The sequence below is a fragment of the Bufo bufo genome, chromosome 4 (assembly GCF_905171765.1).
Source record: "Bufo bufo chromosome 4, aBufBuf1.1, whole genome shotgun sequence".
Taxonomy (NCBI): domain Eukaryota; kingdom Metazoa; phylum Chordata; class Amphibia; order Anura; family Bufonidae; genus Bufo; species Bufo bufo.
Window position 1 is genome coordinate 167338711 of NC_053392.1, and position 72089 is coordinate 167410799.

At 44.6% G+C, this 72089-nt stretch overlaps 1 protein-coding gene across 1 annotated transcript; it reads left to right on the forward strand.

Moving 5' to 3' along the window:
• Positions 1–5249: 5249 nt before the first annotated feature.
• Positions 5250–52482, forward strand: PFN2 (profilin 2). The gene is made up of 3 exons (XM_040428080.1): positions 5250–5592; positions 42712–42904; positions 49489–52482. Exons 1-3 carry the CDS (start codon positions 5461–5463, stop codon positions 49584–49586), a joined length of 423 nt encoding a protein of 140 aa, XP_040284014.1. The 5' UTR covers positions 5250–5460; the 3' UTR covers positions 49587–52482.
• The last annotated feature ends 19607 nt before the right edge of the window (positions 52483–72089 follow it).

A 72089-nucleotide genomic window follows, 5' to 3' on the forward strand; every position in this document is an offset into this window, starting at 1 on the left:
GGGACACTGAATGAATTACAGGGATTTGCTGTCTGTCTGAAACTACTAGACCAAAGTGGAAAATCACCCAAAACAATACCCAGGTTAAGGTTCACCTTTACATACATGGGTTTTCTGCCATTTTTTGACAAAAGAAAAAAAGCCATAAAATTGGCATGTCTAAAGAGGCGTTAAACCTGGCCTGTATGGAAAAGTGGCAACCCTACTTGGGAGGACGAAGAAGGGTGGAGATTAATGGGCATAGACACTGTAGACACTGCAGGACACCTGATTAAAGGACGTTTTTTTCTTTTGTTGATCTGAGGCTCAGTTCCCTTTAGGGCTCATGCACACGACCGTATGTATTTTGCGGTCTGCAAAACACAGATCCAAAAAATGGATGACACCTGTGTTGGATCCGTTTTTTTGCAGATCCATTGTAGCGATGCCTGTCCTTGTCCGCAAAACGGACAAGAATAGGACATGTTTATTTTGTTTGCGTAACGGACATGCAGACATATGAAAACGGAATGCACACCGAATCATTTCAGTTTTTTTGCGGACTCGTTGAAATGAATGGTTCTGCATATGGACCTTTAAAAAAACGGAATGGAAATGGAAAAAAAATACGTTCGTGTGCATGAGCCCTTAAAATCACAAACATCTTAAAGGGATATCCTGGAAAGATAATGATGACTTATCCTCAGGATAGGCCATCAGTATCACATCAGCTGGAGTCCAAGTCCCGCCACCCCTGCCAATCAGGACAGCGCCATACATTGTATACACCCCCACAGATCTGATACTGATGACCACTCCTGAGGATTAGACATAAATATCTTTTCATGGATAACCCCTTTAATTTTCATGTTTGTCTGAAGAAATACATAATGGCTACAAATAGCAATGTAGCGTTAAAGGTTTTCTGTGATTAGACGCAAGAGAGTGATAAAATACGAATGATGCTTTTATGCAGAGGACGTCATCATAGATGGCAGAGACAAGCATAAGTAAAAGAAGAACTTCTACAAACAGAGGACGCAATGAAGGATGCACCAGAACGTCCAGGTGCAAAGGTGACAGACAAGGCATGGACCAGTCTGCTTCAGCAGCAGAACTTGTGTTACCATGACAACAGGAGGAAGCTGCTCACACCTCCTCCATCACTTCTGAGAGGCCGCCCCTCGGCTTCTATGCAGCAGTCACCTTCCTCCCAGCAGTCACACTCCTCCTCTCCTTTCTTCTGCATTGCTCCCTCTCCTTGGAGCCCTCTTTCCTCTGCCTCCCCCTCTCTCAGTGTGCGCCCTGCCTTCTCCTTGCTTCCTCCTCCTACCACTGGCAGAATGGCTATAAATCATAACCACCACCCACACCCTAAATAAGAATACTGGAACAAAGGAGTCCTGCAGCGTCCCAGGACTGAGCATGCTGCCGGCTCCTCCTGTGCTTCTACATCAGCAGCGGTGGAAAAGATGGGAGTCCCAGGCCATTAACCCCTGCATGACTCCCCTCCTAAGTTGCAATGACCCCTATCAAGCACTTTGTGACTGCATTCTGCTGCAGTCACTGCGCTCATCTGTGTGCTTCCGTTATTTAGGTACAGTTTCCGTAGGTGACACATTAGTGCACCCCCCACGTATATGTGCACTGTGACTGCTGAGAACATGTGCGTGTTTAACCCTTTCACACATAGAACACAAAGCTCTGAAGTGCTGCACTACAACATATAGAAAACCCTGTATAACGGGTATAGATGCAATAGTCCTTGTGATGACAGTAATGCAGTGTAGCTGAGGACCTGTCACCGACTTGTATTCCCCATGAAATAATTCTGGAGCTTTTGTTTCTCAGAACCCTACAATGTGCCGTTCCTCTGTTATTCCACATGCAAATGTATGAAGAAATTGACAACTGGGTGGAACCAATGCAACGTAGTTGTCTTTGGGCTGTGTCCCTACAAAGTCTATATCAGCACTGATTGGAGGGTGTCAGATTGTGCAGGGGAAACCCCCAACTGGTAAGTGTTAATTTATTCATACATTTCTAGCAGGAATAACAGAGTAAGCGGCCCAAAAACGGATCAGTTCAGCCCCAATGCATTCTGAATGGGTAAGGATCCGCTCAGAATGCATCAGTTTGACTCCGTTCCATCTTCATTCCGCTCTGGAGGCAGACACCAAAACGCTGCTTGCAGCATTTTGGTGTCCGCCTGACAATGCGGAGCCAAACGTCCTGACACACAATGTAAGTCAATGGGGACGGATCCGTTTTCACTGACACAATATAGTGCAATTTGACTTAGACTTTTTTTTTTAAAATAATAATGCAAACGGATCCGTTCTGAACGGATACAAGCATTTACATTATCGATGCGGATCCGTCTGTGCAGATACAAGACGGATTCGCACCGAACGCAGGTGTGAAAGTAGCCTAAGCAAAAATGCTCCAGAACCGTTTCCTGAAGAAGCACAGTAATTACTGAAGCAGACATCCAGTGAGATACCAGTGACTCCTGGCTCTCCACGCAGTGTACTGTGGATGAAGAACTGGATTCCAGGCACCAGGAATGTGTGCAGTGATTACTGGTCGTCCATGCAGTGTCAGTAGAACCCAGTGCACTGCACATGAATACACACATTACACTGGAGTTACTCAATGACTGACAATCAGTATGAGTGCAGTGGTGCCACATACAGTTCACCGGGTTAATATAGTGCACTGGAACTATTTTATAATGGTACCACTTGGTAGATGTGCAGTGACCTCTGCAGTGCACTGCGTGATGAGTATCAGGGGTATGTACTGTACACTGTGAGAGGACTATATTGCACTGGAGCTATATTATAACGGATGTATAGTACTGTATACTGTGAGAGGACTATATTGCACTGGAGATATATAACGGACGTATAGTACTGTATACTGTGAGAGGACTATATTGCACTGGAGCTATATTATAATGGACGTATAGTACTGTACACTGTGAGATTCCGTACAGTGCACCCTGTGAGGACTATATTGCACTGGAGATATATTATAACGGACGTATAGTACTGTATACTGTGAGAGGACTATATTGCACTGGAGATATATTATAACGGACGTATAGTACTGTACACTGTGAGAGGACTATATTGCACTGGAGCTATATTATAACGGACGTATAGTACTGTACACTGTGAGAGGACTATATTGCACTGGAGATATATTATAATGGACGTATAGTACTGTACACTGTGAGATTCCGTACAGTGCACCCTGTGAGGACTATATTGCACTGGAGATATATAACGGACGTATAGTACTGTATACTGTGAGAGGACTATATTGCACTGGAGATATATTATAATGGACGTATAGTACTGTACACTGTGAGATTCCATACAGTGCACCCTGTGAGGACTATATTGCACTGGAGATATATAACGGACGTATAGTACTGTATACTGTGAGAGGACTATATTGCACTGGAGATATATTATAACGGACGTATAGTACTGTACAGTGAGATTCCGTACAGTGCACCCTGTGAGGACTATATTGCACTGGAGATATATAACGGACGTATAGTACTGTATACTGTGAGAGGACTATATTGCACTGGAGATATATTATAACGGACGTATAGTACTGTATACTGTGAGAGGACTATATTGCACTGGAGATATATTATAACGGACGTATAGTACTGTATACTGTGAGAGGACTATATTGCACTGGAGCTATATTATAATGGACGTATAGTACTGTACACTGTGAGATTCCGTACAGTGCACCCTGTGAGGACTATATTGCACTGGAGATATATTATAACGGACGTATAGTACTGTATACTGTGAGAGGACTATATTGCACTGGAGATATATTATAACGGACGTATAGTACTGTACACTGTGAGAGGACTATATTGCACTGGAGCTATATTATAACGGACGTATAGTACTGTACACTGTGAGAGGACTATATTGCACTGGAGATATATTATAATGGACGTATAGTACTGTACACTGTGAGATTCCGTACAGTGCACCCTGTGAGGACTATATTGCACTGGAGATATATAACGGACGTATAGTACTGTATACTGTGAGAGGACTATATTGCACTGGAGATATATTATAATGGACGTATAGTACTGTACACTGTGAGATTCCATACAGTGCACCCTGTGAGGACTATATTGCACTGGAGATATATAACGGACGTATAGTACTGTATACTGTGAGAGGACTATATTGCACTGGAGATATATTATAACGGACGTATAGTACTGTACAGTGAGATTCCGTACAGTGCACCCTGTGAGGACTATATTGCACTGGAGATATATAACGGACGTATAGTACTGTATACTGTGAGAGGACTATATTGCACTGGAGATATATTATAACGGACGTATAGTACTGTATACTGTGAGAGGACTATATTGCACTGGAGATATATTATAACGGACGTATAGTACTGTATACTGTGAGAGGACTATATTGCACTGGAGATATATTATAACGGACGTATAGTACTGTACACTGAGATTCCGTACAGTGCACCCTGAGAGGACTATATTGCACTGGAGATATATTATAACGGACGTATAGTACTGTACACTGTGAGAGGACTATATTGCACTGGAGATATATTATAACGGACGTATAGTACTGTATACTGTGAGAGGACTATATTGCACTGGAGATATATTATAACGGACGTATAGTACTGTACCCTGTGAGAGGACTATATTGCACTGGAGATATATTATAATGGACGTATAGTACTGTACACTGTGAGAGGACTATATTGCACTGGAGATATATTATAATGGACGTATAGTACTGTACACTGTGTGAGGACTATATTGCACTGGAGATATATAACGGACGTATAGTACTGTATACAGTGAGATTCCGTACAGTGCACCCTGTGAGGACTACATTGCACTTGGTGACCTCTGCCTCTCCACCCAGTGCACTGTAAATGGCTACACGGACTTTGGGTCCAGCGCGTGCCCAAGTCCCAGAAATGTGTATGGTCACCGCTCCACTCCAGAATGGCCATAAATGAGCATCTAAGATTGCGCTCTAATGTGCATTCGGTGTAGGGGCAGTGACACCGGACTCCATAGCCTGCACTGCCGGATGAATAGAAGGCACCGGGGCTATTTTCTAACGGTCTGCGTGCACTGATTCCTCAGCCTTCACACAGGACACTGAGTAACGTGGTGTCTTGACGTGGAGGTGTAGCAGTGTCCTTCCGCTGCTGCTGGCGGAGGGATCTGTAGCGGCATTACAGGGGGAGGGGGGCTACACCCGAGCGCTGCCCTATTTCCTTGGCTTCTCCCGGCTGTCGGAGCTCAGATTATCTCCGGCCGTGACGGAGCCGCTTCACCCCTGATACCGGCTACCCTCATCCCTACCCCGGGCTCCTCGCTCTCGCTAACACCGGTACCTCTTGGTCGCCCCTGTCAGTGTCCCCCCCCCACTGAAGATGTCCGGCTGGCAGGATTACGTGGATATGTTGATGGCCGATGGCAGCTGCCAGGAGGCCGCCATTGTCGGGTACGTGGACGCCAAATACGTCTGGGCAACAACCTCCGGAGGCTTCTTCCAGACACTAACGGTAAGGGCGACGTGATGTGGGTGCAGAGAGTGCACCTGCCGCGGGGGGCCGCATCCTCCTCAGCACCACGTAGGGATGGCTCGGGCGCTGCCTCCCCTCATTGTGCGGCTGCAGGGCCTGGCGCAGATTTTACTGTAAGGCTCTTTTGCGTAGCCCTAAGTCGCTGTCATCATGAGATTTACGTGTTTGACGTAATCAGCTTTGGTGAATCCCGCCCCCGCTGACACCATGTTCTTCTGCAAGATGGCGTGCTCCCGATGATTCCCAGCCTGCACGGGAGGCCTGGGCGATGCGGTACCGCAGAGCGGCTGTGTGTGTACTGAGGCGTTGTGTGGAGGAGCCTCACCTCTGTGCCAGCAAACCGATAGCTCATTGGAGCGCTTCTAATGCAGGAGGTCCCTAGAGGGTTAAATATTCTTTTTAATGCAATTATGCCCGAAAATTGCTTCCCTTGGCTCCATATTTGTAACTGGGCGCTTTGCCAGTCAGGGTTATGGAAAAGCTGGGTGACCTCCCCAGTATAAGGCGTTGCACTGGTCTTAGTGGTGGAACCTACTTTCCCCCGAAACTGTCAGGAAAAAAAAGTCTTCTGACTAGAATTTATATTATGTGTCTAAAAGAGCGGAAATGTGTTTTCTGAGGGGGAAAAACACTTAAGTTTGTCCCAGTAATTGACTTCTTTTTAGTATTTTGTGTCCCCATCCTTGCCACCCCTCAGGAATGTCACTGACACGTGGGCAGCCGACCAGTCGTAGTGATGTCATCACTCCAGCTAGCGGGATGTGCTGTTCCTGTAGAGGACACGTCATGGCGCACACGTGTAAGTGGAGTGTTGGCTTCATAACCTACCGATTGGCACCCGCTCATGAAATGGGCACTCACGGATGTCACAGGCCACACACGGGGCCCCCAGGAATCCCGCGCCTGCTCCTCACCCATGGGCTTTACATTCAGTGTCTGGTAACTAGATTGTCCCAGCATTTTGACTCCTCATCCGTACAGGTCGACAGAACTCGCGGATGGCGGCATTACTTCTTGGTATTTGGGATCGGTTGCTCTTTATGGCAAATATCTGTAACTGCCATATCATTTCTGTTTGATAAAAGAGCTTTTCTATTGGAAGCCGCTTTGCTTTCTGATCATTTTTATTTTTTTTTCTAAATCTGGTCGTCTAATTTCACTTTCTTGCCTTTGTACTATTAATGTTCATCCTGATCCGCTTGTTTCATGAATAAAGTAGCAGAATCAACACAAATGATTTGGATAGTAATTTCGCGACCTCCTACCTCTACCTGTAAAGTGCTGGACCTTCTTCTGCCGACTCTGACCGCACCGTCCACATGCACGTTTGGCTGAGCATGCATGTGTTCTGAATGCCGCTGCCAAACACCTTTGGGACAATCCAACTCGCCTGATCCTCTGACCTCTGCTGTTGGGAGGCCCGATTGTTGGCCGGTTCAGCCACTACACCTCTAATCTGTATTGCCAGCTTTAGCGCTCCTCCCGACCGTGTCCGTGGGCTCGTATTGCACATCGACTACAGATGTTTGATTATGAGAGCAGCTCTGAAGGTCACTTGACACCAGTAAGAAGTTGGCATCGGTGCCTGCCCTTGAACTTGGGCTGCCACCAATTGCTTAGATCAGGGATACCCAACCTGTGGCCTTCCAGCGGTTACAAAACTACAATTCCCAGCATGCCTGCACAGCTTACAGCTATTAGGGCATGCTGGGAGTTGTAGTTTTGCAACAGCAGGTTGAGCATCCCTGGCTTAGATGAAGTTGTCATCAACGCACTCGTTCTCTTCAACGTTTAGCTTGGATCCTTGCCGTGGTGGGAGTCAGTGGAATAAAATGCCCACAGCGGTGCCCGCGCCTAAGGCCCAGTTCACACAGCCGTATTTTTGGTTCACATCCGATAGGATGCGGACCCATGCATTTAAATAGGTCTGCCAAAAAAAAATGCAGACTGCACACCGTAGCCCTGAAAAAAAGAGAACATGTCCTATCCTTGTACGTTTTGCGCACCAGAATAGGCATTGTTACAATGGGTTCACAAAAAAACGGATGCAACGCGGAGGTCATCTGTATCTTACGCGGATCTGTCTGGATTTTGCAGCCTGCAAAGTACATAGTTGTGTGAATGCAACCTAACCTTGGCCATATAGGAGCTAAAAAGCCAAGGACGGCTGCCCCTTTTCTCTTTCGTTGAAACTGGTGGCGGTTCCGGTCCACGGTTTCCCCTTTAATAAGGGATTTCCCTTTAATAAGTCAATGACTTTATTGGGCTCTTCTACATGAATCTCAGTTGCGGCTACATGGAGGGCGTCCTATGTGAACCCTGTGTCACTGTAGAGGTGGCACCTGACTGGGCAGTGCGTAGCTACCATGCATGCTGGCACATACACCTAGCAGCGCCTGTAGGTTGTTATCCTATTGGCTATAATAAAACTACCAAATTAAAGGGGGTTTCCAGGAGTTCACTATTAATGGCCTATTCTCGGGGTAGGTTATCAGTATGTGATCGGTGCTGGTGGGGGTACAACTCCCGGTACCCCGCCTACTATCAGTGGTTTGAAGAGGCCGTAGCACTGTGGTCAGGGCTGCAGCATCGCGCTAGGCCACTGACATAACGTTCGTCAGTCACATGGCCGAGTCCCATTCATTATTGTCTTTTTTATTTTTTTGTAATTTTTTATTTTTATGTCGAGATTCAACAGGCTAAGATCTGCTCACGTCTGCGTCCGAGGCTCGATTGCTGATTCTGTCATATTTGGCAGAAAAAGTTGTGTGTGCTGCAGTCGTTTCCTAACAACGCCCCATGCAGCCGGCACTGTAAATGTGAACAGCGCCTTAGATGTAATCCATTGTACATGAAAGTTCTACCGCCTGTTTTATGCTTAGATGAGTAATTGGTGATTTTTATTTTTTCATCCCTGTCTGCAGTTGAATAAACCTTAGGGTGCCATCTATAGCGCAGCGGTCATGAACGGACGCATTGCTCGCTGCTTATTCTTTCTTTTGAATGGTAACCGCTAGGAGAATTCATTACAGCTCGGCACGTGCGTCACAATGAGTCAGTGCAGCACCCCTCCCTCGCAGATGAGACCCACGCATGCAGACACATTTGCCGGGGCAGCTGATTACAGAAGGCCTGGAATGACTCTGCAGTTATTTGGGAGGCCCCCGCTTTCTTCTCCATCTTATCTGTAGCTGTGACTATCTGCGTTATCTAACAGGGCGCACTGTGGCCGTGCAGCGTCCTCCGCCTTCCATAGTGAAAGGCTTTCCTTCAGGATCCTGCTCCGCTATTATACATGAAGCATGGGTTGTTCCCAAGTCATTGTACTTTATTCATCTTTACAGTCATTCTCCCCTCCGACCTATACAATAAATTCTTAGGTTACGTTATCCGATATAACAGTGAATTATAAAGGGAAAATCTCAGTTGACTTAATTTGTCAATAGTAGACAGCTACGCCTCCTGAATCCCCCATATACAGGGAGGCTTGGTCCGGCCGAGTGTGCATGTGTTAGTGGGAATTAAACTGCCAGCGGACACTTTTGGTGGCCATTCAGACGTCAGCAACTATTTTGCAATCCGCAAAACACGAACACCAGCCATGTGAGTTTCGCATTTTACGGACCGAACGTGGCCAGCACTATTATAGAAATGCCTTTTCTTGTCTGCAGCTGTGGACAAGAATAGGACATGTTCTATGTTTTTGCGGGGCCGCGGGACGGAAGTGCGGATGCAGACAGCACACTGTGTGCTGTCCGAATCTTTTTGAATAGGTCTGCACCCGTCCCGCAAAATTGCAGACCCAATTTGCAGACGTGTGAATGGACCCTTAAAGTGGTGGTCTGAGATTTTATCTTCTGGATAGGTCATCAGTATCTGATCGGTGGGGGGGGCCAATACCCAGGAATGGGGCTAAGCTGTGATACCAAGCAGCACTCGCAGAAGCACTGCTGCCTTCTCAAAACAGCTGATCGGCAAGGGTCCCAGGTGTCAGACCCCACTGATCAAATACTGATGACCGATCCAGAGGACAGGTCATCAGTAAAAAATAATCTCAGAAAATCCTTTTAAGACAGTCATTCTGAAATTGACTGTTTCGGCTGACATGAATGGGAGCCATATAGGTTTATTTCCAGCTGGCATATCAATAGGATATATCATAAATGCCTGCCAGGTGCAGGTCCTACCTGTGGAACGCCATCCTCTGTCCAGGACAGGACCACGCATGCAGGGCTTTCCCCATTCACTACTATGCGACCTCAGGAAAAAAGCTGGGCACTGTTTGTTATTTTCGGAAGTCCCGTAGTGTTGAATAGAGAGGTCCTTCATTCCCATTCTAGATAGAGCGGGTCCCGGAGGTGCTGCCCACGCGTATCGGACACTTATGGCATATCCTATTGATAAGCCATAATTATCCAGGAGGGAGGACAAGTTTATGGCCCAGTTGGGGGTAATTTTAGCCACCGACTATCAGTGTCTTGTCGCTGTGAGCCTTTGACACTTTTTGTTCTGGACGGACTCCTTTACACTTTGCTTTTTCTAAATATTGACCTGCCGTACGGTATTTGTCGGTTCTTGGTGCGGTTCTTTTGTGCTGTTTTCACTCTTTTCAATGCAAGGATGAGATCTGTGACAAAACTGAATGAAATGCACGCCAAAAAAATGTAAGTAACCCATGCGGTTTTTGGTGCGGAAATGCACAGAAATTTGTACAGAATTTCTGCAGTACAGCCCGTGTGCAGCCTTAAAGTGCATGGTCAGCTGACAGCCCCATTTAATGGGATGTTCATCCATAAGAGCGTACCCCCTATGCAGAGGATGGGGGATAAGTATCTGATCCGACCCCTGGGACCCTGACTGACCACTTGAATGGAGCGGAGGTAATACGAGCCGAGCGCTGTACTCTGCTTCTGTGTCCAGTACAGTGGAATACGTTACCTCCATTCAGTCTGAAACCTCTGCGATCACCGGGGGTCCTGTGGATGGCGGATAGGTTCTTATGCTGGGACGACTCCTTTATAGTTAATTATAATGCTCCTTGTGACGAATACCGCACCTCGCAGCCCTGCCTGACGTCTACTACGTTGAGCTCACGAGATACGGTCTCGTCACTGGTTTCCAAGACGTGAGCATGTAAGGTCAGCTTGATGGAGTTTACACAGACTCCTCCTATCCACGTGCGCACAGAGGCAGGGGGTGAGCGACAGTTGGTCCAGGCGGCCTCCGGCGTGACTCCACACTCGCTCACACCCCTGACGAGCTGAGAGAGCCTTTTCACTGCCCCAGTGAAACAGAGCTTTCTCAGCCCGATAGACTGCCACCAGTTCCTCGTTTGATATAAGCCCGGTCCGCTAACGGGATTATATAGGGTGACAAACCAACCCGCAGTAGCGTATGACTATGCCGGACGTGGGGATTCGTGATTGAGATGCAAGGACAGCACAAGATTAAATTACATATTTAATTGCCTTAAAGAGGACCTTTCATGCTGCCACCCTGCTTGATTATTTTATTTTTTAAATATGCCTCCTGTTCCCCCCGCTGGATTTCTCCCGCTCAGTATGCTAATACTGAGCATCGGAGCAATGAGGAGGAGACTGAGTCTTTCTCCGTGGGCGTCTCCTTCTCCCTGGCTGTAGCGCTGTCCAGTCGCAGCGCAGAGCGTCACAGCCAGGAAGAAGGAGACGCCCACGGAGAAAGACTCAGTCTCTTCCTCATTGCTCCGATGCTCAGTATTAGCATACTGAGCGGGAGAAATCCAGCGGGGGGAACAGGAGGCATATTTTAAAAATTAAGCAGGGTGGCAACATCAGCGGGGTACCCCGCAAGTACAGGTATATATCTCCCTTAATAAAATCACATGAAAGGTCCTCTTTAAGGGTGCACTAGACAATACACAATATACACAGACTATATACAGTGGTCGGATGTGCAAATACAGGTGGGATGTTACAACCTAGTTACCAGATGGATGATGAGTTCTGGGTTGCTGTAATGGTTGGCTGTAGTCACATGGGGGTCCCTCCAAACACAGTACTCAATATGACTCCCTTCAGAGAAAGACGCTGGCCTCTGGCAGGAGTCCACTCCTCCTTCCTGGTCCTAGTAGCCAAAGACCCACAAAACCCATTAGGGCCCATAGTTCCAGACCGGAAGGTCACAGGGAGATGGTTCTGCCTGGATTCAGGCTACAGGTGGAGACCAAACATGGCGCCGTTATTAGCTTCCTGCGGGGAGATCTTTGTGTTTCCCCTTTAAGGCACCCGACCCGCAAACTACGGCCAGGGGAATGTCCGTCTTGGCCCCAGGGTCGCAGATATTTAACTGGTTCATGCCTGTGATGGACGGGCAATTCATAATTCCTTATGAATCCCCGGTTCCATAATGTCTGATGGATTTGTGTGATCTGGGTAATAGCTGAGACCCCTACAGTTTTTAGTTTTTCCCCCTGTAGGATGAGTTGGCCTCTGTGCTGGCTGAGTGAGGTGTGAATTTGTACACATGTGGCCTGCTTGAAGCCAGCAACACAGCAAATGGCTGGCATGAGATCATAATTCCACATTCCTCACACTCCTGTATATCAAAATTGGCTAGTTGCAGGCATCAGACATGGCAAGGGGCTTACTGACTGGTTGGAAAAGCTGTGCTTCTGCCAGGCCTTCTTTATGCCTGATTTTCTAGTAAGTGACAGTGATGGCCAGTTTGCAGTGTTCGCCAGCGAACACATGCGGGCTGCCATCTTGACTCACAAGTCCGGCGATGCACAGGTAAGCTCTTACCTGTGCCTGTGCCGCAAGCCGGTCGGAATTCAAATGCGGTCACCGGGAGCAGGCAGTTCCGAGAACAGCCGTCGGGGCCTTCATCGGGCTGTTCTCGGAACTGCCTGCTCCCGGTGACCGCATTTGTTTCAGACTGGCTCCCGGCAGAGGCCCAGGTAAGGGCTTACCTGTGCATCGCCGGACGGGTGAGTCAAGATGGCAGCCGCATGTGTTCGCTGGCGAACACTGCGAACTGGCCATCACTGGTGAGTGATGCTACACAGCCTATGTTAAGGGCATGGTGGATTTGAGGATGAGCAGATGTCCTCCCAGTCATTTTTCTTTGTATCGTGTGCCCACGTTTGGCCATTTAATTCCTCTGTTTTAGGCCTCATGCACACAAATGTGTATTTTGCGGTCCGCAAAAACGAATCTACAAAAAATACGGATGACGTCCGTGTGCATTCCGTATTTTGCGGAACGGAACAGCTGGCCCCTAATAGAACAGTCCTATCCTTGTCCGTAATACGGACAGATGGGATGCACACTGAGTACCTTCTGTTTTTTTTTTTTTTTGCGGACCCATTGAAATGAATGGTTCCGCATACGGTCCGCAAAAAAAAAAGAACGGACACGGAAAGAAAATAGGTTTGTGTGCATAAGGCCTTTGGGTACGTAAAATTCTTTGCTTCTGGTATCCACAAAAGTCATTCTGAAACCTGGCTGTCCAATGCCACATGAGGAAATTCAAGAGGACAGGTGTAATGTGGAGGAGTGTAACCCCGTGCCCGGTGTTCAGCTGTATATACATTATAATACTATTCTAAGGCAGGGTTCAGATGTACCGGCTCTGTTCAGCCAGACACAACGCATGTCCATGGTCCTGGCAGAAAAACGCTGCATCGGATGCCATGAAAACCGGATCTTCAGAATGTTTTGGAGGCAAAAGGATTGTGCGAACCATAGTGGCCAAGGAAACGCCAGACAGACTTCCTAATTTTAATTTTGATTACTTGGCCACAGAGAAGCCATCAGTATCGTTTTGGAGGGGGTCCACCCTGTCAATCATCTGTTCCTGAGTAGCTACAGCAGCAGAACTACACACGTCCATTGGATGGAACTGGTTACAGCGCTGACCAGATGTGTGGAAATTGGGTTTACAGCAATGGGAGCAGCGCTGCAGTAACCAGTTCCATCCACTATACATTGGATGGCGCTTTGTAGTTCCACCTCCTATTTCTACCACCTGAAGGACGGACTCTGCAGCGATGATGTCACTATCTCACATGACCACTGAGGCTGTAGCGTTCACTTGGGGTGGTCAGAGCCGGAGGCAGAGTGGCAGAACATGCTTGTTTTATCGGGGCTAATCACCGTAGTAAGTTAAAATGGCCGCCGTCCTGTTACCTAGTCAGAAACTTGTCCTAGAATGTGTCCCTCTATTTCTGCACGCGGCTGATTTTGTCATGTAAACATAGCCTGATAGGTAATCCTCTCCCACCATGTGTCCCAGTGGACACGGTGGGGCTGGGTTATCTGGAGAACAGATGTCCCGTCTGATTCTTGTCCATGGCTTCCTTCGTACGTTGTCGGGATTCTCCAGTCACTTGGCGGTGCTTTATGGCAGACATAATATTACAGCAGCTGATTTTGTGACTTGTCTTTATCAGGTTACGTGAAGGAGCAGCTGCTTTGGACTGTAAGAAATTGAAAGGATCTCGGTCCCCCTCCAGGGATACATTCTGGGGCTTCAGACTGATGAGTCAGGACATTGAAAACTGCGGCACATGGTTCTTGTGCTTCCCTTGTAGATGTATCCTGACGTAGAGCAGCTCCAGAGACCCCAGGAAAAGATGCCCAATCTATAACTGGGTGTTATCCAGAACCTTCCCAAAAAATAAAAAAACATTGAAATAACAGAAAGGTGTCTTTAAAAAGGAAAGAAAAAAGTCAAGATGAACTTCTGCCCGATCATGCTTGTTCAGCTGGCAGCTACTGCTCCCATCTCCACCAGAAACGTGCAGGGAAATAAGGGATGCATATGTTGAAATCCAGCATGCGTGATTGTCCTCTTCTCCAACAGCTTCCATCAGGAGGAACATGTACACATTAGATTGTCGGGAGATCCTGTTAACAATCAGTAGGTACAGCACCGTTAGTAATCATGTTGTCCTCTTCATACTGCACAATCCATGGCATCAGTCACCAGGATATTCACTATTAAACCAGGCTTACTCAGCTGAATGTAATGATACCTTTCACTTAGCGATCCATTGCTCCAGTCTAGAGAAAAAGTGCACCAAACGAGTGCCCAAGCTTTGTGCACCCTTGCTCCTCTTCCCTCGCTCTCCTTATTGATTGACAGGGCCAGGTTCCTGCATAGTAATCTTGTCTGGCCCTGTCACCCTCAAGGGGGAGGGGATGTCATAGGAGGTAGGAGGAGCAAGGGTGCACAGAATGGCTTGGACCTGCCCTTAGTGCACCTAACTGCTCAGTTGCACTTTATCTCTAGAATGGAACAATGTATCGTAAAGGCTAGTTTCTCATATGCATTAAAATGTTCCAGCAGAGGAACAACCTGCCAAAATTTATAGTATCTGCCAGATAGTCCTGTTGGCTGCCAGGGTCCATTGACTATAATTGGATACGGCCGGTTTCCGCCAAAAGTGAATGGTTGAGGATGCACTAATTACTAGGGATCGACCCATATAGATTTTTTTTTTTTTTTAGAGCCGATACCGATAACCTGTGAGCTTTCAGGCCGATAACTTATACCGATATTCTGTACATTTTCATTTTTGAAAAAAAAAGAAATACATTTCTGTTACGGCGTTCACCACAGGAGATTTTTTTATTTATTTATATTTTTTTATATTTTAATAGTTTGGACTTTTCGTATGTGATATGTTTATAGTTTATATATTTTATATGTAAAATTGGCAAACGGGGGGATTTATACTTAAAAATGTATTTTTATTTTTTACTTTTTATTTTAATAACTATTTCGTACCATTCCGTATGCCTTCCATTTCCGTTTTTTTCCGTTCCATTCAAAGATAGAACATTGTCCGCATAACAGACAAGGATAGTACTGTTCTATCAGGGGCCAGCTGTTCCGTTCCGCAAAAAACGGAATGCACACGGACGTCATCCGTATTTTTTGCGGACCGCAAAATACTGAAAAAGCCATATGGTCGTGTGCAAGAGGCCTTAGGGTGTATAGGACTTCACACTGTCCCTGCTGCCCTGTGCCTAGTACACGGTAGTAGGGAGCTGACTATGGCAGCCAGGGCTTCAGTAGCGTCCTGGTTGCCATGGTAACCGATCGGAGCCCCAGCAGTGTAAGCCTGGGGCTCCGATCACAAGCTGCCACTGCCACCATTGGAGGGGAGGGGACCCTGTGGCCGCGGCCACCAATAATTTTAATACTTGGGGGTTGAGGGGGTGGGGCGCACTGCGCCACCAATGTTTTTAATACTGGGGAGGGCGCACTGCGCCACTAATGATAATTAACCTTTTAATACAGGAGGCGGGTGTGTTTGCGCAGAATCACATGGCCGACACCCTGCCTCTAACAGGGAGCTGCGATCAGCAGTTAACCCCTCAGATGCGGCACCTGAGGGGTTAACTGCCGCTGATCGCAGCTTCCTGTCATATAGGCTGGACACCGCCTCCTGTATTTGTATTAGACGTCAATTATCATTGGTGGCACAGTGTGCCCGCCCATCTCTCCTCATTGGCAGCGTGTCACAGGGGGGAGGGAGCGAGTGACTCCTTCTCTCCTGTACTGCTGAGGGAACATGGCGCGCTGACAGCCGCGCGCTCATGTTCTGTGATAGCGCGCTGGACGCATTAGCAGCGTTATCAGCAAGGTTAGATACCGATAACTTTGAAAATCATGAATATCGGCCAATGATATCGGTAACTCCCATACTAATTACACTGCGCCACCTTTACAATGTAGACAGAGCGCTGTTAAACATGAACGCAACCTCTTAAAACGGCTAATCTGCAGAGGTGCCTAGAATCAGACCCCCCTTCACTGAGCTGATCTTTATGACCTATTCTTAGGGGATAGGTCATCAATATCCTCAAACTGGAACATTCCTTTAAAAATTTATAAAAATAAAAAAAAGGCCAGTGATTAAGTAGAAAGTAAATCAAAATGTTGGATGTACCCTAAAAGGTTCCAACAAAAACTTCAGCTCTGTTCACAGGAAAATAAAGTTGCGTTTGAGAATATGCAAATTAGGCCGTTCTCCAGGAACCATCTAGTAGACGGCACGTCCGCCTCAGTGATGGCTGTACGGTAATGGTATTCAGTGTGTACCAATGCATTAGAAAAGCCAGCACCTAGTGATGTATCCATAAAGGGGGGGCTTTATTTTGTAAATGTGGTAAATTAGTTTTAATTTTTTATTTTTAATCTCCACATAAAGGTAACCTTATTTAAGCCACCCAGTGAACAGCGTGACAAACAAAAATAAATAATAAGAAGTGTAACTTAAGAAGTCCCATGTACTTCAGTGGTATCAATGCAAAAATCAAGCCCCCATACGGCTACATACTTCTTGGAGTGCAGCAGCGATGCTTGGCAGGCGATGTACGGTTATTGTGCAAGAGTAGTTCAGAAACCCAAAGCGCTACAGATATGTGACATATCTGGTATGGCTGCAGTCGTACTGACCCGTAGAATAAAGTTGGGGAACTTTATACATTTTAAAGTGCAACAAACAGGGAGAGTTGCTTTCTTTTTTTCATTACCAAACCAGTTAAAGGGTTTCTATCACTTCGTATGACATAATTAGCTGTCAGACACTAGCGATCCGCTAGTGTCTGCTCTGGCCAACCATCCTACTATAATCACTTGTGGGGCAGCGGTTTTGCTAAAAAACTAACTTTTATAAATATGCTAATGAGCCTCTAGGTGCTATGTGGGCGTCATTAGCACCTAGAGGCTCCGTCTACCTTCATACACAGCCGCCGCCCAGCGCGTCCCTCCAGCCCGCCCATGTCCTCCTCCGTGTGACGCAGCGGCCGAATTCTCGCGCATGCGCCGTGCGCGGCTGTATTCGGCGCATTTGAGATGTGAGCTCGGAGCGGTCAGACATTCAATGCGCATGCGCCGAATACATCCGCGCATGCGCATTGAATGTCTGACCGCTCCGAGCTCAGACATCTCAAATGCGCCGAATACAGCCGCGCACGGCGCATGCGCGAGAATTCGGCCGCTGCGTCACACTGAGGAGGACATGGGCGGGCTGGAGGGACGCGCTGGGCGGCGGCTGTGTATGAAGGTAGACGGAGCCTCTAGGTGCTAATGACGCCCACATAGCACCTAGAGGCTCATTAGCATATTTATAAAAGTTAGTTTTTTAGCAAAACCGCTGCCCCACAAGTGATTATAGTAGGATGGTTGGCCAGAGCAGACACTAGCAGATCGCTAGTGTCTGAGAGCTAATTATGTCATACCAAGTGATAGAAACCCTTTAATTGGCACACATTTGGTATTGTCCTGTAGATACGTTAGTTATGTCAGTGAACACCACAAAAATAAGAACCCAAAAGTTGCAGAATTTTTTTTTTTTTAATCCCCCACCTCAGAGAAAGTTAATTAAGAAGTTATATGTGCCCCAAAATGGTGAAAAATGAGTTCTAGCTAGCTGAATACGACAACACAAAATGAAGTGTGGACTTAGAGAGTCTGTCACCAGGACAGTAGGAGTAGCTCAGCTGAATGTAATGGTATCTTTCACTTAGAGATTTGTTACTTCATTATGGAGAATAAGTACTGTTAATCCACATGCAACTGAGCAGTTAAGTGCACAGAGGGTGGACCCAAGCCACTTTCTGCACCCCTGCTTCCTCTGACAGCGCCTCCCTTTCTTTTTTTTGTTTGACAGGGTCAGGTGGAATGACTGCAGGAACCTGGTCCTGTCATTTACGGAGAGGGAGGAGCTGGTAGATGAAGCAGGAGGAGCAAGGGTGCACCGAGTGGCTTTGGCCCACTCTCCGTGCACTTAATTGCTCATTTGCATATTAATTAAAAGTACTTTTTCTCCAGAATGGAGCAACAGCTCACTAAGCGAAAGATATCATTACATTTCACTGAGCTAGTCCTACAGGCATTGAAGGGAATTTGTCACACCCTGCACTCCAGAATTCTAACTTCAAAAAGTTGCAAAATAGGGCTTTTATGACTTTTTGAGGTCACCTATGCATTTTTACACCCCTTACTCTAGTTTTGAAAAGTTTGTGGCATAGTGGGCACAGTTAGCAATGTTAGTGAGTTTCCCGCCAGATTTATCATCTGAGGCTTTTAAAAAAAAAAAAAAAAAAAAAGAAAAAGTATCCACAAAGTCACTCCAGTAGTGGGCAGGGGTAGAAAACTGAAGTAGCATTTCTAGACAAGTGTTAGGTTTAGGCTACTTTCACACCTGCGCTAGGTGCGGATCCGTCTGGTATCTGCACAGACTGATCCGCACCTATAAATGCAAACGATAATATCCGTTCAGTGCGGATCCGTCTGCATAACAGCTTTTTCAGATCTGAGTTTTCACGATCTCTTACAGGGGGCTGTGAGGGGGGCCAGAGGGGTTAATTGTGCGGATCTCAGCCCTCTGATCCGGTGCTGCCAGGCAGCAGGGGCCAGATCCCCCTCCTTCCCCAGTATTAAAAGCATTGGTGGCCAGTGCGGCCCCTCCCTGCCTCCCCAGTATTAAAAGCATTGGTGGCAGTGGCCACAGGCTAACAACCCCCCCCCATCATTGGTGGCAGCGAAGCGGCATTTCTGATCAGAGTCCCAGTTTAATCGCTGGGGCTCCGATCGGTTACCATGGCAGCCAGGACGCTACTGCAGTCCTGGCTGCCATGATTACTTAGCTTATACTTACATGCGCTGTCTGTGGACGGCCGGCGCTCCTCCTACTGGTAAGTGACAGGTCTGTGCGGTTGGAGTACTTTGCATTGGATAAAACTGTGCATTGGAGTACTTCGCGTCAATCAAGGAAAACTGCAACTAATATTGAAAAAAAAACGCATGTCAACAGAAAAAGAAGTCTTATGGCTCTTGGAAGGGAAGATAAAGTATGACAATGAAAAAAAATGAAGACTGGAAGATGTGCTAAGGGTTTAACCCCTTACTACAGTCATGTATGCCATTTGCGATAAGGGGATGTATGGAGCAGGCTCATGGGCCGAGCCTACCCCATATGGGTGCCCACTGTATAATAGATGACTCTGATCCCAGTAATTTAGTCCTTCAGATGTTATGGTCAATGTGACTGTGGCATCTGAGGGGTTAGACAAGGGGAAGGTGTTCCCTCTGTTCTCCAGTAGGAGTCTCTGCACCAAAATCTTAGGGCTCCCAGGCCACCATAGCAGACTGCCTATTAAGCCTTGCTGCGGGCATGTCTTAACAGGAACTCCAATACCGGAAAAGTTTAACGCAAATGTGAAAGTACCCTAAGACCTCTATCACACGGGCGTCCAGGATTTGCTCCGGATGCGTCGTGTGTGTGCATTGCGGGAAAACTGCGTGATTAGGCACGCAATTTCAGTCAGTTTTGACTGCGATTGCATTCCAATGTTAATTTTTTTTTCCACACGAGTGCAATGTGTTGTGCATGCGCGTGGAAAAAAAAAACTGAATGTGGTACCCGAACCCGGATTTCTTCACTGAATTTCGGGTTAGGTGTTCTATTCATTTTATTATTTTCCCTTATAACATGGTTATAAGGGAAAATAATAGAATTCTTAATACAGAATGCTTACTAAAATGTCGATTTGAGGGGTTAATCGACTCTCCTCATCCAATTGATTGCGCAGCCGCCATAGTCTTCTTGCTGCTTCTTTCAGGACCTGCAAATTGACCTTTGATGTAATCGCGCTCACCACGTGGTGACGTCAGCGCAGGTCCTGCTGAATGAAGATAGAAGATTTCTATCTTTATTCAGCAGGACCTTCGCTGACGTCACCACGTGGTGAGCGCGATTACGTCAAAGGCTGCGTGATCAAGTGGATAAGGTGAGTTAATTATTTATTATTTTTATTTTTTAACCCCTCAATCTACATTTTAGTAGGCATTCTGTATTAAAGCGGTGCTACAGTTTGTTTTAACTGATGATCTATCCTCTGGATAGATCATCAGCATCTGATCGTCGGGGGTCCAACACCCGGGACCCCCGCCGATCAGCTGTTTTAGAAGGCAGCGGCGCTCCAGGAGCGCCGCAGCCTTCTCACTGTTTACTGCTGGCCCAGTGACGTGACGACTAGTATCAACTTCAAGTGAACGGAGCTTAGCCGCGCCCAGGTCATTGATAATAGTTGTGACGTCACTGGGCCTGCGGTAAACAGTGAGAAGGCCGCGGCGCTCCTGGAGCGCCGCTGCCTTCTCAAACAGCTGATTGGCGGGGATCCCGGGTGTCGGACCCCCGCCGATCAGATGCTGATGATCTATCCAGAGGATAGCTCATCAGTTAAAACAAACTGTAGAACCCCTTTAAGAATGCTATTATTTTCCCTTATAACCATGTTATAAGGGAAAATAATACAGGGAATACACTTTAATGGGGTCCAGGATTGCTTTCATCCCTATCATCTCCTAGCAACCATGCGTGAAAATCGCACCGCATCCGCATTTGCTTGCGATTTTCACGCATCCCCATTAATTTCTATGGGGCCTGCGTTGCGTAAAAAACCGCAGAATATAGAACATGCTGAGATTTTCAGCAACACAAGTGATGTGTGAAAATCAACGCTCGTCTTCAACATTGAAGTGACTGGGTTCGGATTCAGTGCGGGTGCAATGCGTTCACCTGACGCATTGCACCCGCACGGAATTCTCGCCCATGTTAAAGGGGCCTAAGGCCTCTTTCACACAAGCATGACAGATTGGCTGCGGATCCGTTCAGGGTGCGTTGAGTGAAACTCTCACCATTTTGCAAGCAAGTTTAGTCAGTTTTGTCCGCAATTGCGTTCAGTTTTTTCCACGTGAGTGCAATGCGTTTTTCACGCGCGTGATAAACTGGAGGTTTACAAACAACATCTCTTAGCAACCATCAGTGAAAAACGCATCGCACCCGCACTTGCTTTTGGATGCAATACATTTTTCACTGAAGCCCTATTCACTTCTATGGGGCCTACGTTGTGTTAAAAATGCAGAATATAGCACATGCTGAGTTTTACACGCAACGCAAAACTGATGCATGGAAAAAAAAAACGCTCATGTACACTAGGGTTGAGCGATATACCGGTATCACGATATACCGCGGTATTAAAAAAAACGATATCGCCGTTTTGTAAATACCGCTGTATTTCGTGACGTCATAGGAGCGGTCATGTACGCTGACCGCTTCTAAATCTGCGGCCGCCCGCCCCAGCATGAACCGATACGGGACATTTGCAGAGTACTTCTACTCGTGCAAATGTCCCCGATACCTGCTGGCCGCTTGCGGCGGCGCTCTTAGCAGTTCGGCCGGCGTGGGGGAGGGAAGGAATTCTGTCACTCGCATTTCCTGCACCCGACCTCTGAGAGGACGCTGTGATCAGCGCAATTAACCCCTCAGGTGATCACAGCGTCCTCTCAGAGGTCGGGTGCCGGGAATGTGGCCGCCGGTCGCTCCTTCTTCTGTCTGTGCGGCGCATTGCTAAGGCTTATAGCATTAGCAATGCGCCGCACAGACCTATGAGAAGAAGGCGCGCCCGGCGGCCACGACGCACGTGAGTATAATGCTGCTCACTAACATACCATGGCAGCCAGGGCTTCAGTAGCGTCCTGGCTACCATGGTAACCGATCGGAGCCCCAGCATTACACTGCTGGGACTCCGATCGGAACTGCAAACTGCCACTAATGATGGGGGGAGGAGGAGGACGACGACCCTGTGGCCTCCAATGATTAATACTGGGGAGGGAGAGAGGAGGGGGGGCCCACTGCCACCAATGATGGGGGGATGACCCGGTGGCCTCCAATGATTAATACTGGGGAGGGAGGAGGGGGGCACTGCCCAAATCCACCAATGATGGGGGGACGACCATGTGGCCTCCAATGATTAATTCTGGGGAGGGAGGAGGGGGGGCCGACTGCCACCGATGATTGGGGGGGAAGACCCTGTGGCTTCCAATGATTAATACTGGGGAAGGAGGGGGGGGCCCACTGCCACCAATGATGGGGGGATGACCCTGTGGCCTCCAATGATTAATACTGGGGAAGGAGGGGGGGGCCCACTGCCACCAATGATGGGAGGGGGACCCTGTGGCCACTGCCACCAATGATTAATACTGGGGGGGGGGGGTGCACTGCCCTCTGCCACCAATGATGGGGGGGGGGGGGGGGAGACCCGGTGGCGACTGCCAGCAATGATTAATACTGGGGGGAAGGGGCACTGCCACCAATGATGGGGAGGGGGACCCTGTGGCCACTGCCACCAATGATTAATACTAGGGGGGGGGGGTTACCAGAGGGGGCTGATAAGAGGGAGAGGCTGGGGGGGGCTGATCAGAGGCTGGGGAACTGCCCGTCTGCCCCCATACAGTATAACGTCTCCTTGTGGCTGCCCCCATACAGTGTAACGTCTCCTTGTGGCTGCCCCCATACAGTGTAACGTCTCCTTGTGGCTGCCCCCATACAGTGTAACGTCTCCTTGTGCCCCCCCCCCCCATACAGTGTAACGTCTCCTTGTGCCCCCCCCCCCCCATACAGTGTAACGTCTCCTTGTTGCCCCCCATACAGTATAATGTCTCCTTGTGGCTGCCCCCATACAGTATAATGTCTCCTTGTGGCCCCAAGTGTTTTTTTTTTTCTTCTAAATGGGCATTTATCGCGATATATATCGTTATCGCGATAAATTTCTTAATATCGTTATCGTGGGAATATTTTTGATATCGTCCAACCCTAATGTGCACAGACCCATTGAAAGGAATGGGTCAGGATTCAGTGCAGGTGCTATGCGTTCATGTCACGCATTGCACCCGCGTGGAAAATTTGCTTGTTTGCTTATTTTTGTTTGTACACGGTGAACGCCGTAGAAACAAAACCCAAAAAACATTGGGAAACGTATTCCCCTGTTTCAAACCCCCCCCCCCCAAAGATTTTTATTTATTTTATTCCCCCCAAATCCAAGAAGTAGTGGCCCTATGAATGGACGAAGGAAAAGAAGTGAAACTTGGCTGGTCCATAAGGGGTTAATAAAGAATAAGAAACTGGGTTTAGGTCTAGCTCCTGAAGACTTCTATGGTGTGGTTGTGTATTCCATAAGTAGCCATGTTCTGCGCTCTGTACTCCAGACACTGCGTAGTTCTGTACATTCCGTTACGGAGACAGGATTTAACTCTTCAGCTTCTAGCTGCTGTGTAAAGGCGCACTTAGACGAGCAGCTAATCGCCAGTAATCCGTGTCCGGTAAGAATTGTATGTAGTGCCTGAAACTGCTCAATCTGTTGTGGAGGAGTAAATGATCTGGTAATGTAAAGGAACACAGTGAGATCCTTCAGCGATGCAAGTTGTTTTTTTTTTTTTTTTTTTTTTTTTTTTTATTAAAAGGGTTTTCCGAAATTTTTATACTGATGACCTATCCTCTGGAAAGGTCATCAGTATTTGATGGGTAGGGGTCAGACACTAGTGACCCTAGAATTAAATATATGGATGACCTATCCTCAGTATTAGACTGGGGGGGGGGGGGGATCTCTTCACAGTACACCATGCATAATGCCGTTCATTGTATAGTGACTTGGCTGCACTACTGCCATGTGATTGTTGGACGTGACGTCCCTGGCGTAGGAAGAGGCCTTGGTGCTCCCTCCAACCCCACGGCCCCTTCCATTTGCTGATTATTAGAAGATGCTGGGAGTCGGACTCCCACTGACCTTGAGAATAGGTCATCAATGTTTAAAGGCTGTATTACACAGGCCAGTTTTTTGGCCGATAATCGCTAACGAGCGTTTATCTTGCGGTGTAAGGCTGGGTTCACACGAGCGTGTCCGGATTAGTTCCGGATGCGTCCTGGTGTGTTGCGGCAAACCCGCGCGAGTAGGAATGCAATTGCAGTCAGTTTTGACTGCGATTGCGTTCCGATGTTCAGTTTTTATCGCGCAGGTGCAATGTGTTTTGCACGCGCGTGATAAAAAAGCGACTGTGGTAACCAGACCCGAACTTCTTCACAGAAGGTCAGGCTTGGGTTCGGTGTTGTGTAGATGTTATTATTTTCCCTTATAACATGGTTATAAGGGAAAATAATAGCATTCTGAAAACAGAATGCTTAGTAGGTGATCAATTGAGGGTTAAAAAAAATAAAAAAAATTAACTCACCTTCTCCTCTTGTTCGCGTAGTTCTCCCGGTCTTTAGTTCTTTAAAAGATGAACTATGGGCTAAAGGACCTTTGGTGACGTCAGATCACATGCTCCAATCACCTGGGAGACTTTACGTGACACGTTGCCAACAGTCCTTTTCTATTCTTCAATCACAGTCATAACTCATTATCTACATGTGAGAAGTGTGTGTGTGTGTTAACTCTGTTACATCCGTATATCAGGTGCAGGGACGCACAATGTAAGGAAGATATAAGTAGTCCTACCTGGACCTTCAGTGTGGTCAAAGTTAATACAGGACAGTGTTCAAAATGCTTAATTAGCGTAGAGCTGATGACCGCCATGCTGGGCTGCCTGGATATTGGTGGTATTATTTCTTCATTCTCCAGCTATATGGCTGTGAAGTTAATACTATTATTGAGCACTTGGCCTGGGGGAAAACTGACGTACATCCACAGGGACCCACGGTAAACCTTTCAGAACTTTTAGGCCCCTTTCACACGGGCGAGTATTCCACGCGGATGCGATGTGTGAGTTGAACGCATTGCACCCGCACTGAATCCTGACCCATTCATTTCTATGGGGCTGTGCACACGAGCGCTGATTTTCACGCATCATTTGTGCGTTGCGTGAAAATCGCAGCAAGCTCTCTATTCAGCTTTTTCACGCAACGCAGGCCCCATAGAAGTGAATGGGGCCGTGTGAAAATCACAAGCAAGTGCGGATGCGGTGCGATTTTCGCGCATGGCTGCTCGGTGACTATCGGGCTGGGGACCCGATCTGTATTATTTTCCCTTATAACATGGGAATATAATAGCATTCTGAATACAGAATGCAAAGTAAAATAGTGATGGAGGGGTTAAAAAATAAATAAAAAATAACTCCCCGAGTCCACTTGATCGCGTAGTTGCGGATCTCTGTCTTCTGTAATGTTGAGCTGCCAGCTAAGGACCTGTGGTGATGTCACATCACATGGTCCCTCACCATGTTGATGAACCATGTGATTGGACCATGTGATGACCGGAGTGACGTCATCAAAGGTCCTATTCCTGTGCACAGCAAAGAAGAAGACAGACGGCTGCACGATCAAGTGGATTAAGGTGAGTTAAATTATTTTTTATTTTATTTTTTAACCCCTTCAGCCCTATTTTACTAAGCATTCTGTATTAAGAATGTATTATTTTCCCTTATAAAATGGTTATAAGGGAAAATAATAGAAATCTACAGAACACCTAACCCGAACTTCTGTGAAGAAGTTCGGGTTTGGGTACCAAACATGCCGATTTTTCTCACGGGCGTGCAAAACGCATTGCAATGTTTTGCACTCGCGCGGAAAAATCGTGCATGTTCCCGCAACGCACCCGCACCTTTTCCCGCAACGCCCGTGTGAAACCAGCCTTACAGTATGCCCACAAAACCTACAGCAAAATCCACAGGCAGGGGTGGCCTGGCCATAGGGAAATTTCCCGGTGGGCTAATGCCCAGGGGGCCATTCAAGGCATCTTCACGGCTGCCACCAGGCGCGAAGAGATCTAATACTCTCAGCATTAATTAATGCAGCATCAGACACTTGTGCACCTGGCCAGCGCCCACAGGTGCTCTCCTGAAATCAACTGTATAGCCCAGGGCTCCAGACTAAAAAAAAATATCAAGGAGCCATTGGCTCCTAACCTGAAAAATTTAGGAGCCAAATTAAAATTTTTAGTCGCCAAATTTAAAATACATATAATTACGGTATAATAAAAAAATAAAATAAAAATTTGACTCTATTTCGATACCATAAAGTATTGCGATACTCGATACCACGTGAAAAAAATAAAACTCCAAAAAAGCCGCGTGCAGTCCACATTTTATCGAACGTCTGGACTAGAGTTGTTGCGATACCAAATTTTTCATTAGATTTCGATACCATAAAAAAGTATTGCGATACTCGATACCATTCGTTACCATGCGATAAAATAAACCAAAAAAGCCATGTGCATTCCGCATTTTAAAAAATGGCGTATTGCGCAATTGTTTTTTTTTTTTCTGTTCCGGCATTTATTTTAATAGTTTGGACTTTTCTGACGTGGCGATATGTGATATGTTTATTTATTGTTTATATATATATATATATTTTTTATATGTGAAATTGGGAAAGGGGCAATTTATAGTTAATATTTTGGTGTTTCTTTTTTTTTAGGGATCGACCGATTATCGGTTTTATCGATATTATCGGCCGATATTCAGGATTTTTGACAGTTATCGGTATCGGCATCTATTTTGCTGCTGTCATCGCTCTCCGTGTTCCCTCAGCAGCACAGGGGAGAAGGAAGCACTGTCTCCCTCCCCCTGTGCTGCTGCTGCTGCTGCCGCCAATGAGAGGAGAGGGGACAAATGAAGCGGAGGGGCTGTGGCCACTGCTCCACCAATGAAGAGAACTGTCTCATTCATTCATATACAGGAGGCGGGAGCTGGCTGCAGAATCACATAGCCGGCTCCCGATCTCTATGACCGGTAGCTGCGATGTGCGGTAGTTAACCCCTCAGGTGCCGCGGATCGCAGCTACTGCTCATGGAGGTCGGGAGTCGGCTATGTGATTCTGCAGCCAGCTCCCGCCTCCTGTATATGAATGAATGAGAGATTTATCTTCATTGGTGGCACAGTGCGCCCCCACAAGCCTCCAGTATTATTCATTGGTGGCGCAGTGCGCCCCCCACCCCCACCCCAGTATTAAAAACATTGGTGGCGCAGTGCGCCCCCCCACCCAAGCCCCCCACTATTAATCATTGGTGGCAGTGGCCACAGGGTCCCCTCTCCCCTCCTCCTCCGATCGGAGCCCCAACAGTGTGTAAGCCTGGCAGCCAGGACGCTACTGAAGCCCTGGCTGCCTTTGGCTGTGCGGGCATGCTGGGAGTTGTAGTTTTGCAACAGCTGGAGGCACACTGGTTGGGAAACACTGCTCTAGTGGGCGTTCCTTCTCCCTGGCTGTAGCGCTGTCCAATCGGAACGCCCAGAAGAGAAGCTGGGTTAATAGCGGCGGATCGCAGCGCGCAGTCAGAGGCTGGGTGCCGGGTATGGGATATGGTCGGCACCCGCAGCTCAGCCTGTGTTTGTATTAAGCATAAACTATATTCATTGGTGGTGCAGTGGCCCCAGCCTCTCCCCTCCTCCTCCCTGCTATCAGCCCATTGGTGGCAGCGGCACAGGGGGAAGGGACTGCCGCCTCCTCCCCTGTGCTGTTGAGAAGAACATGGCACTCGCTGAGAGCGCGTCCCATGTCAGTTCCTCGTGTGAGAGAGGCAGAGCAGCGGAGGGTCTAGGCGCCAATGGAGACAAGACTACAAAGTCTCATTGGCGACCATTTTGATCGCCATCTGGAGCCCTGTAGCCATCCTCAGGACTACAATACAGTTCCATATTTTGTGCAATATTGTGGGATTTGGTTCTGCTGGGGTGGTATTTTATGCTGCATTTTGGTATTACAGACTCCACCTACTTCTGTTGTCTTTGCCTACATGTGGCCCCTTCTTCCCCCACCCCCCGGGGCCATTTTAGGTTCCCAGTCCGCCCCGTCCACAGGTGTTACAATCAGGTTTGTCACTAATTATGGTGCAGATTCGATCTTGTTCATTGCAGAGGTGGAAATCCACAGTGGACCCCACTGATCCTTCGCACAAGGAGAGAGAAGCGATCGCCTATTGTACGCTCTCTCTTCGCTGGGCCTAGGAGAGTTATTGGATACAGTTGCATCTCCATAAATTAGAATATCATCGGAAAGTTAATTTATTTCAGTAATTCAATTCAAAAAGTGAAACTCGTATATCTTATAGATTCATTACACACAGTGATTTATTTTAAGCATTTAGGGGCACATTTATTAAGACCGGTGTTAACTCGGAGACCACGTCAGAAGGTTCTTACCTGCTCTAAGGAGAAAAAGCACTGGACTGTTGCTCAGTTGTCCAAAGTCATGTTTTCAGATGAAAGTAAATTTGGGATTTTAATTGGAAATCCAGGTCCCAGATTCTGGAGGGAGAGTGGAGAGAGGTGCACAGTCCAAGTTGCTTGAGGTTTAGTGTCAAGTTTCCACAGCCAGTGATGGTTTGTGGAGCCATGTCAACTGGTGTTGGACCACTGTGTTATATCAAGGCCAAAGTCAGCGCAGCCGTCTTCCAGAACATTTTAGAGCACTTCATGCTTCCCTCTGCTGACAAGCTGATTTCATATTCCAGCAGGACTTGGCACCTGCCCAAACTGCCAAAGTACCAATGCCTGGTTTAATAATCACGGTATGGCTCTGCTTGATTGGTCAGCAAACTCTCCTGACCTAAACCCCATTGAGAATCTATAGGGTATTGTCAAGAGGAAGATGAGACACCAGACACAACAATGGAGATGAGCTGAAGGCCGCTATCAAAGCAAACTGGGCATAACACCTCAGCAGTGCCACAGGCTGATCGCCTCCATGCCAAGCCACCCTGAAGCAGTAATTCATGCAAAACAAGCTCTCACCAAGTACGGAGTGCATATACTGTACATACTTTTCAGCAGGCTAACCTTTCTGTATAAAAAATCATTTTTAATTGGTCTTATACAATATTCCAATTTTCTGATACTGACTTTTGGGTTTTCATTAGCTGTAAGCCATAATCATCCACATTAAAAGAAATAAGTAATAAATGTATAGAATATAGGAGTTTCACTTTTTGAATTGAATTACTGAAATTAACTTTTCAATGATATTCTAATTTATTGAAATGCACCTGTATGCAGAATGGTAGATTTGCTTGCCTATCCTAATGCAGATTATCCACTTTTCTGACAATTAGAAGTCCTGCCAAAACTAACAGGTTTGCAAATTTAATTTTTTTTTTTTTATATAGTGAGGAACAACCTGGAAAGTTAAAGTTGAGACATTACTGTATGGAAAAACTAGTCTGGTTCCTAACTCCCCAAAATGTCACCCCTAAGAAATAAATAAGGAGGTGACTAATACATGTTAGAAAATCATCTCGTATAAAAAAAAATAAAAAAAAATAAAATAAAAAAAAATTAAAATACTGGAATCTATAAGGCCTCTCTCAGACGGGCGTTGCGGGAAAAGGTGCGGGTGCGTTGCGGGAACATGCGCGATTGCAAAACATTGTAATGCGTTTTGCACTCTCGTGAGAAAAATCTCGCATGTTTGGTACCTAAACTTCTTCACAGAAGTTCGGGCTTGGGATCGGAGTTGTGTAGATTGTATTATTTTCCCTTATAACATGGTTATAAGGGAAAATAATAGCATTCTGAATACAGAATGCATAGTAAAATAGCGCTGGAGGGGTTAAAAAAAAAATTTAAAAAATAATTTAACTCCCCTTAATCCATTTGATCGCGCTGCCGGCATCTCTTCTGTCTCCTTCTTCTTTGCTGAACAGGACCTGTGGTGAGCATTCATTGCAGGAACAGGACCTGTGGTGACATCACTCCGGTCATCACATGATCCATCACCATGGTAAAGGATCATGTGATGACCGGAGTGATGTCACCACAGGTCCTGTTCCTGCAATGAATGCTCACCACAGGTCCTGTTCAGCAAAGAAGGAGACAGAAGAGATGCCGGCAGCGCGATCAAGTGGATTAAGGGGAGTTAAATTATTATTTTTTTAGCCCCTCCAGCGCTATTTTTTACTATGCATTCTGTATTCAGAATGCTATTATTTTCCCTTATAACCATGTTATAAGGGAAAATAATAATGATCGGGTCTCCATCCCGATCGTCTTTCTAGCCCATAGAAATTAATGGGTCGGGATTCCGGGCGGGTGCAATGCGTTCAACTCACGCATCGCATCCGCGTGGAATACTCGTCCCGTGTGAAAGGGGCCTAAGAGTTAACTTGCAGGACAGTAATAAAGCCTGTTGCATGGGCCCTATCCTTTTTAATGACCTATTTTTGTTTTTTACAGCCAGACAGGACCCCATTAAAACCAGTGGGCCCATTTTTAACAGCCATTGAAAACAGGTACACTATGTAAAAGTGCTTTCAGGGGGTTTAAAAAAAAATAATAATGCCTCGTCCACTTGCACGCAAGGGAACACTTGATCTGCACTGGAGGCAGCAGGACGTGGTACTTTCAGTCTCATGATGATAACATTCCTGGGAAAGTCTGGTCCTGGTGCCATTATTGCGGATCAAGTGTTCCCTTTTTACACTGAGGGAGCTGCAGGGGTTGAGATAATAATAAAAAAAAGCTATGAAGTTCATCTATTTAACAGATGTAAAACGACTAATAAAAATGGATAAGCAACCAGAAAATGGATGCACACACAAAATGGCTATAAAAACTGAACCCTCCTCGGTGTGAATGTACCCTTAATCACTCCCTAGGTTTAGGACAAGAGGTTCTTCAGGGTCTCACCTGGTGTCCTAAGGAGCAGGTCTTTCTGGCATCAGTAGATAGCAGTACAGTACTAAGCCTTAGGCCTCATGCACACGGCCGTTGTTTTGGTCCGCGTCCGAGCCGCACATTATAAACTGCGTGCAGAATTATTAGGCAAATGAGTATTTTGACCACATCATCCTCTTTATGCATGTTGTCTTACTCCAAGCTGTATAGGCTCGAAAGCCTACTACCAATTAAGCATATTAGGTGATGTGCATCTCTGTAATGAGAAGGGGTGTGGTCTAATGACATCAACACCCTATATTAGGTGTGCATAATTATTAGGCAACTTCCTTTCCTTTGGCAAAATGGGTCAAAAGAAGGACTTGACAGGCTCAGAAAAGTCAAAAATAGGGAGATATCTTGCAGAGGGATGCAGCACTCTTAAAATTGCAAAGCTTCTGAAGCGTGATCATCGAACAATCAAGCGTTTCCTTCAAAATAGTCAACAGGGTCGCAAGAAGCGTATGGAAAAACCAAGGCGCAAAATAACTGCCCATGAACTGAGAAAAGTCAAGTGTGCAGCTGCCAAGATGCCACTTGCCACCAGTTTGGCCATATTTCAGAGCTGCAACATCACTGGAGTGCCCAAAAGCACAAGGTGTGCAATACTCAGAGACATGGCCAAGGTAAGAAAGGCTGAAAGACGACCACCACTGAACAAGACACACAAGCTGAAATGTCAAGACTGGGACAAGAAATATCTCAAGACTGATTTTTCTAAGGTTTTATGGACTGATGAAATGAGTGAGTCTTGATGGGCCAGATGGATGGGCCCGTGGCTGGATTGGTAAAGGGCAGAGAGCTCCAGTCCGACTCAGACGCCAGCAAGGTGGAGGTGGAGTACTGGTTTGGGCTGGTATCATCAAAGATGAGCTTGTGGGGCCTTTTCGGGTTAAAGATGGAGTCAAGCTCAACTCCCAGTCCTACTGCCAGTTTCTGGAAGACACCTTCTTCAAGCAGTGGTACAGGAAGAAGTCTGCATCCTTCAAGAAAAACATGATTTTCATGCAGGACAATGCTCCATCACACGCGTCCAAGTACTCCACAGCGTGGCTGGCAAGAAAGGGTATAAAAGAAAAAAATCTAATGACATGGCCTCCTTGTTCACCTGATCTGAACCCCATTGAGAACCTGTGGTCCATCATCAAATGTGAGATTTACAAGGAGGGAAAACAGTACACCTCTCTGAACAGTGTCTGGGAGGCTGTGGTTGCTGCTGCACGCAATGTTGATGGTGAACAGATCAAAACACTGACAGAATCCATGGATGGCAGGCTTTTGAGTGTCCTTGCAAAGAAAGGTGGCTATATTGGTCACTGATTTGTTTTTGTTTTGTTTTTGAATGTCAGAAATGTATATTTGTGAATGCTGAGATGTTATATACCCATTTCAATTATTTATTTTTACCAGTGAAACCAATATATTTGTTTTGTTAGGTTGCCTAATAATTATGCACAGTAATAGTCACCTGCACACACAGATATCCCCTAAAATAGCTAAAACTAAAAACAAACTAAACTACTTCCAAAAATATTCAGCTTTGATATTAATGAGTTTTTTGGGTTCATTGAGAACATGGTTGTTGTTCAATAATAAAATTTAATCCTCAAAAATACAACTTGCCTAATAATTCTGCACTCCCTGTATGTGTGTGTGTGTATATATATATATATATATATATATATATATATGTATATATATGTATATATATATATATATATATATATATAATTTTTTTTTTTTTTTTCCGCAACTGTCTCTTATGTAGGGGCTCATTTTTGTTTGGTATGAGATGTAGTTTGGTACTATTTTAGGGTGCGTATGACTTTTTGATCGCTTGGTATTACACTTTTTTTGATGTAAGGTGACAAAAATGGCTTTTTTGACACAGTTTATATCTATTTTTATTTTTTTGCGGTGTTCACCTGAGGGGTTAGGTAATGTGATATTTTTATACAGCAGGTTCTTACTGACTCGGCGATTTCCCTAATATGTATACTTTTTTTTAAATTTATTTAAGTTTTACACAATAACAGCATTTTTGAAACAAAAAAAAAATCATGTTTTAGTGTCTCCATATTCTGAGCCATAGTTGTTTTTTTTTTTTTTTTTTTTTTGGGTGATTGTCTTAGGTAGAGTCTCTCATTTTTTGCGGGATGAGATGAAGGTTTGATTGGTATGATTTTGGGGTGCGTATGAGGCCACACAGATATCTTGTAGCAAGCTTTTCTAATTTGAACTTTTTTTTTTAAAGAGAAACTAAAATTTAAGGCTACTTTCACACTGGCGTTTTGGCTTTCCGTTTGTGATCCAGTCAGGGCTGTCACAACTTAAGTGGTCCAAAACGGATCAGTTTGCATTCTGAATGGAAAAGGATCCGCTCAGAATGCATCAGTTTGCCTCCGATCAGTCACCATTCCGCTCTGGAGGTGGACACCAAAATGCTGCCCGCTTGATGAAACTGAGCCAAACGGATCCGTCCTGACACACACACTTAAGTCAATGGGGACGGATCCATTTTTACTGGCACAATAGAAAACTGATCCGTCCTCTATTGACTTTCAATGGTGTTCAAGACAGATCTGTTTTGGCCATGTTAAAGATAATACAAACCGATCCGTTCTGAACGGATCCAGACGGTTGTATTATCTGAATGGATCCGTCTGTGCAGATGCATGACGGATCCGCACCAAACGTGAGTGTGAAAGTAGCCTTAGTCAATGGGGACGGAACCGTTTTCACTGACACAATAAAAAAACGGATCCGTCCCCCCATTGACTTTCAGTGGAGTTCGTGACGGATCTATCTTAGCTATGTTACAGATAATACAAACGTATCCGTTCGGAACGGATTCATGCGGTTGTATTATCTGAACGGATCCATCCATGACTGATCCGCATAAAACGTGAGTGTGAAAGTAGCCTTATTCAACATTTTTTTTTTCTTTTATATTTTTTTTTTTCTTTAACTGTCCAATTGCACTAAAATCATTTTTTCTAATATACTTTAACGGATTTTGCCTTTTTACTAAATAAATTGGCACCCAAAGTCCTGATTTCTACCATGCTTTAAATTCACTACTTTCCCACCTTGCTGACGGATTCTTGGAGCTGTAGCAATGGGGCCCACAGTGATGGGTGTACGGTCAGGAGCACACATTGCTGCACCTGCCTGTGCCCCCTCAGCTTAGCTAACCCTGGCAGAGCACATTGTATTTAGCTAAGCTGAGGGGGCACAGGCAGGTGCAGCAATGTGTGCTCCTGACCGTACACCCATCACTGTGGGCCCCATTGCTACAGCTCCAAGAATCCGTCAGCAAGGTGGGAAAGTAGTGAATTTAAAGCATGGTAGAAATCAGGTCTTTGGGTGCCAATTTATTTAGTAAAAAAGGCAAAAGCTGTTACAAAGTATATTAGAAAAATGATTCCGGGATCTCCCTGAAAGGACTGTTAGATTACAGCGGGTTTCCAGTGGTTTAATATTGATGGCCCATATTTAAGATGAGTCATAAATATTTGATCGGCAGCTGTTCTGCAGTAGCTCCGGTGCCATGTCTGTAGTAGATGGAGCTGTTGCTGCAGTGCTGCTCCCGTTCACGTCAGTGGGCGCAGCGGTGCAGCCCTGTTCGCTACAGAAATTGACGGAGCAGTGTAGTTCTGGCAATTTGTGACGAATTATACTTTAATTAAAGGGAACCTGTCACCGGGATTTTGTGTATATCACTGCGGACATGGGTTGCTAGATGGCCGCTAGCACATCCGCAATACCCAGTCCCCATAGCTCTGTGTGCTTTTATTGTGTAAAAAAAAAAACGATTTGATACATATGCAAATTAACCTGAGATGTGTCCTGTACGTGAGATGAGTCAGGGACAGGACTCATCTCAGGTTAATTTGCATATGTATAAATATATATTTTATTTTTTTACACCATAAAAGCACACAGAGCTATGGGGACTAGCGGCCATCTAGCAGCCCATATCCTCACCTCTATACCCAAAATCCAGATGACAGGTTCCCTTTTAAGGGTGTATTAGACACCCCGATCACGCAGACGATTGTCGGGAGGGAAGCGTTCCCTCCTATTACATGCAGCGATCCGCTTGTCTCCATGCTCTACAGTGGTTTGTCTGCGGCAGATTGTAATTAGACAGCAAAATCTGCCACCGGCAAATCCTGATCTTTCAGAATGCTGAAAAAGGTCTGGATTGCCCGATGAGCGAGCGTTTACAATCAGCGGCAGTATTATGCCTGATTCGCATGTCAGTGTTTGGTCAGTGATTACCATCAGTGATTTTGAGCCAAAACCAGGTGCGGCTCTAAACACAGAACAGGTGCAGCTCTTTCCCTTGTACCTCATGTCTGTGGAGGCTCCAATCCTGGTTTTGGCTCACAATCACTGATGGAAAACACTGACGTGTAAATGAGATTTAGGCCTCTTGCAAACAAACGTATTTTCTTTCTGTGTCCGTTCCGGTTTTTTTTGCAGACCATAAGCGGAACCATTCACTTCAATGGGTCAACACCAAAAAAACGGAAGGTACTTCGTGTGAATTGAGTTTCCGTATTTCCGTTCCGCAAAAGAATAGAATATGTCCTATTATTGTCTGCATTACAGACAAGGATAGTACCGTTCTATTAGGGGCCAGCTGTTCTGTTCCGCAGAATGCACATGGATTTTGCTGATCCGTTTTTTGTGGGCCGCAAAATGCATACAGTCGTGTGCAAGAGAAGATCGCTAATTAGTGTTACTACGAATGCTCGTTTGCGATCATCGGGTAGAAAATCTGCCCGTCTAATATACCGTTTATAGTATATATTGGGGTTCTGCACACTGTAGGTAGGTGCTCGCAAAGGACTTGGTAGTCAGTTGAATGTTTTGAAAAATTTGCGGCACCCTGATTATTATATGCAAATTCGATGTATTTTATTGTATAGTATTACGATGCAAGATCCAGTTTAAAGCAGTAACCCTTTTATGGAACAGTAGTCCATATATGCCCACAATGTTGCGCCGTACGTTTCGGTCCAGTGGGACCTTCATCAGCGGTCTTATCTGTGGCCTGGGCTGGTCTGTGTTCTGTGGCAGCCCAGGCCACAGATAAGACCGCTGATAAAGGTCCCACTGGACCGAAACGTACGGCGCAACATTGTGGGCATATATGGACTACTGTTCCATAAAAGGGTTACTGCTTTAAATTGGATCTTGCATCGTGACTGTGATAATATACCCTTTAGTCACGCCATTCCCTTAAATCTGTAAGCCAGCAATAACTAAAAGTATGTTTAAGTAATAATACCCATCTATTGGAAGCAATGTTATGTCTTACAAAAGATGCTGTCTTTGCTATCACACATTCTAACGGGAATGCCAAAAATGGATGCTACTATAGCTTCTGTGTTGTCACTGAACTTTTCCAGCGCTTTGAATGGAAATCTGTTTGGCTGGAGAGGATGTATCGCTGTACAATAAGGCAGATTTACTTTATAGGACTAACATTTTCTGTTCATATAGCAATCTGAGGAGGGCTTTTTTTGCGGGATTTGGGTGGGTTCACACTAGCGTTAGGGATTCTGTTATGGCTTTCCGTTATAACGGAAAATAAAGGAATGCCCGGACAGAATGCAAAATGGAAGCCTTAAAAAGGTATTCCATTTGCTTCCGGTCCTAATAGAAGTCTATGGGAAAGCATAACGGATCCGTCTGGGTCCCGTTATGCAAGGCTGAAAAACAAAATCCTATCGACAGGACTTTGTTTTCCGTCTTTCATAATGGGACCCAGACGGATCCGTTTTGATTCCCATAGACTTCTATTAGGACGGAAAGCAAACAGAATGCCTTTTAACCGTATCAGGACCAAGCCACTTTTCACCTTTCTGCCCAGGCCATTTTTAGCAAATCTGACGTGTCATTTTATGTGGTGATAACTTTAAAACGCTTTTACTTATCCAGGCCATTCTGAGATTGTTTTCTCGTCACATATTGTACTTAATGACACTGGTAAAGTTTGAGTCAAAAAATTTCATTTTTATTTATAAAAAAAAAAAATACCAAATTTACGAATTTTCATTTCTCTACTTTTATAATAGATAGTAATAACTCCAAAAATAGTTACTACTTTACATTACCCATATGTCTACTTCATGTTTGGATCATTTTGTGAATGCCATTTTTTTTTTTGGGGGGGACGTTAGAAGGCTTAGAAGTTTAGAAGCAAATCTTAAAGTTTTTCAGAAAATTTCCAAAACCCACTTTTTGAGGACTAGTTCAGGTCTGAAGTCACTTTGTGAGGCTTACATAATAGAAACCACCCAAAAATGACCCCATTTTAGAAACTACACGCCTCACTGTATTCAAAACTTATTTTGCAAACTTTGTTAACCCTTTACGTGTTCCACAAGAATTATTGGAATATGGAGATGAAATTTCATAATTTCACTTTTTTGGCTGATTTCCTATTTTAATTTTTTTCCACTAACAAAGCGAGGGTTAATAGCTGAAAAAAACTCTATTTATTGCCCTGATTCTGTAGTTTACAGAAACACCCCACATGTGGTTGTAAACTGCTGTAGGGGCACACGGCAGGGCGCAGAAAGAAAAGGAACGCCATATGGTTTTTGGAAGGCACATTTCACTGGGATAATTTTAAGCTGCCATGTCACATTTGAAGACCCCCCCCCCCCCCCCCCCCCCTTGAGGCACCCATAGAGTAGAAACTCCAAAAAAAAACACCCCATTTTGGAAACTACGGGATAAGGTGGCAGTTTTGTTGGTACAATTTTAGGGTAAATCACAGAAAAAAATGCACCAAACGGATATGTCACTGACTATACTGGCTAGTCATAAATGCAGATATTAAAAGCTGAGACTTTTGCCAATATATTCCTGTCAGGAAAATATCGGAGCCCATCATGCACCACGTCACGGTCACTCAGCATGGCAAGGGGTCCTACCACTACGTTAACTATGGTGTGAACACGGTCTGAAGGTAATGTAATCCAGCTCACAGCCAGGCTTCCACACAACCGCCTAGCAGGACAGCCAGTGCAATGTGAATAAAGCCAGACTGTAAGCCACACCCATATCAGACCATGTGATGGAGTCTACCAGGTGCAAAAGAGTGTTTAAATGCCAGGTAAAGGCACATACACTACATATAAAACAAAACAAAATCACAGAAATATCGTGGCAAATATGGGGGAACTGCTCAAACCCCAAACACTATAGCGTGTTTTTCATTGGGGGAGCAGTCCCACCGCATGTGGACCGCAGCAAACTACTATCCCCAGCAAAAAATTTGTACAATGGAGGATGTCGGCGCGGTCACTGACTATACTGGCTAGTCATAAATGCAGATATTAAAAGCTGAGACTTTTGCCAATATATTCCTGTCCAAGTCTCAGCTTTTAATATCTGCATTTATGACTAGCCAGTATAGTCAGTGACATATCCGTTTGGTGCATTTTTTTCTGTGATTTATATGATTATATTTTCATCCGCACAATGCTTCGGTTTGTGTAGGATGCCTTTGTGGTGCATGTGGACCGCGCCGACATCCTCCATTGTACGCATTTTTTGCTGGGGATAGTAGTTTGCTGCGGTCCACATGCGGTGGGACTGCTCCCCCAATGAAAAACACGCTATAGTGTTTGCGGTTTGAGTACTATTTTAGGGTACATATGATTTTTTTTGTTGCTCTATATTACACTTTTTGTGAGGCAAGATAACAAAAAATAGCTATTTTGGCACGGTTTTTATTTTTTGTTATCTACAACGTTTATCTGACAGGTTAGATCATGTGGTATTTCTATAGAGCAGGTTGTTACAGCCACGACGATCCCTAATATGTATACTTTTTTTTTATTTTTTTTATTTGTTTTACACAATAACAGCATTTTTTAATTTAAAAAAAATCATGTTTCAGTGTCTCCATAATCTGAGAGCCGTAGTTTTTTTAAATTTTTGGACGATTGTCTTAGGCCTCTTTCACACTTGCGTTGTCCGGATCCGTCGTGCACTCCATTTGCCGGAGGTGCCCGCCGGATCCGTAACAACGCAAGTGAACTGAAAGCATTTGAAGACTGATCCGTCTTCAAAATGCGTTCAGTGTTACTATGGCACCCAGGACGCTATTAAAGTCCTGGCTGCCAAAGTATTAGTGGGGAGCGGGGGAGCAGTATACTTACAGTCCGTGCGGCTCCCGGGGCACTCCAGAATGACGTCCGAGCGCCCCATGCGCATGGATGATGTGATCCATGCGATCACGTCATCCATGCGCGTGGGGCGCCCTGACGTCACTCTGAAGAGCTCCGGGAGCCGCACGGACAGTAAGTATACTGCTCCCCCGCTCCCCACTACACTTTACCATGGCAAACAGGACTTTAGCGTCCTGGCAGCCATGGTAACCATGCAGAAAAAGCTAAACGTCTGATCCGGTAATGCGCCGAAACGACGTTTAGCTTAAGGCCGGATCCGGATTAATGCCTTTCAATGGGCATTAATTCCGGATCCGGCCTTGCGGCAAGTGTTCAGGATTTTTGACCGGAGCAAAAAGCGCAGCATGCTGCGGTATTTTCTCCGGCCAAAAAACGTTCCGTTCCGGAACTAAAGACATCCTGATGCATCCTGAACGGATTTCTCTCCATTCAGAATGCATGGGGATAATCCTGATCAGGATTCTTCCGGCATAGAGCCCCGACGACGGAACTCTATGCCGGAACACAACAACGCAAGTGTGAAAGAGCCCTTAGGTAGATATCATTTTTTGCGGGATAAGATGACGGTTTGATTGGCACTATTTTAGGGTGCGTATGACTTTTTGATCGCTTGCTATTACACTTTTTGTGATGTAAGGTGAGAAAAAATGGCTTTTTTTTTTTTATGGTGTTCACCTGAGGGGTTAGGTCATGTAATATTTTTATGGAGGAGGTCATTACGGACGTGGCAATACCTAATATGTATACTTTCAAAACAAAAATTATGTAAGTTTTACACAATTATATCATTTTTGAAACAAAAAATAACGTTTGTCTCCAGAGCCATCGTTTTTTTTCAGTTTTTGGGCGATTGTCTTAGGTAGGGTATCATTTTTGCGGGATGAGATGACGGTTAGATTGCTACTATTTTGGGGGGCATATGCCTTTTTAACAGGGCCAGGCAGCGTTGGTCTCCTACCTCCGGCCCTGTCTGCAGTGTAGATCTCGCACCATCCCGTTCAGTATTTGGCGCAGGTGCAGTGAGTAAAGGTCGCTTGCCGGCTTCCTCACTGCGCCTGTGTCTAATACTGAACGGCGTGAGATTTCCCCAGCGCACAGGGCGGCAGTTGGAGGTGAAGGCTGCCTGGCTCTGTCAATCTAGTGTAGCAGGGCATGGCCAGAGGTGGGAGAACGGAGCCTCTAGGAGCAGGGGCAACACCCCAACCCCCCCCCCCCCCCCCCCCGCACCTAGAGGCTAATTAGCATCTTATAAAAGTTATATTTCTGCAGTAACGGGGGCATAGATAAAAGTAGGACTAGACTAGTTGGGTTCAGCTGACATTGCACATCGCTAATATTATCTAGTTTAATAGGGTTAATTCTGGTGACAAACGCTTTAAATGGAAGGAGTTTGGAACAACCAGGACTCTCCCTAGAGCTGGCTGCCCCACCAAACAAAATAATTGGGGGAGAAGGGCCTTGGTAAGAGTGGTGACCAAGAACGCAATAGTCACTCTGGCTGAGCTGCAAAGATCCTGTGTGCAGATGGGAGAAACTTCCATAATGGCCGCTAAATAAAATCTAAAAGTTAAAGGGTCTGAAGGCTTTGTATGTCTCCTTATCACAGGACAGGGTACTAGTTTCTTGTACTGTGAGTGCTGTCATCTTGAAGTCTGAAGGTCTTTTTTTATGAGGATATGAAGACTGTACCTGGAAGTTCTACCCCTTTGGTTCCCCATGATCTGCTAGTAGCACTTTCTCCTCAGTTCGGCAGCAGCATACAGGGATCAGTCCATGGGAAACAAGATCCCCTCTAAATAGGTGCTTGTGCCTCAGCAAGGCTTTAGCTGAAATTTGCTTACGTGACACTAGAGTTTAGGGAGTACCTTCCCAGCCTAGTTGAACATGCTATATACAGCAGTCCATGCAGTCGTCCTCCCTCCGTGTGCTGATTCATTGAGTAGCAGTAGGAAGTACCTGCTGACTGCTGCTCCATCAATCGGTGCTCAGGACAGGAATAAGCGTTGCTTCTGTTTCCCCCCCTCAGGGAGATGCCAATTTCAACAGCAAGTCTAGAGGGTGAAGAGGAGACGGGTTTGAAAAAGTAATGTTTTTTTAAATATATAAACCCCTTTGCTAGGAACCACCCTAATGGCCAATATGACTCTTTGTTGACTTTTTGCTGTTTTTATGCTTTGCTTGCCACATATTAAGTGACAAATATCGGCAGTTTTTAGTAGGAAGGGCCTCTTGCAGACTTAGACTTATTCTGAGCTGCACCAATTTCTATTGCTATTTAGGCTACTTTCACACTGGCGTTTTGGCTTTCAATTTGTGAGATCCGTTCAGGGATCTCACAAGCGGTCCAAAACGGATCAGTTTTGCCCTAATGCATTCTGAATAGAAAAGGATCCGCTCAGAATGCATCAGTTTGCCTCCGATCAGTCTCCATTCCACTCTGGAGGCGGACACCAAAACGCTGCTTGCAGCATTTGACTGTCCGCCTGACGAAACTGAGCCAAACGGATCCGTCCTGGCACACAATGGAAGTCAATGGGGACGGATCCGTTTTCTCTGACACAATCTGGCACAATAGAAAACTGATCCGTCCCGCATTGACTTTGAATGGAGTTCATGACGGATCTGTCTTGGCTATGTTACAGATAATACAAACGGATCCGTTCATGACGGATTCATGCGGTTGTATTATTGTAACGGATCAGTTTTTGCAGATCCATGACTGATCCGCCCAAAACGCGTGTGTGAAAGTAGCCTTATACCTCAAGTCTACACTGGCTATATGAAATGCCAGTCTAATTTAAATAAAAAATATTATTTATATAGCGCCACCATATTCCGCAGCGCTTTGCAAATTCATAGGGTTTATGTACAAAACAAAAGTAACTGGCTAATATGCAACTGAAACACTAGGAGTCAGGGCCCTGCTCGCAAGAGCTTACAATCTATGAGTTGACTCTGGTACCTGCAGTAGATGTGTTGGGCGTAACTAGAGCTAAACTCTTGCTGAGATGCAGACCATGAAGCATCACCGTATGGCCTGCCTACAAAGTGCATTCTATTCTGCGGAGCTGCCATAAAGGCCTCCCATGATGTTTGTTTTGGTCCCAACACCCCTGACAATAGCAGATTTTTGCCTTGACCCTTCTGCAGTGGAATTGTACTATTGCACAGATGCCAACCATGAAGTTTATGGATGAGCGGTGTATTCCAGAGCGTCCGAAGCTCATTCTGGCTCAGGTTGTGGCGTGCTTGATGTCATCCACAGTTGTATCCTTAGGTCCCTGTAACACTTTGTTATAGAAGTTAGTGGAATGTCCTGCTTCTTTTTGTTCTTCGTTTGGTCTGTTTCTGTAAATTAAACACAAATTAATCATATTCTCTGCTGTCTTTTTCCACCTTCAATCCCCAGCCTGCAGAAATAGATGTCCTGATAGGAAAGGACAGAGAAGGATTCTTCACTAATGGCCTAACTGTTGGAGGAAAGAAATGCTCGGTGATCAGAGACAGCCTGTATATTGAAAATGATTACACAATGGACATCAGGACAAAAAGTCAAGGTGGAGAACCAACATACAACATTGCTGTAGGAAGAGCTGTCAGAGGTGAGAACGTTTCTTAATCCAGTTGTTCTAGATCTAGGGGAGGAATTCTTGTACCACGTGTTCTGTAAAATCCTTGTTTTTCCTATGTCCCTGAAAATGATGGGGAGAGCTCGAGTCCCAGAAAGGAACAGACCTGTAAGTCACTGGCTGAGCAGGCTCGTTGCTTCACATAGGTCACAATTTTAGGCCATTTTTAACCCCCTAACTGTTTTGTCCCAGTCCAGCTCCAGTGGTGGGAAAAGTAGCTAACTGGAGGGGGAGCGCTGCTTTAGATGCTGCTATCTCCTGAATGGTAGCAGCTAGAAACATACAACTCGCGTTTGAAAGCTGACATTCCAAGATTTCAGACAATACCAGAATGACAGCAATATGTCAGTACAGGGGAAGATATTACTGATAGAAATCGGGCTGCTGTGAATGCACAGTAAAGTAAAAAACTGTTTTACCCAGGATTATTCCCGACTCTATTTCTAACAGTGCCATGTTTCTAGCTGCTACCATTCAGGAGATAGCAGCATCTAAAGACGCCCTCCCCCCTCCAGTTAGCTACTTTTCTCACTGCCTGAGCTGGACTCGGGCAAAACAGTTAGGCCTCCTGCACACGACCGTTTTTTTGTTTTTTTTCGTTTACTGGCCGTTTTTTGCGTTCCGTATACGAAACCATTCATTTCAATGGTTCTGCAAAAAAAAAACGGAATGTGCTCCGTATGCATTCCGTTTCCGTATTTCTGTTTTTCCGTTCCATTGAAAGATAGAACATGTCCTATTATTGCCCTCAAATCACGTTCCGTGGCTCCATTCAAGTCAACGGGTCCGCAAAAAAAACGGAACACATACGGAAATGCATCTGTATGTCTTCCGTATCCGTTCCGTTTTTGCGGAACCATCTATTGAAAATTTTATGCCCAGCCCAATTTTTTCTGTGATTACTGTATACGCCATATGGAAAAACAGAACAGAAACGGAAACAAAAAAACAGAACAACGGATCGGTGAAAAACGGACCGCAAAACACTGAAAAAGTCATACGGTCGTGTGCAGGAGGCCTTAGGTGGTTAAGGGGTGGTCCACTTGCTGACATGTTCCTAGCCCTTTTGCTGCCAGGGGTTTTAGAACAACTTCACACTTATGACAGGTAGAAATACCTTATTAAAATACTCTACACTACTTCTCTCATGTGAGTACAGCCCTCTGCTATATCGGGCGCTCCCTTAGAAATGAATGGAGCGGCGGCATTACCGATAAGCCGCTCCATCCATTCGAGGGGGGCCTCCACAGGGTACAGGGCCCCCATTCTTGTGATTGTGGGGGTCCCAGCAATAGGACCCCCACCAATCTCATAGTTATCCCCTATCCTATGAATGGGGGATAACTTGTAACTGGAATACCTTTTTAATGCAATTTTTGCATCAAAACGTTTGTGGCTAATATTCTAACCCAAGCAGAACTGTAAACCAAAAAAAAACGTACTCCCCTTTAAAATATCTTTCCACTTTGTTCTTCACTGGGCTTGTGGTCATGTGTGCATGAACGGCGCTTGGCTTCTGTAGGCCCAGTTGGGATCGGGACTGCAGGACATTGTAAGGGAGAGCTATTTTATTTTATTTTTTCTCACAGCGCCCTGGATTCAGGATTGATTGGATGTGCTACTGCTTATATTCTCCCCTTTAGTAGAAATATAACAGCCCTAGATGCAGAGGCGGACTGGGAACTAAAAGTGGCCCCAGAAAAAAAAAAAAGTGATTCCATGTTTTAGGTGGGTCCAAATTGACAGGAGGAAACACATGTAGGCGGGGCAAACACATGTAGGCGGGGCAAACACATGTAGGCGGGGCCTGCAATAGCACAGTGCAGCACAAAATACTGCCCCAGCAGAACCAAATATCACCGTGCAGCACAGAATACTGACGCCCTCGCCACAGCATTGATCTGTATCACCGTACTTGATGCGCCCGGCATTAATTAATGCTGAGAGCATCAGATCATTATATTCCCGGCCAGCAGCCATGAGGAGTGCTCTGGCAGCCCCCCGGGTATCTGCCCACTGTAAAATTTCCTGTAGTCTCTATGGCCAGTCTGCCGCAGCCTAAGTGTGACAGTCAGAACACATATTCTCTTGCATTGGTAAGTCGAATATGGTAAATAAAGTATATCACAGCCTTGGGGTCACTGGAAGGCTGTAGAAGTAGCGATCGCTGTGATGGACTCAGTTCGTCCTACAGTTATGTGAAGTGTCCTGTCACCTGCTCCTTTTTAAGTAGCTTGGCCCCCTATACTGGAATAGTATAGTTCCCAGGAGGCCTGCATACTTGTACAATAACGTTTTATTACAGTGCTGAGATGAGCATTTCACAGCAGTTGTAGCCGGAGTGTCTTTATAAATCAGCCATGGCATTCATCACTGGAAACGCCCAGCCGGGGCATCGAGGCAGAGCGTGGTTTAGTTCTTTTAGCTGATATGGCTTTCGTCTAGCTCTGTGTTGGGATAATACTAAGTTGATTACAGAGAAATCGGCCTCCTCTCTAAGATGTCCAGCTGTCGCTGACAGTTGCGTCTTGTACACATGGTCTCAGCTGCTCTTTCAGAAAGAACTTGTTAAAAAGAATTGAAGTGAAATTAATGTTTAAAATATGTATGCCGAAATTAACCCCAAAAAGTGTGTATATATATATAATATATATATTTTTTTGTTAAATAAAGTGTCTTTACAACGTAAGATTTAAAAATAAGTAATGACGAGGAAGAAAACAAATCTCATGTTCTGAAGGCTGAATTTTTCTGGTTCCTCTGGCTAATGCTTCCAGTTCGATCAGAATGTATTCCAAACCAACAGATATATAATCAATGCCCCAAAATATCTGTGGAGCCCCAGCTCTGACAGTAATGCTTAATTTCTCCCATCACTAAATACTCACTTGCCAGCATCATCCCTTGCCAATAACTGATAATGGGGGCTTTATGTTGCAGCCAGGCACCACCCCATCGCTGTCAACATATCCAGTGGGGGAGCATTACCTCTACACTGACGATATTCAGACATTCGAAAAGGTTTCAGATTAGATAACCCCTTTAACTTTATAGCTTTTATGTTTGTTCAACCCCTTAAGATTCTGCTGGTTTATGATTAGATAGCATAAGATTTATCTAATTAACAACCATCCACTTGTGATTTTAGACATTTTATGATGAATTCTCAGAATAAGGACTCATGCACATGACCGCTTCTGGTCATGCAAAATCTTTTTTTTTTTTTGTGGTCCACATTTTGCAGACATAGTCTTTCTGTTTGTGGAACATCCATGTTCTTTCCATGTCTGTTCTTTACGTGTCCTATACTTGGCGTGTGGACCGTGGACCCATTTAGGTCAATAGGGGGCATTTACACCACTATTCTGGCATAGAGTCAAAGTCATAACTTGTGGCGCATGTCAGATTTATGCCATAATTTGCATCGTTTTAAGCTTTTCACCACTTTTCTGATGTGGTGAGAGAAGGGACGAGGCTTAGCTATGCCTGACTGATTTACTGTAACTTACGCCAGAAACTCTGCACTCCAAAGAATGATATGCAAATCACACATGCCGAGGACCCCATCCCGAGTGCCGAACTTCCACATTGGAGAGCTACCATCCTCAGCTTCCTTTACCATCTTTAATCCTCCCTTCCTTCCAGGGCGGCATCCAGGTATCTGAAGAAAGCTTATTGCAGAAAACGTTAAGAGGTTATCTGAGACTAACAAATGCCCCTCACACTGAATCTAGTAACCTGGTTTTCCCGCACCGCCCCAGCTGCTTCTCCCTGTGCACGGATGAAAACATCAAGGGGGGAGCAGCTAATGGCAGGCGGTGACGGGGGTGAGCCTCCCTAGTGTCACCCGTGATGATAGGGAGGCTCATCCCCGTCACCACCTGCCATTGACTGCTCTGACACGGATGTTTTCATCCGCGCAGGAGAAGTAGCGGTGTGGGGAGCCAGGTAAGTAGATTCAGTGTGAGGGGCCCGGCGTATGGGGGAGCATTTGTTGGTCTCAGATAACCCCTTTTAATTCTACTGGAATATTGCCAAAATAAATCATGTGTGATTTGCATACCATCCCTAGGAGTGCAGTGTCTGTACTTTACAGGTTATACTGGTCTGGGACCCATCTCTAGCACCCTCCAGACTAGAAGAGTGTGCCATTAAACCACTTACGTACTTGCGCTAGAAACTGGAATAAGTTTTATAGCTCAAGACTGCTCCAGCCCCTGGCTGTCATAGACTTGAGTATCTGGTGCTCAAAGGGGCAGAGATGTGATGAATTTATTAGGAGGCATCTACCTTGTAATAAATTAGGTGCATCTCACTCCAGCACAGGATGATCATGACTAGTGTATGGGAACGCCACTCTTAATAAATAAGCTGGATGATGAATGCCACACAACTACAGGCACATTTAAGGGAGGTGAGATGCACCCAAGTGTCACATCAGACCATTCGAAACCGTTTACATCAGCATGGTTTGTGTGCTAGACGACCTGCAAGGATGCCTCCCCACAGGCACCATCGTCTTGCATGGACCAGGGAGCTTCTATGCTGGATGAGGGAACAGTGGGCTCAGAAAGTCAATTCACGCTGAGCAGAAAGTTTGTCACCAGACGAGCCTTTGGTGGTGGTGGTACAGTGTGGGCAGGTGTGTCTACTCAATACAGAACTGCCCTACACTTTGTGAATGGTACGTTGACAAGCCCATACTACTTGGATAACCTCATTAATCCAGTCATTGCCTCTGCATGAACAACACAGGCCTAATTTCATCTTCATGGACGACAACGTGCCAGCTCATCGAGGTCTCATCATTGGGGAAGGGCTCCTGGAGACTGGGGTACTTCAATTGGAGTGGCCTGCACTTTCTCCAGACCTGAATCCTATTGAAAACCTATGGAATCAGCTGAATTGCCGTGTAGAGTCTCGTAACTCTGTACCCCAGAACCTCAATGAACTGAGGGCCGCCCTTCAAGAGTAGGATGCCATGCCTCAGCAGACAATAAGTCGACTTGTGACTTGTGATACGTCATTATCAAGCTGTAATTAATGCTCAAGGCCACATGACAAGTTATTGAGACACTGACTTTTTTGTGGGGGTATAACCACCACTATTGTTGGCTTTTGTTTCAATAAATTGTTTGAGATGAGGAAATCACCATTGCTGCTTCTACTTAAATGTCCTACTTTCATGATCTTATATCACTGGAACGTGAACTTTTTACATTTTCCATAAATTTCACCCGAAAGCCAAATATCCCTAAGGCCCCTTTCACACGGGCGAGTTTTCCGCACGGGTTGAATGCATTGCACCCACACTGAATCTGGACCCATTCATTTCTATGGGGCTGTGCACATGAGCGGTGATTTTCATGCATCACTTGTGAAAATCGCAGCATGCTCTATTTTGTGCGTTTTTCACGCAACGCAGGCCCCATAGAAGTTAATGGGGCTGCGTGAAAATCGCAAGCAAGTGCGGATGCTGTGTGATTTTTCACGCACAGTTGCTAGGAGACTATCGGGATGGGGACCCGATCATTATTATTTTCCCTTATAACAAATAATAATAATAATTAAACTCTCCTTAATCCACTTGTTCGCGCAGCCGGCATCTCTTCTGTCTTTATCTGTGAGGAATAGGACCACATTCAGTTTTTTTATCACGCGCGTGCAAAACACATTGCACCCGTGCGATAAAAACTGAACAACGGAACACAATCGCAGTCAAAACTGACTGCAATTGCGTACCTACTCGCGCGGGTTTGCCGCAACGCATCTGGACCTTATCCGGACACGCTCGTGTGAAAGAGGCCTAACTGTTTGAGAGTAGTGTATATTCATGTGATGTGAATCTACTAAAGCGGCCCGAACGTTTGTTTGACCAACAGCTATTCCTAACAAACTCCCCATACACATGTATCTTCGGTTTGGCCGAGCGTGAATGTGTTTTCAGTGGGGTAAGTCCACCGCCAGACACCTCCAATGGTGACATATCTCCTTTAAAGGGTGTCTCACCACTATATTCTGTTTTAAGATGGTCCCGATGCTTTGGAGGGCAAACAAAAAATAAATAAAAATACCCCCACTACATCTCACACTATTACTTACATTAGTAATAAGGAAGTACATATTCGTATCTGGGCTCGTATTTGTGCATTGCTTCATTGCAACCCTTATAACCCTATAGAAGGAGGCAAACCGCACCATGTATCAAACAATGTAAATCTTTATTGAGTACACAAAAATAAAAAAGAACAAATATTGGGACTGCTCAGCCAGCCAGAATCCTCCTTCATACTGATGAAGGGCAAGTTCACCCAGAACAGCCGACTGCGGATGAAAATATGGCTTGGCTGTTTTGCCTTGTCTAGTTCCAAGGCTTGCTGAAAAGTCAGACATTGACTTATAGGGTGCCAGATCCAATAGGTGACACTAGCAAGATGCTTCTAAAAGCGTCCTTTTTGCATATATGTAAAAATATAATTGCTGTATGTTTGTTTTTTGGAATTTTTTCTGCATTTTTACTAACTTCCTCTTGTGTTTTTTTTTTTTCTTTCTTTCAGTCTTGGTATTCGCAATGGGGAAGGAAGGAGTCCATGGAGGCGGCTTGAATAAAAAGGCGTTTGCAATGGCAAAATACTTGAGAGATATGGGATTCTAACTGCTAGGCCAACTTATATTCTAGGGGGATAATAAATAAAAAAATTGCTACTAAACTTTCCTGTCTGAACAAAGCATCTGGAAATTTTATTAGCAATAAATGGGGTGATGGGGGATGAACCTGTGTCTCCTTTTTAAGTGGGGAAAGTTCTTTTTTTTTTTTTCTCTTTTTTTTTTTCTTTTCAAGCAATTATAGTTTCATGGCAAATTTATGTCCTGAATGGGACAACCCAACCGGATGCTCCGTTAACTGCTTTCACCCTTCCTCAAAGGCTTTACCACTGAGCAGCATCTCCTGCCAGCAATCGCTGCGTCTCCCCATCATTCAGGCTGTGTGTGATGGTGACCCATTCGTCTTACGTTTTGCCCATTGTCCTTTCGTCCATGTCGACAGTACTCATGACCCCCCCCACCCATGATTGAATTGTAGTCCCAAAATGTGAACTATGTGGCTTTAAGTGTGTTTACGGACTAGTCACCCATAGTGTCTGATACATTGTATTTGAGATTTGTGTAGTCAACTGTGGCTACAAGTCCCAGTTCAAGAAACTTGAGTACCGAATGTAAACTTTGCCACAAATTGTACCTCAGCTAAGCAAGTTTCAGTCCTTTCTCCTATAAAACACGAAGTACTTGACCAAGGTGGTTGGCATTGTATACAAAACTCAGTTTTGCCAGGAGATTTTTTTTACCATTTTGTGCTGCTCTGCTAGAAGCATGATGTATTAAGCACATGCATGTGTTGTCTTGCAAGAAGTCTAGGCTTAGTATAAGTAGAGGCCTAGCGTCTTAAGTCTGCAGGACCGCAACAAGGCGTGGGCCATGAGCATAATGTATACTGGGGTGAATGGTGGCACACAGAAAAACACTAGAAAAGGAAATATGTCTATAAAACCACTGGATTGGTTGCCTTTTGAGTGGTTTGAGCATATACACAGCTCAGCTTAGTCTTCCTTTGCTCAAACACGGGTAGAAATATCTACACGGAACACTAAATTCTGGGTCCACGTTCTCACTACTATTTTATGGTGTATTTCTGATTGATCCCTATTAAGAGTCCAGATCATGGTGCCGCTGTCTGGCAGTGATCTTTCTGCCCGGAGGGATGTGTTTTTGGTGCAATAACTTAATTACACCTTTTTATTTCATACTACTATATGCCAAATCATTTATTTTTTATTTTTAAAGAAATGTTTTAAAGCCATTATCCTGGTTGAGATGGGGGGGGGGGGTGTCCTTTAACCTTCAGATTCCTCTTTACAATCTTACACCCGGCACTGCAGCACAGCAAATGGACATGGGAGGAGCATGAGAATTGCTACAGAAGCGCCAGTGTAGGAGGGTCTTGCATATAGTCCCGTAAACTTACACTTATACATTTTTCTCTTTTGTGGATCTGTATCGTCAGCCTTTAGCATGGTGAGCAATTGCCCATATCGCAATGTTAAAGGGAATAGCTTAAAATAAAAAAAATTCTTGATGCCACATGGGTACCCTGTCACTTTCTACTTCCTGGTAATGGGACTGGTCACTGTTGTATGGGAGCAGTGGGACATTGTGAGATTTTACTTTTTAAGCCATGTTGCCCTATTTTATATTTTTTATATTTATTTATTTTTGTCCTGGCCAAGGCAACCCCTTGAACTAATCTGGTCTTGCCCTCCTACAAATATCCATCCTCTTGTTTAGTTGTGACGTTGGCTCTGACAGTGTTGGCTGGTCAAAGATCCTGCTGTCGACTCTAGGCTCTACAAGAACGTCTTACACTCTTGAAATAAAATAGGTCAAACAGGTTTCTCGGTCTTAACACTACAAATAGGAAATCCTTCCTTTTTGAAGGTGCCCGTTGACACTGGCTCTTGCCCAGCTAGCTGATTTTTTATTTTTTTTTGGTAGGGAGTATTGTGATTGAAGCCCTTACAATAACGTGGTAAGGTTTTTTTCTGGTAGGGAATATTGTGATTATACCCCTTCTAATGTATAATGTTGTGGTATATTTTTGTTCATAGGACCAATTGCAGCTACATAATTCCCAGGCACTTAAAGGCATGATGTATCTTTAAAGCAAACCAGTCCCAAATTATAAGGCCCTGCATTGTGGTCTGAATCAGTATTCTAGTTGACAAGGGAATGGTTATCTTCAGGTTTGAGGCTTGCATTACCAAGCGCCTCAATGATGCAGTGATTTCGGACTGAACTCGCTCAGAACACTGGTCCAGGCCACCTTATGGCAGCCCGATCTGCCAGCTGCAGTGACGTCCTCCAGCTTATTGTCTTTGGCTCCCCTAAGAACAATGACCTTGCTGCTCGATTCTCTCCATAGGTTTTAAGGGGTTGGTAGTTTGCAATAGCGCTGCTGATTAAACCGTAACAGCGAATTAACAATTGGGGAAAGTTTGCTGCAGAATCAGTTCAGCACATTTTCCTTGTATTATTTGATGTGTATAACCTGGTTGTCAGTTAAATTCACTGCTCAGCGTCTTATTTTAATATAAATGACAAATAAGAATTCTTTGTACTAAAGAATAGTAGATGGCATTCTTTAGAATGAACCTGGCTGTATTTGTGATAGCTTCATATGTATTCTGTGCCATATGACAAAACAAAGCCGCGAGATGGGTTTTAACTGACACAAGGTCCTCCTTCCTCTGGAATGGCACTTCTGTAAAGACATTTTAGTATTTTGCTTCCGTTTGTCTTGTGTATCATGTAAAAGGAAAAGAAAAAAAAAACCTGTATACATTCTTGTTAATTTGTCCATATCTTTCCCTGCACTTTTGTTACATCTGGGATACAGTCTAACTCATCTGATTTAATATGCATTTAAGGAAATGCCATAAACTATTAAAACACCTTGTTTACAGACAGATGAAATTAAATTTATTCCAACCAAAATAGTGTGGTCTTTGTGTGTGTGTTTTGGTAATTAATTTATTGGGGGTGTTTAATGTGTACTTATCCCATTGACAGTGCTCCTAGCAACATAGGGCCCATTTACACACTGCAGTCATGGGGATGAATGTTTGTTACTATGATCCTTCATCCCCCACACAGTTGAATTGTCTGTAGGCAGCATACCCCTGTTTTATATAGGATGATTTATCACCGTGGAGCAAGGATCTTGTGTTGCCTAAGGGCTCATGCACACGACAGTATTTTGCGTTCAGTATACTGGCCGTTTTTTGAGTTCAGTATGCGGTACATATACTGAACCATTCATTTCAATGGTTCAGCAAAAAATACTGAAGTGTCTCCGTGTGCATTCCGTTTCAGTATTTCCGTACAGTGAAAAGATAGAACATGTCCTATTCTTGTCCGCAAATCACGGTGCTTGGCTCCATTCAAGTCAATGGGTCCGCAAAAAAAATGGAACACATACGGAAATGCATCCGTATGTCTTCCCTATCTGTTCCGTTTTTGCTGAACCATCTATTGAAAATGTTATGCCCAGCCCAATTTTTTCTATGTAATTACTGTATATGGCATATGGAAAAACGGAAAGGAACCGTAACGGAACAACGGATCCATAAAAAACGGACTGCAAAACACTGAAAAAGCCATACGGTTGTGTGCATGAGCCCTAAATGATCTGATCAGCTGGCAAGCTAGCATTTTTTCTTCCTTTTGTTGAGTGATCAGTGGGCGATTAGCATGAGGCAGGTATCGGAAACAAGCGTTTGTAGGAATGTTCATTCCCAATCGTTGGCTTCATAATCTGCCCTTGTAAATGGGCACTATATCTTGTATATGGGTAAATGTCAGCAGATGTGAACACTGCCTCAAAGAGGACCTGTCCCCACAAAATGCACGGCAATCTGCAGGCAGCATGTTCTAGAGCAGGAGCAGATCAATGTATATTTCTTGTGGAAAAAGACAGTAAACCTTGTAATTTTTAGGCTACATGCACACAACCCATACATACAGCGTGTCCGCAATACACGGGCACCGGCCGCGTGCATTCCGCATCACGGACCCACTCACTTGAATAGGTCCGCAATCATGGAGATGCAGAACGGAGGCACGGAGTGCTTCCGTGGTGTTTCGGGCCGTGCCGTCTCACCGCAAAAAAGTAGCGCATGCACTACTTTTTTTTTTGCGGTGTGGACAGTCTGATGCGGATCGCGGACCCCATTCAAGTTCTTATGCATGTAGCCTTGCATTAATATTTCTACTTTTTCTAACTTAAGACCATCCCTGTGAACAGCTCTCAGTAGGTGCGGGAGGCATTATCAGTAATTGATAGCATTCTCTCTGTAAGGGCTCATGCACACGACCGTATGTATTTTGCGGTCCACAGAAAACGCATCTGCAAAAAATAGCGATGACATCCGTGTGCATTCCCTATTTTGTGGAACAGAACAGCTGGCCTTTCATAGAACTGTACTATCCTTGTCCGTAATGCAGACAATAATAGGACATGTTCTATTTTTTTTTTTGCGGAACGGAAATACGGACATATGGAAACAGAATACACATGGAGTAACTTCCGTTTTTTTGGGGTTTTTTTTGCAAATTGCCGTCCCTAGTGGACGGAATGGCCGCATAACTGCCGTGTGCATAAGGGCTAAGTGTGTATACAGAGATAGCTGTTAGTCACTGATGGCTGTACACAGGGATGATGTTATCAGTGATTGATAGCTATCTCTGTATACACACTTAGTGCTCATGCATACGACTGTTGTTTTGTGGTCTGTTTTTCACGGATCCGTTTTGTATCTGAGGTTTTTTTTCTCTGATTTAAGTCCTCCTCCCCTCCGTTATTCCACAATACATCTCCGTATGCGATCCGTTTTTTGCGGAACGGAAACAGTAACTTGTTAATCACCAAACGCATGAGCAATATGGGCTGGGCATAGCATTTCTACAGTATGGATCTGCGAAATACGGATGACATATGGATGTGTTCTGTGTACGTTCCGTATTTTTTGCGGACCCATTGAAGTGAATGGTTCCGCATACAATCCACAAAAAAAAAACAACGGAAGCGGAAAGAAAATATGTTCGTGTGCATGAGCCCTTACACAGAGAATGCTGTCAGTCATTGATGGTTGTACATGGGGGAGATGTTATCAGTGATAGCAATTCTCTGTTTGAGGCTTCGTTCACACTTCCGTTTTTTCACTGACATGTGCTGTCCGCATTTTCTGTGGACTGCACACATACCCATTGATTTAAATGTATCTGTTTACATTCCAGTGTTTTTTAAATTTCTTAATCCAATAGAAAATCTGTGGTCAGACTTAAAGATTGTTGTTCACAAGCGCAAACCATCAAATTGGAAGGAGCAGAATCAGTATTGCAAGGAGGAATGGGCAAAAACGCTTGTGGTAAGATGTGGCAAGCTCATAGAGACTTACCCAAAGCGACTTTGAGCTTTGATTGCCGCAAAAGGAGGCTCTACAAAGTATTGACTTTAGGGGGGTGAATAGTTATGCACATTGGGCCAGATTTATCATTACTCTGACAGCTCACTCCACTTTCACATATGGCTAAAGTCAGTTTTATGATCGGCCCTTTAAGACTGTAATAAATGTGGTTTGACGGTAGTAGTTTATCCGTCAGTAAGCAGCTTTACAAAAGTCGCACATCTTTACGAAAAAGTCGCATGTTCTAATAAAAAGTCTCATAAGATAAGCATGGTCCTCACTGGAGTGAAATTGCGACTTTTTAAATAGTCCCAATAGTAAATCTGTCTAGAGATTCATTTACATAAGAAAACACGCCCACTTTCAGAAAACTGGCGAGCATAGTGCAGAGCAGAAAAAAGTCGCAAATTTGTGCGCAGTTTTAGCGTTTGGGACTTTTTCACTCCATTATTCTGACCTGAGCTAATGATAAATCTGGCCCATTGACTTTTAATGTTATTTGTCCTATTTGTTTGCTTCACAATAAAAAAAAATAAAAGTTGTGGGCATGTTCTATAAATTAAATGATGCAAATCCTCAAACAATCCATGTTAATTCCAGGTTGCGAGGCACCAAAATATGAAAAAAGTCAAGGGAGGTGAATACTTTTGCAAGGCGCTTTAAAAGACAAGTTTTACTGAATCTTTTCCCACAAAACTATATATCAATCTGCTCAGCTCCTCCTGATCTTATACCTAAAAAATTGCACTGCATTATGTGCTGGGACCCTCTCCTATCTCCAGAATGGGTCCCCCCAAAGGGAAGGAGAGCACACCGTACAAGCAAGGCCACCCTCGACTCACTGCTATGGTAGTTCCAAAAAATGGCCGAGGTGCTGGCTCAGCTATTTCCGGCAATCCTGTAGTGGTGAATGGAGGTGGCCGGGGACTTCAGCAACTCTGTATCCTCTTCTTTTAAATAAAAATCTAGATGGTCAGAATGGGTTTACACTCAATGGAAAAAAAAAAAAAAAACAATCACCCCGTTTAGTAAGTTTTTTTTTAACTGCATGGCGAAGCTGCAAATATTTGTAATATTGATTTTCTTGTAAGCTCAAACTAGGCTTGTAAGACAGAAAATGATTTAAGCTTCCCCTCTTTGTTACCCTTTTTAGGTGTTTTACCTCTAAGCAATTGAGTTGACAACTGAAAACTAAATTTTTTATTTTTTCCATTTTAATCAATGCTGTAGCACAGCAGGTGTTAGATACAGAGTTGCGGTTCTCTGCTATCTATTGCCTGAATAACACAGGTTTCAAAAATGATGGTGTGTATTTGGGCTCCTGCACACAAACTTATTTTTGGTCCTCATCCAATCCACATTTTTTTGTGGACCCATTCACTTCACTTGGGCCGCAAAAAAAAAAAAACGCAGACAGCACTCTGTGTGCTATTCGGATATCTTGTTTAGTAAGTTTTGTATTAGGCTGAATTCACACGTCCGTGGAACACAGTCCGTGAGATACTGGACTGGCATCCTGCTTAGTGCAGGCGCGCACAGCGTCATTGGTTGCTTTGACACCGTGCGCTTCCTGCTGTACAATAATACACTCTTATAGATCATACGAGTGTATTACTGTACGGCGGCGGCACAAAGCGCATGGCATTATAACAACCAATGACTCCGTGGGCTCATGCACTTTTCAGGATGCCAGTCCGGTATTTCATGGACAGTGTTCCACGGACGTGTGAATTCAGCCTTAGGATGTTTTACAGACAAGGATAGAACTGTTTCATTAGGGGTCGGACATTCCATTCCGTAAGATGCGTAATGCACGTGGCCGATATCTGTGTTTTGCAGATCTGCAATTTGTGGGACGCAAAACAACTAATGGTTGTGTGCATGAGCCCTTATTAGGATGTTTTTATGCACCATCTCAGGTTTGCAGAGGCCTTAAGGTCCCAAAACATAAACGCCCAATAAAAGACCCCATTTTAGAAACTACACTCCTCAGGAAATTCGTCCAGGGGTGTAGTAATGATTTTGATCCCCAAATTTGTTTAATAGAATTAAGGGCAATAGGAGAAACCTCCCACAATTTCCTGAATACAGCAATATCCCATGTGTGTGGTCATATACTGCTGTTAAGGCACATGCCAGGACTTAAAAGGGAAGGAGCACTGTTTGGCTTTTGGAACAGGTGATGTATGAGGAGATCCAGGAGGGTCAAGTCTGTATAAAGGAAGTGGAGAATTTGTATCAAGAGGGGATAGTTAACTGTCAAAGACAGATACAAGGTGTAGAAGAAGCACTGAACAATGTGATTTGGGTTTGCCAGGAGGTCAGTAGTAAGAAGTAAGGGTGATTTCAGTAGAATATTGTGGTTGGAAGCCACACTGGAGCTGGTCAAACAGTGAGTTGGATGAGAAGTGGGAGGACCATTCCCATGTTCCAGAATTACAAGAAGAACTGGAACTCCTCATACCTGGAGGTGTCTGAACAGATGATTATTTATTCCTCCTATTTGAAATGAAAGAATCAAGATATTACAGACAATGGACACCTTTGGGGATTTTTTTTATTTTTTAGAATTGCTTTTTACTCCTTTTTGGTTAAAATTAATTTAATCAATTGGTCTTAAAAAACTGCAGTAGTCTTTGTTATAAATGCAGTTAAAAATAAGCCTACTTGCAGACTCCCTCCTGCGTTCTATCAGCTTGATGGCTCACGTGAGGCCTTATCCCTGATCTGACCTCATAATGCTCATTATAGCTAAACTCTTATTAAACGTCCGCTGATCAGCTGTTTGAAGAGGCAGCTGCTCTCACCGGAGCTCCGCTGAGCATTGCAATCTCCTCACAGCTTACCAAGCACACCACTATATTGTATAGAAGCTATGCTTGATATTGCAGGTCAGCCCTATTCACTTGAATGGGACTAAGCTGCACCCAGGCCAAGTGACCAACATACAGTGACATCACCCACCTAAGAGGCCTAAGTACTCATGGAGTGCCAAAACCTCTTTGAGTAGCTGATCAGCAGGGGTCCCAGGAGCCATACAATCTGATATTGATGGCCTATTCTGAGGTTAGGTCATCAATATCAAATTCCTAGTTAATCCCTTTAAATCAAATTCCTAATTAATCCCTTTAAATGTATAAATTACAACTTTTACAGTATATGCAGTATATCATGCAGCATTTTTTTGGGGCTCGGTTCAGCATAATATACTGCTCCAGAAGAACCAAAAACCTCTCTAGAAGCTGCCCATCTGTGGTGGCCAGTGCCAACTGCTATTTCCTGTTCTACTCCTCCTCTTGACTCTAATTAAGATATGGAGAAAGGGGATGAAGAGTTAAAACACAGGCTAGGCCTACCTTCAGCAAAATGACTGGTCTTTTAGCGTTACCCTACACACAGGGTAATACAGCAGCACATACCTCTTACATCCAGTGATGTCTCCTCTGATGTAGACATTCTTTTATCTCATTTTCTCTGTTAGGACCAGACAACACACAATGGCATCTTCTAGCCGTGTTCCATCTCTGCAGAGTATGAAACACAGACATCTTAGAGTCCTCAAATTTTCATCATCCACCCCACCATTGTCATCCTGCTACTACCCCAATACTGAGTCTGCTGTGCTCCCCAATGCCCCCAAATACTATACTGTAAAAATAATAGTGCCCCCAGTGACAAAGTGCCGCCTATAATTCCCCCAGTAATAATAATAATAATGCCCCAGCAATAACAATGTCCCCACAGTGCTTCCAGTATTAATAATGTCCCAGTATTAAAAATGCCACCTCATGTTATAATAATGCCCCCAGTATATTATGTATTGTGCTCCCTGTAATAATGCCCCATATTGTGCCCTCAGTAATAAAAATGCCCTTAGTAATGTCCTCCCCTTGCCCTCCGGTAATGCCTCCCCTGCCCAGTAATATCCATATAGTGGCCACAGCAGTATCCCGACCGCCACCAGTGATGTCCCTATAATGGTCACAGTAATGCCCTCCCTGCCCCCAGTAATTTCCCCCCTGCCTCCCGTAATGTCGCTATAGGTCCCCCAGTAATGTACTTATAGTGGCCACCTTAATGCGCCCTGCCCCCAAACCCCCTTATTGTCAAATGACTGGCAAAAAAACTCACCTGAGTGCCGTTCCCCACATTAATGCGGCAGTCTCTTCTGGCCTGTGTCCTCGAGCGGGAGGGGTAGGGAGGACGACACAGAGTCAGTCGTGTTGGCGCTGGGAGTTGGAGGAGCCACAGGTCCTTTGACATCTGGAGCAGGAGGAGGTACAGAGACAGGCACAATACAGCATAATGATTAGATTACAGCAGGGCCAGCAGCGGCCGTCGCCCTCAGCGCAATACACATTGCAGCTGTCAACAGCCCTGCTGCAATCTCATTATGACGGTGGCATGATAATGAGATCGCAACAGGGATGCTCGTGGCCGCAATGTGTATTGTAGTGAGGGCACCAAGGCCACCGCTCGCCCTGCTGTAATCAATGTGTAATGATGCCGGCTCATAGGATACTTTAGGCAATCAGCCCACCGGGAAGTTTACCGGTGGGGTACATTGCCAATCCGCCCCTGAATTTAAGAGTAATGTATACCTCAGATGCACACTGATGATGCAGTGTAAAAAGACCACAGCTTACACAGCTTACAAATATTTCTGGTTGTACCACATCTAATACCCAGTGATCTTTAGATGCATTAGGTGTATTTATTTCCCATGTGTCACAGAAGATAGAAACATAGAAGATTGATGGCAGAGCTGGTCCATCAAGTCTGCCCTTATATTATAATTTTTTTTATTTATTTAGAATGGATATGTTTAAATTCACTTATGTAGATTTCCCAACCGCATCTGCAGGAAGTTTGTTTCAAGCTTCAACCACTCTTTCCCTGACATTGCTCCTGATCTTGCCCCCAGCTAATTTCAGATTGTATCCCCTTGTTATGTTTAGCCTCCTATTGAGAACACTATCCAGTTATGTTTTATGCTTAAGACCCTCCACCATTTTCATAGCCCATCTCTGTACCCGTTCCATCTTATCTATGTCTTTTTTGTAGGTGACGTCTCCAGAACTGGACACAGTATTCCAGATGTGGTCTCACTAGTGCTCTATACATCAGGATCACAATCTCTCTCTTCCTACTAGTTATACCTCTAGCTGTACAGTATAGCCAAACATCCTACTTGCTTTCCCTGCTGCCTGTCCACTTAAAGCTGTCTTATACCAGGACACCTAAATCCTCTTCTGAAGTCCTCGTTAACACAGAGCTGCCAATATGATATTTAGATTGAGGGTTCCTTCTCCACAAGTGCATTATTTTACATTTAGTGACATTGAACTGCAGTTTCCATTGTTCCTCTAGGAGTATCAACCCTATTACACGATTTTGTGTCATCGGCAAACAGATGAACCTTACCTACCAAACCTTCTCTTATGTTGCCTACAAAGATATTAAAAAGAATAGGACCCAGGACAGACCCTTAAGGTACACCACTTGTGACACTCTGATATCTTTCCAACAGCCAACTGGGGATCCACTGAACTATCCAGGGATCAATGCCACCAGCTCCTCCCCCAATGCCATCAGCTTCCCTTAGTGCGATGAACTTCCCCTAGTGCCACTAGCTGCAGGCGGGTCACCACGGAGCGTGAGTAATAGCAAGCTCTTCACTCACACTCAATGGTCACATGGCACAAACGAATCATCGATGCAAAAAATGTGCATCAAGGATTTTTTTGTGTCGAGTTAATCGATTAATTTAAGTAATCGTTTAAGCCCTATTCTGCAGAGACCAAGCCTGGAATCTGCCTTTTGATACAGCAGGAAACTCACTTTCTTCAGTGAATACATCTGACTGCGGAAAGTCTAGTGAATGACAAGTCCAGTGGTTATTGAAGAGACCAAGCCTGGAATTTGCCTTTGATGCAGCAGGAAAGTCACTTATTTTGTGAATACAACTTTCTGCTGAAAGTCCGGTGAATGTCAAGTCCAATTGTTATTGCAGACACCAAGCTTGGAATCTGCCTTTGATGCAGCAGGAAATTCACTTCTTTAGTGAATATATCTGACTGCAGAAAGTCCGGTGGGTGAGTGCAGAGAACAAGCTCGGAATCTACCTCTTGCTAAAGTCATCTGATTCTGATCCTGGCATTTGTGGTACAGTCATCACCTCCAGCTATATCCCATATTCACTGCAGGGACACGATGAGACCCCCGCTCTGGTACGGTGATCTGCAGATTAAAAACATATAACTAATTATGACTGAACGTGGAGCAACCAAGGTTGGTACCTCTATCAGAGCGGATTAGTTTAACTGGGCCTCTAATGGAAATGAAACGTCTGAGAGCATTTATAAAGCTAGATGTGACTAAAGACTCGATAACTTCTATATGCATAGCCTTGATAGTCATGCACGTAAATATGACTGCCCAGCGTTTGCTGTTTGCATGGCCTTCTCTAGTTTGTCGTGTGGTGACAGACCAGGGGCCAAACACGTCAAGACCAACATTAGTAAAAGGAGGTTCTGTACTGAGTCGGTCAGCAGGGAGGTTAGCCATCTTCTGTGACTGAAATATACCACATAGTTTTTGGCAAGTGACATATTTGAAAATGAGACAACTCACAAGCCTTTTCGCTTCCAGAATCCAGCTGTATGTAAAGCTCCTTCAGTGAACAAACGTCCCTGGTGTTTAGTCTTCTCTTGGTACTGTTGCACAAGTAAAGATGCAATATGATTGTTTGGGAGTATTACATTCATTACTCTCGAATTTTGCATTTGAAATACGTCCCCCAACTCTCAACAGACCATTAGCATCTATAAAGGGGTCAAGTCTCTTGAGGGAACTGTCTTTAGGAACACTCTATTGATTTTGGATCAGTTCAAATTCTTGAGCCTAAACCTCTTGTTGGATACCATGGATGATAAAGTCTCTGGCCTGTGTGAGCTCATCCACTGTATGGGCCTTATGACATTAATGCCAACCTTTGCAGTGCTCTGATCCTGTAGGTGTGGCTCTAAAGGATCTGGCTATGTGGATCAAGCCAGCTATAGCTCTGTTCAGTGATTTCCACGTAGAAAACGTGTTAAATCATTTGGATCCATGCTCTCTGTTAGAAACTCTTGTAGTAAGTACAGAAACGTGAGGATGAATCTCTGCATCAGCATTTGGCTCTAGCAGCTTGAATGTGTCTTTCTCAAGAGTGTCAAGTACAGGTTTGTAGAGGAATGGTGGCCCTGTGAGCCACGTAGTATCTTTAAGGTGGGCTGCTGGAACAGCTCTTGTAGCATGGTCTGCTGGGTGGAGGTCAGTTGGTACATAGCACCACTGGGTAGGCTGTGTTGACCTCCTAATTCTTTGAACTCTGTTATGAACATAGACATAAAATCTCATAGTCTCATTGTAAATGTAGCCCAACACTACTTTGCTGTCTGTATGAAATACTGTACTATCAAGTTTTATATCTATTTCTGACACAATAAGATTTGCTAGCTCTACTGCTAGAACAGCAGCACAAAGTTCCAGTCTTGATATGGTAAGCTCAGGACTTGGTGCCAGTTTTGCCTTGCCCATCACAAAGCCAATTTGGACCTGACCTTTAATGTCTATAGTTTTAAGGTAAGTGACTGCAGCAATTGCATTTACTGAAGCATTACAAAATATGCACAGCTGCCTAGACTGAACCTCTGCAGGAGAGAAGTGGGCATATGGCCTATATATATGTAAGTTAGATAATGCCTTTAGAGAGTCTCTCCATGTTATCCATAGTGCCTCTTTTGCAGAGGGAAGTGGCGAATCCCAATTACATGTATCTGTGGTTAACTCTCTGAGCAGAGTCTGACCTTGGATCATCACAGGTGCTGCAAATCCAAGTGGATCATATACACTCCCCTAAAGAATTATTAGGAACACCTGTTCTATTTCTCATTAATGCAATTATCTAGTCAACCAATCACATGGCAGTTGCTTCAATGCATTTAGGGGTGTGGTCCTGGTCAAGACAATCTCCTGAACTCAAAACTGAATGTCAGAATGGGAAAGAAAGGTGATTTAAGCAATTTTGAGCGTGGCATGGTTGTTAGTGCCAGACGGGCCGGTCTGAGTATTTCACAATCTGCTCAGTTACTGGGATTTTCACGCACAACCATTTCTAGGGTTTACAAAGAATGGTGTGAAAAGGGAAAAACATCCAGTATGCGGCAGTCCTGTGGGCAAAAATGCCTTGTGGATGCTAGAGGTCAGAGGAGAATGGGCCGACTGATTCAAGCCGATAGAAGAGCAACGTTGACTGAAATAACCACTCGTTACAACCGAGGTATGCAGCAAAGCATTTGTGAAGCCACAACACGCACAACCTTGAGGCGGATGGGCTACAACAGCAGAAGACCCCACCGGGTACCACTCATCTCCACTACAAATAGTAAAAAGAGGCTACAATTTGCACGAGCTCACCAAAATTGGACTGTTGAAGACTGGAAAAATGTCAGAATTTGGCGTAAACAGAATGAGAACATGTAGCCATCCTCTGATGGCTACTTCCAGCAGGATAATGCACCATGTCACAAAGCTTGAATCATTTCAAATTGGTTTCTTGAACATGACAATGAGTTCACTGTACTAAAATGGCCCCCACAGTCACCAGATCTCAACCCAATAGAGCATCTTTGGGATGTGGTGGAACGGGAGCTTCGTGCCCTGAATGTGCATCCCTCAAATCTCCATCAACTGCAAGATGCTATCCTATCAATATGGGCCAACATTTCTAAAGAATGTTATCAGCACCTTGTTGAATCAATGCCACGTAGAATTAAGGCAGTTCTGAAGGCAAAAGGGGGTCCAACACCGTATTAGTATGGTGCTCCTAATAATTCTTTAGGTGAGTGTAGACTGGTAATGGTGGACAAGACTCCATGTCGTGTGAAATGTTTTTGCTCTTGGTCGACCTGAAAGGTATAGGTGTCAGACTTGAGGTCCCAGCTGAGCCCTAGGCTGCGCTGCATGGGTATCGGGTCTTTTAAATCACTGGCATGATCTTGAGTAGGGAAGGCATCCATAACAACTTTGCTGTTTGAAGCTAATGCAGTCTGAGGTTTGAACAGGAAAGCATATTTTAAGTCCTTTTGAGTAGACTGATTGCACCCTCTGGTGAGGGAAGCAACTTTAAGCCATCATCTACATAGAAGTCTCTTTCAACAAACTTCTTAACGTCCTTCCCATAGTCTTTTTCACCTTCTTGAGCAGAGAGTCCATAAATGGCGACTGCAGGAGATGGGCTGTTGCCAAAAACATGCACCTTCATGCGATATTCTTTGATGTCTTGAGTAGGGTCATTGACCCTGAACGAAAGGAATCTCAATAAGTTCCTGTGCGCTTCTTTAACTACGAAACAATAGAACATATGTTGTATGTCGGCAACTACAGCAATGGATTCTTTACGGAATCTGATGAGGACACCGAAAAGTGTGTTATTGAGGTCTGGTCCTGTCAAAAGAACATCATTGAGAGAGACTCCCTCATATTGTGAACTGGAGTTAAATACTACTCGGATTTGTCCTGGCTTATTAGGGTGGTAAACGCCGAAGATTGATAGATACCAGCATTCTTCCTTTTCTTTTTGGGGTGGAGCTACTTCTGAATGATTGTTCTAAAATATCTTGTTCATGAATAAGAAAAAATGTTCCCTCATCTCTGGTCTTTTCTGAAAGTTGCGTTTGAGTGAACAGAAGTGTTTTAAGGCCTGATCCCTGTTGTTAGGAAGATGGCGTCTCTGTGTTTTGAAAGGCAGTTGTGCAACCCAGGTGTTTGTTTTATCCTTGAAGAATCCTTGTTCCATTATGTTTAACAAGGTCTCATCTTCAATAGAGGGGGCTTTCTTGTGGTCTTCCTTTGTCCTCTGGAACACCGTGCACCCCAAGTGATCTTGGTCTTCACCACAAGAATGGTTCTCGATTTCTGTAAAGTCAGGATATAGCACACTTGCCGGCTTCTCTCTGACAAAGAATCTGTTAGGACAAGGCTAAATGAGGGATGAACGTCAGTTCTCCAAGGTATTCGTGTAAAGAGCGCTCACCGTGGTTGGCTTGTGAACATTTCCTAGTCAGACATCACATATGATGACCCACCCCAGGTCAAGCTTCTTAGCATATGGAGAACTGTGAGGACCGTTTATTTGTTTTCTCACCTTGTGGACTCTTATGATATCTCTTCCAAGCAGAAGTACTATTTGGGCCTCTAGGCCGAGTGCTGGTATGAGATGCGCTATGGTCTTTAAATGTCCATGATGTAATGCTGCCTTAGGTGTAGGAATCTCTTCTCTATTGTTTGCGATCTGATTGCATTCGATCAAGGTAGGTAGAGGCAGGGATGCTTCACCATTTATGGATTCGATTTGGAAACCAGTAGCTCTTCTGCCTTTTTCTTCACTCACACCTGTGCAAGTTTTAAGTGAATATGAAGAGTAGTGTCCTTTAATACTGAAGATATCAAAGAACGCCGAGTTAGCAAGAGATCTATTGCTTTGGTCATCAAGGATGGCATACAACCTTAGCGCTTTCTCTTTATGACCAATGGGGTAAACTGTAACAAGACAAATCTTGGAGCAAGATTTGTAACTAAGACCTTCTCCACAGACTTGCGTGCACTGGGGTGTCACTTCAGGAGGTACTATGTCTCTCTCCTCCCCGCCATACTCTACAGCCTGGTCTGAGGGTATGAGAGTCCATGGAGCTGGCCCAGGGTGTAAAGCTGTATTGTGCTCTTCACTGTTGCATTCCCAGCATTTGATGTTCGCTGTACAGTCTTTTGCAAGATGAGAGGTTGATGCACAACACCTGTAGCAAATGTGGTTTTCCTTGAGGAAAGTTTTGCGATCCCTGAGAAGGTTTTCTCTAAATCCTCTGCATTTCAGCAATGACTGTGGTTTCTTATGTAGAGGACATTCTCTGTATGGGTATCTGCAGTACTGTAGGTTTTGTTTGAGGAGTCTTTAAGAGATACACTGGTTTTGTGTACTGCAACCGATGTACCTTTAATGTTACAAAGTGAGACAGGTTTACCTGATTTGGGGTAAGTGGTGTCAAACATCAAGAAGAAGCTGGGATCATTCCTAGTCTTTGCTTGTTGGTGCACAAAGTCCACAAAGAAAGAGAATGTAGGGAATGGGACATTGTACTGTTGCTTGTACTGGAGCCTTGAGCAATCCTCTTGCAGGTTATAAGGTAGTTTTTGTACTATGGGGTTTACACCACACGCAGTATCTAAGAATGCCAGACCTTGTAAGTCTCCTTCAGTTTTGGCAACTTGGAGCTCTGTCAGCATATCACTCACTTCTCTCAGCTTCTGGAAACTTTTGTTTTGGATCTTAGGGAAATCCTCAATTCTTTTGAAGAGGGCGTTCTCTATCACTTCTGGTGAGCCATAACACTCCTCAAGTCTTTCCCATATCATGTTTAACCCTCTGTTTGGGTAGTTAATATTAATGTCTCTAATCCGCTTTGAATGCTCTGCCAACTAATTTCCTAGCCACTTGACAAGAAGATCAACTTCTTCACATGCAGACAGATCCAGGTCTCTGATAGTATTCCTGAATGATGATCGCCATGACCTATAGCTTTCAGGTCTGTCATTAAACTTGGAGAGCCCCATGGTTATTAACTCACGTCGGGCAAAGAATTTTTGAAAATCTGACATACCTGGATCTCTGTTTGATGTATTGTTGCTGTAATAGCTACTTGTTCTTTCTTAAAGGATTTGACTATACTGCAATAATTTGTAGGTTTGAATGCAGGTTGCATTGAGGGCTGATGCCCTATGAAATTGTTGACTCGTTCAATGCAGGGTTTTTGGTTAGCTGAGGTCGCTTGTTGTGTCACAGGAGTCTACTGGGGCTCTTTAGCAGGAGTTGACGCTCCTCTTGGACCTAAATTTAGGCCGTCATCTGACTTAGCATGCTGCAGTATTTAATCTGAAGTGCGTTGCGAATTATTGTGAAGACCAGGTTCAGGCCCAATTATGTTGCTGAGTCTATCGCTTGTGGAGTTTGCTGCTTCCTCTAAAGCCTCTGCTTCTGCTACTGCAGCTGAAGATTCCTTTTCCACAGTTAGTTTTTCCAGTGTTGCCTGTTGTACAGCTAGAGCTTCTTCCATGCGTGCTTTCTCTATTTTTTATTGTCTTTCTTGTTTGGCAAATGTTAACCATGTCTTAATTAACAAATAACACACTGCTGAAGGCAGGACAGTGGGTCATTATATTCCCTTTAACTGTATTAAACTTGGGCCCATGTTTCTAACAGTGACACCATCACATATCAATGCTATTGACTGTTATAGCTGTTATTCTTGTTCTGGGACCCACTGCCGTATCCAACGTAAACAGAATACACCTTATAATCATGGTCTGATTTATTTTCATATATTTTATAGGGTTTGGAGCTCAGTTTTCCTGATACAAATCGCCAAAACCCCTGCTTTCTTACACACTTCCATAGTTAAAATTCTGGGAGTAATTGCTCAAGGTGATCTACATATCAAAGTCAATGGGAGTTCCCCCTAGTGGTGACTGCAGGCAGTTAGAATTTTATCATACTTATATGCCATATATCAGGCGATTTGGATACTTTTCCACTAATGGCCACTTTCTGCTCATCTTCATGGAGAATCTGAACCATCAATTATTCTGTTTCATCACTTTGGTGTCTCCAGAACTTGGCATCATGTCTGTTATTATCATGAGCTCAGGTAAATCACATTACATTTTATGACTCCTGTAACAAGGATCTTGTAGGGATCTTTTTGGTTCTTAAGACGAATACCTTCTAGCAGGAGTCACTGTTGAAGATCAGGAGATGGTTTATTCTGCGCCTCATTTTGTCTCAGACCTCTGGTGATCCGATATACTGCAATTGCCTTCTTAACCCCAGGCTGTTTTTATTTCCAGTGGTGACCAGTGGATACCGCTGTGTCCACGTTATACAGAAAACACTATAAATATCAAGAAGCAGAAAAATGACAAATCATCATTATACCTAATTTAAGATGCAAGGTTTTCTCATGGATGCAGTGCGTATCATCTGATAGTCTAACACATGTTCCTGGGACACAACTGCCTGACAATCAGGTCTCTAGGACCGAGTTAAAATAAGTACTTACTACACATACATATATTATCCCATGAGAAGACATTATTACAATCAGTTCATGAAGATGATCAAACTTAAAAAAGTCACTGGTTACTTACCGATGCCAACAAGTCTGTGGATTCTAGACCTGTACCATGGGTCAGCGGATGTAATCTGGAGTTTGGTAGAGACTGCAGCTTTGGTGACAGAGGATCCAGGTCTGTTTCGGTAATATCAGGGTTCTGGTCAGGGCGAACTTTTGGCCCATCACAGACTCGACATGTCATGAAAGACATGGAGTTGCTAATTGACCTTTTTGGGAAAGCCTGTGATCCTGTCATTCTGCACGTTGTGCTGAAAGATCGCCGTAGGTTTGCCGTCATCTGCCAGAAACTCAAAGGCAATTGCTATGGCGAACACCCCACAGTCATAGGTGTTTTTCTGATGATCCGCGTTGAGAAATTTTAGATGTTTCAGGGGCTCATTGACCACTACACTGTAGATGTTATTAATCTGCTCGCAAACAGATAGAGACAAATTGCTGGTCTTGATGCTGTTGGCCACTTGGATGTCGCCATTTTTGAAGCAGATGGTCAGCCAGTGCACCCTGTCCTTGTCGTAGTGGTTTTGTACAGCCTTCTTTAGCACACTGTACCCTGGAAAGAGAATAGCAGCGGCGGGCTGCAGGCCATCAAAGTCCCCAAACTGGTTTTGCAGGAGATCCTGGGCCTTGTTTATGATGTTATCGTCCAGCATACCTTCCTGGCCGCTGCTCTTTAAAATGGATAAGTGCTTTGGAGACAAGTTGTTCTGTGCTCTCCGACTGTACTTGTGTTCCCAGCCCAGGGCTTTCTACATCTTTGGTTGATAGAGCGGACATGTTTTCTGCTGCAGCTCTTTTGGCTGGTGGAAATGTCCCAGAGTGACTGTGCTTCATGAGATGCCATCAAAAGGTCTTCAGCAGACTCGGCCATTTTTTTGTCCAATGTTTTAAGGATCTCAAAATTTAAAGAGACATCGTCCTTCACTGCTGTGTCTTGTTTTTGAAGAGTCTTTCTATTACATCGTCGCTTACAGCTCTTTGGTGTTTTTTTTAGCAGGTGGTGCTTTGTGGACAAGGAATGACTCCACAGCATCAGCGTCCCAGGGTCTTTTTTGTGGGTGTTCCCCACATTCAGGTTTTTCTCCCAGGGACATGCCTTGTGGTATTAGAGGCCCCTCATGTGCAACTTTTGGATCAGCAATAAAATTGGTTGGTGTCTTCTGCTGTGAGAAGGCGGATGACGTGGTTTTTACGTCTTAAGGCAACTGACCTGAAGAAGCTCCTGACCTGTGTCATGATGGTTGATTTCTTGGCCAGGAAGCAGGAGGTCCTCATCAGAGTTCTCAATTTTTTAAATCTAATTTCCTGAATCGGGTCAGAAGGAATGAGCTAATCGACATGCAGGATGAGAGAGAGTTGAAATTTTTAAATATAGCTAGATCCCCTAAAAGGAGTTTTTGGTCAGGTGACCGTGGTTTGATTTTTGTTACAATCTCCTGAGGGCCCTATAGGGTCAAAAATCTGGTTCTAAGCATATTTAAGTATTACTTTATCAAAAACTAGAAATAAATACCATCATTTCCATGCACATTGGCTTTTAGCTTATTGCATGGTGTGAACAAAGGTAAAGTAGGAGACACCATAGTCTTCCTACTGTTACCTTGTACATAAGACAAATGGCAGTTGCAATTCGCTATTTATCTAATTCTATCCATGAAAGTGTTTAATAAATATACATCAATTCTTTTCTTTTATTTAAGCCCAGGGGCTATCTGGTGTTCAATCTGAACATCCAGTATGCTACCCTTTGTAAAATAGGTTTTCTCATATCCCCTCCCCTAATAGGAACCGCCACTCTTTCGGCGGTTATGCTCTAAAATGAAGTGACTCGCTGCATTAGAAATACCTGTCGCAGATGTATTCGTGATATAATTCAAATGTTCTAACAGTCTCGTTTTTAATTTCCTAGATGTACTGCCCATGTATCGTACATAAGGTCACATTCCAAACTAGAGTTGTTGCGATACCAATTTTTTGATTCGGGTTCGATACCATGAAAAAGTATTGCGATACTCAATACCATTCGATACCAAGAAAAAAAGAAACCTACACAGAGCGGCGCCCAGCGATGTCCCAGCACTCACCATTATTCCTGGGCGCTGCTCCATTCGCCTGCTGTGCCCCATTACTGTCTCCTCTCCTGTTCCACATGCTGATTACTATCGGAGCGATGAGGAGGAGACATCAGCTTCTCTAGTGGGCGTTCCTTCTCCCTGGCTGTAGCGCTGTCCAATTGCAGCGCAGGAAGAAGGAACGCCCACTAGTGAAGCTGATGTCTCCTCCCCATCGCTCCGATAGTAATCAGCATGTGGAGCAGGAGAGGAGACAGTAATGGGGCACTGCGGGTGAACGGAGCGGCGCCCAGGAATAATGGTGAGTGCTGGGACATTGCTGGGCGCCGCTCTGTGTAGGAAAAGTACTATCATTGGTGGCGCAGTGCGCCCGCCCCTCTCTTCTCATTGGTGGCAGCGGCAGTAGCACAGGGGGAGGGAGAGACTGCTTACTTCTCCCCGTGCTGCTGGGAGAACATGAGCGCGCTGACAGCAGTGCGCTCATGTTCAGAGATACGAGACTGCGCAGAAGTGCAGCCCAGTATCGAAAAAATGGAAATCCCGGTATCGTATCGATACCGGGACAAAAGTATCGATTGGGTATCGAAAGTTCGATACCCGCAACAACCCTATTCCAAACAACAGATTACATAAACCGCACCACTGGTATTACAGTTGATATACCGTAACTTTTGATTGAGAATGTTTCAGTGTGTGTGGAGTTCTGGAAATTAGTGACAGGTTTGACATACTTACAGGTCTTACAAGGATAACTTCCGCATTTGGAAAAACCTATATATTTAATCCATGTAGCTATAGTGTTCTTATTATTATTCCATGCAAAAAATTAGGGTGAAAGAGAGGTTGCGAGTGTGTTAGGTAATCTAGAAACTACTCTGCAACCTTTTTTCAAAACCACATAAAGTATATCATCTTCAAATAGGATAGGTATGCATTTTTGTATCATTTGCTAGATCTATGTGAACTGGCGACTATAAGTTAAAACCAGAGTAGGTTGATCAGAGTCCCTGGCATTTTTATATACCGTACATTAGTAAATTTCCATTTAAATAACAATTCCTCCCTCGATTTTTTTGGATGCAATACTAAATGCCCTTATCAGCATCCAGTCCAGGTAGCCCCGTTTTTTTTTTGTCTAGATTTAATTTGGATACATTCTTCATTGAATGCTGTTCTAGTGCTACAGTTTCTTCGTGCCCTAATAAATTCACCGGTTGGAATCGCCTTAAGGGTATGTATAGGTTGATGACTGTTAGCTTTCAAAATGGTATTGCCTGATACTTCTTTGCTGTATGTCTGTGTAAGAACAATCTGATCATGTATGCCTGTAAGTCTCAGATCCAAAAACCTTTAGAATAAGGATCATATGAGTGGGTAAATCTAAGACAGTACGGATTTTCATTGACATATTCCAAAAAATCTGGTATGGCAGATACACCGGTGCCCCAAATGAGCAACAAATCATCGATGTATCTGCCATACCAGACTAAAGACCCCATAAAAGGATTTTCTGCTGAAAAAATGTATTGTTCTTTCCAATACACCATGGTCAGATTAGCTAGGGATGGGGAGAACTTCGCCCCATGGAGACACCTCGGGTCTGCACATAATATTGTTGATCAAAAGACAAATAATTATGCGTCATGAGGAACATAGTTACCTCCAACACACATAATCTACAAATTCTATGGAATGCCTGCTATACTTATGCAGATGATATTCAAGAGAGAGAATAGCAACATTATGTGGGATGGATGGATGCAAAGATATCACATCCAAAGTTAACCACATATATTGATCACTCCATTTTTACTTGAAAAAACTCTTTAATACATCAGTG

Bases quoted from the DNA above. Each gene is read 5' to 3' on its own strand.
- PFN2 (XM_040428080.1), top strand. From the start codon at position 5,461: ATGTCCGGCTGGCAGGATTACGTGGATATGTTGATGGCCGATGGCAGC. The intron at 5,593-42,711 runs GTAAGGGCGACG...TTCAATCCCCAG, and splicing joins GCTTCTTCCAGACACTAACG to CCTGCAGAAATAGATGTCCT. The intron at 42,905-49,488 runs GTGAGAACGTTT...TCTTTCTTTCAG, and splicing joins TGTAGGAAGAGCTGTCAGAG to TCTTGGTATTCGCAATGGGG.